At 35.7% G+C, this 72089-nt stretch overlaps 6 protein-coding genes, 1 non-coding gene and 1 pseudogene across 10 annotated transcripts in view; 3 read left to right on the top strand and 5 right to left on the bottom strand.

The window, feature by feature from the left end:
* The window catches only part of LOC140964273 (AP-1 complex subunit gamma-2-like), a 10971-nt gene extending 1553 nt beyond the window's left edge, over positions 1-9418 (bottom strand). Inside the window, exons 1-15 of the mRNA XM_073423906.1 lie at positions 9061-9418; positions 7496-7798; positions 7127-7268; positions 6287-6460; positions 6001-6180; positions 5081-5235; positions 4579-4669; positions 3994-4157; positions 3364-3418; positions 2299-2421; positions 2114-2209; positions 1530-1657; positions 865-969; positions 517-776; positions 1-122 (exon numbers count right to left, since the gene is read on the bottom strand). The exon at positions 1-122 is cut by the window's left edge and continues 118 nt beyond it. Of these exons, the coding sequence (XP_073280007.1) occupies positions 1-122; positions 517-776; positions 865-969; positions 1530-1657; positions 2114-2209; positions 2299-2421; positions 3364-3418; positions 3994-4157; positions 4579-4669; positions 5081-5235; positions 6001-6180; positions 6287-6460; positions 7127-7268; positions 7496-7798; positions 9061-9092 (2130 nt within the window). The 5' untranslated portion in view covers positions 9093-9418. The remainder of the gene's footprint in view (positions 123-516; positions 777-864; positions 970-1529; positions 1658-2113; positions 2210-2298; positions 2422-3363; positions 3419-3993; positions 4158-4578; positions 4670-5080; positions 5236-6000; positions 6181-6286; positions 6461-7126; positions 7269-7495; positions 7799-9060) is intronic.
* A 3591-nt stretch (positions 9419-13009) lies between these two features.
* On the bottom strand, positions 13010-17723 carry LOC140965216 (probable alpha,alpha-trehalose-phosphate synthase [UDP-forming] 9; annotated as a pseudogene).
* An 8315-nt stretch (positions 17724-26038) lies between these two features.
* On the top strand, positions 26039-26410 carry LOC140964680 (uncharacterized mitochondrial protein AtMg00820-like). The gene has a single exon (XM_073424551.1). The coding sequence runs from the start codon at positions 26039-26041 to the stop codon at positions 26408-26410; it is 372 nt and encodes a 123-aa protein (XP_073280652.1).
* A 2946-nt stretch (positions 26411-29356) lies between these two features.
* LOC140964501 (ubiquitin-like-specific protease 1D) lies at positions 29357-37816 on the top strand. Of its 2 annotated transcripts, none has more exons than XM_073424343.1 (14): positions 29357-29803; positions 30385-30439; positions 30717-30811; positions 30901-31172; positions 31339-31387; positions 32033-32100; positions 32223-32255; positions 32360-32455; positions 32617-32719; positions 33242-33336; positions 34940-35062; positions 36586-36700; positions 36989-37096; positions 37231-37813. In XM_073424343.1, exons 1-14 carry the CDS (start codon positions 29459-29461, stop codon positions 37348-37350), a joined length of 1677 nt encoding a protein of 558 aa, XP_073280444.1. In that variant the 5' UTR covers positions 29357-29458; the 3' UTR covers positions 37351-37813. The 2 variants fall into 2 exon arrangements, with proteins under 2 accessions (XP_073280444.1, XP_073280445.1); XM_073424344.1 differs by lacking the exon at positions 29357-29803 and adding an exon at positions 29829-30026 and having other exon boundaries at positions 37231-37816.
* An 853-nt stretch (positions 37817-38669) lies between these two features.
* Positions 38670-49493, bottom strand: LOC140964510 (uncharacterized). Its single transcript, XM_073424349.1, has 19 exons — positions 49111-49493; positions 43439-43476; positions 43291-43313; positions 42722-42828; positions 42593-42644; positions 42425-42509; positions 41569-41659; positions 41392-41427; positions 41236-41303; positions 41056-41118; positions 40829-40884; positions 40682-40755; positions 40489-40581; positions 40297-40398; positions 39960-40040; positions 39795-39886; positions 39668-39683; positions 39083-39193; positions 38670-38987 (listed from the first exon to the last, which is right to left on the bottom strand). The coding sequence occupies exons 1-19, from the start codon at positions 49228-49230 to the stop codon at positions 38871-38873; spliced, it is 1425 nt and encodes a 474-aa protein (XP_073280450.1). The 5' UTR covers positions 49231-49493; the 3' UTR covers positions 38670-38870.
* Positions 49494-54357: 4864 nt separating this feature from the next.
* Positions 54358-58571, bottom strand: LOC140964511 (uncharacterized). 2 transcript variants are annotated; one of them, XM_073424351.1, is made up of 9 exons: positions 58351-58571; positions 58143-58219; positions 57114-57216; positions 56601-56698; positions 56338-56468; positions 56023-56131; positions 55169-55360; positions 54952-55088; positions 54358-54870 (listed from the first exon to the last, which is right to left on the bottom strand). In XM_073424351.1, exons 1-9 carry the CDS (start codon positions 58538-58540, stop codon positions 54582-54584), a joined length of 1326 nt encoding a protein of 441 aa, XP_073280452.1. In that variant the 5' UTR covers positions 58541-58571; the 3' UTR covers positions 54358-54581. The 2 variants fall into 2 exon arrangements, with proteins under 2 accessions (XP_073280452.1, XP_073280453.1); XM_073424352.1 differs by having other exon boundaries at positions 58375-58571.
* A 68-nt stretch (positions 58572-58639) lies between these two features.
* Positions 58640-58711, top strand: TRNAG-UCC (transfer RNA glycine (anticodon UCC)). The gene has a single exon. It is a non-coding gene; the product is annotated as a tRNA-Gly (tRNA).
* A 6105-nt stretch (positions 58712-64816) lies between these two features.
* On the bottom strand, positions 64817-68679 carry LOC140964528 (uncharacterized). Of its 2 annotated transcripts, XM_073424387.1 has the most exons (2): positions 66880-68678; positions 64817-65197 (listed from the first exon to the last, which is right to left on the bottom strand). In XM_073424387.1, exons 1-2 carry the CDS (start codon positions 68604-68606, stop codon positions 65191-65193), a joined length of 1734 nt encoding a protein of 577 aa, XP_073280488.1. In that variant the 5' UTR covers positions 68607-68678; the 3' UTR covers positions 64817-65190. The 2 variants fall into 2 exon arrangements, with proteins under 2 accessions (XP_073280488.1, XP_073280489.1); XM_073424388.1 differs by lacking the exon at positions 64817-65197 and having other exon boundaries at positions 66876-68679.
* Positions 68680-72089: the final 3410 nt, after the last annotated feature.

Raw genomic sequence — 72089 nt, 5'->3', positions numbered from 1 at the left:
TTTGCCATTTTGACCAGATGATAACATATCAAGAGCAGGCGAGCTACTTTGAGCTGGAGGAGTTCCAATAGACAAAAGGTCCAGTAACACATCAGTGCCACTTTTTTGGATCTGATTAGTTCCTGACAATTTGAAAGTAAAAACAATTGGATTAGTAAGAAAAAATTTCCACGAGAAAGAATTCTATCTGATTTTATGACTCTGACATGTAAAACTACGTTTTGCAACGATAATTGCAGAATTTCTTGACAGAGATAAAAAAATTGACCTGTGATAGTAAATAAATATTTTGTGTGTTGGTAAAGATGGCAGGACTCTCTATCATTTGGTTGTCAGGAAGAATAAGGTCATTACTCTAGGATCTACACCTCAACAATTTTTGGTTTTTAAAATCCCCCGACAAGAGAAAGTAAGAGAGCGGACACTATGCAGAGCATAAATTGCAAAATATTCATGACGAGTTCAGAGCAATCTTAGCTAGCCATTGACTCGCATTTGCACTAAAGCAAAATCAACCTTGCTGTGAAGAAGCTGGTGATAGATCTACCCCAAGAAGATCCTGAAGAAATTTTCCATCAGACGGGCTAGCTGCTGGAATGTCATCTGAACTAAGATCAAGCAAATCAATAAGAGGAGATGAAGTTGGTTTGGAAACTCCATTTGGAAGTTTAAGGGGAGCCCCTTGTGAAGTTGAAACAGTAGTTGGTACAGAGCCAGATCTCCTCTCACTATAGGTTGCCTCATCAAGTACTGGCATCCTTTCCACTAGTGAAGACCTAAACAAAATTCATCCACAATCCTCAATTTCGGAGAACCAAAACGTGAATTCATAAATTTAGAAAATAAGTAAACCTCTTTTTGTACCTGATTTTTGCATGCTTCTCAATCACAGAATTAAATTCCATTGCTCTCTGTTGCAGTTCAAGTACAAGGCTTCCTTTGTATTGAGAAATTATATCATTTATCCTCCTGATATTAGATGAACTTTTTCCATAACTTAATTACAAAAGTGTACACACATATTTTTAAACTTGCTTATTAAGTTCAAAATATGATAGGTCATATGTGATGGTGATCCGAACGCAGAAACATGAATCAAGCAAATCACATCAAATAAAGTTCTGAATAAATCTAAACAAATTGGTAACGTGAGGAAAATTGTCAATCTGTTATCGTACAGTAGTCACTCAGAATGGATAGTGTGGGTAAATTGCCAAAAGACTCCTGTATTATTTTAAGTGATATTTTTTACAACACATAAAACATCATTTGTCATTTTGAGAAATTTAATTTTGGCAAAACGTCGTACATATTTCAACAGCAGGTTTTTAGTAACAAATTTTATCGATCTAATTATTTTTACAGGGGGAGGTTTTAGCTACGAATTTAACAACACTTTGAATTTTCAAATGAGGTTTTTAGCAAACATATAATAACCAAGAGGTCTTTCTGCAAAATAATTTGGAAACTGTAGCCATGCACCAGATAGTAGAGCTATCAGATGAAAAAAAAAAAGATAAACGACATACTTTGAACATGAAGTAAAACGACTCGACAGTTTTAACAAAGAAATCAAGCACATAGCTTGAGTTGTGAGATCCGAAGAATGGCGTCCAATTGCAGTTTCAACAACATCCACTGCATCAGCCTCAGTAACCTGCTTCAGAAAACAAAATTGTTAAAACATTTTAACAAATTTTGCTGTCAAACAAATCTAAGAAGATTGATGATTCTGGCCTTGACCTTACTACGATGTGACTCGTACATTTTTCAATATTATGTCCAAGTGTTAATCTTTCATGGAAGGAAATGCCAAAATATAGTTATAGTGCTAGATAACCAACTGAGAGAATTGTCAATTTCGTGGCATAAGGAACTAAGCTACATAAAAGCTACAATGTGATAGTGCACTTCAAATGTTCAACATAACACACTGCAACAAAAATGATAACTATTCTTTAATGATCTCTAAACGGAAGAGCCGATTGGACACGAACGTTGGTTACAACGAGACAAGCTGACCAGTTTGGCTACATTGAAGATGCATATGAAAGTACCAAGTTCGATGCTAGTTTTATGAGCACTACTGAAATTTAAAATAGCACAAACTCACAGTGATAGGGTCTTCCATATCAAGAACTCCACTATTGTTAACCAACATCTCCCCATATTCTCCGATGCACCAAACAGTAACTCGAATGAGAGTTTCCTGGTAAAGAATGGCAGAATTGTAAGACATGAGTCAAAGTACGTGATCAAAATTAACAAAGCATTAATATCAGCAAACTTCCGACACACCTGTTCATTTGCTGTTTGTGCAGCCTTGTACAAAGACCTTACAGAATATCCATGCAGGTTAGAAGCATTAGTAATTACAACAATAAGAGAATGCCACACTTCATCCTTCACAAAATTTCCAGCCTGCAAGAAATATAACACCTATTGACTCTCCCTGAGAACACATTGCTTATACAAGACACGCATTCAGATAAAAAGGGTCAGGCAATGCCCTCCCTTGAAAAGACATTTGACCGTAGCATATTTCTGAAAAAGATGTATAAACATGTGGGTGACATGAAAAGAATTTAAAATGTTCATATTACCAGGAGGAGCTGTGAAGTTCGTAATTATAAATTACCAACTTCACAATTAAAAATGTTGTCATGTAACTTAATTAATAATCTTAGAAGGAAAGTGTCCACTGCCATCTTAAGGTATATGACGCTGGTCATGTGGACGTAGGCTTAAAGAATAGAGAGAAGCCCATTGTTAAGCATGTGTATTCTAGAAGAACTAAGAAAAGTGCGTGTGGGGAGAGGGAAATATAATTTATTGGGGGTGACGTAGAGAATCATTCAGTTACTTTTCTTTTTGAGAGTTTATACTAGCTTCTGCTAGGGAGTGAGGAGAATAATTGTACAGAGATATTATTCTATCAAGGGAAATATATACACACCATTACCTAAATTTACTTCACAAAACCTGTCTTTGATTTCTTAGCATTTTCTCAAACCTTAAGTGCTTCAAGAAAATTTAGTATTATCACCATTTTGAATGACACTTGTATTAATCACAGACCAGAATTGAACCTGTAAATGGAACATGTTTCATCGCAAGCATCTACTTGCGGAAATGAATCTTCCCATTCACATCGACAATAAATCATTCAAGCAGTTTTGTTATGCGTTAAAGCACCTCCAGATTAACTGCATGTTAGATAGTTCTTGCATTTTAATACACCTACACAACTCCTATTTGTAAAGGTTAAAGCTGCTCCATTGGCAGGATTAGAACATTCTATGATTTCTATCTGTCAATTATCAAGACAAACCTCAAGCTTAGAACCAAAAGTTGAGTGAGTACCTCTGACAGCACCTTGAGCATTTGATCAATGTACCAAATTTTCTCTGGGGAAAACCTGGAGCACCGCCACAGAAGATTAGATTAGGCTGTGTGAATAGATTCAATAAACTGGAAAAAGAATCATAGGTGTCTAGAATTTTCTACAAATGACTTCAATTCAGTGCATCCAATCACTGATGGTGAGAAGCCATAAAACATCGCTGAAAGAATCGACTGCATGGAGACCCTAATATAAGTTACAGAAATGGAAAGATAAAAGGACAAAGTGCAGTTTTAAACTAAAAATTTATTTCAGGAAAAGGGAAAAGAGCAGAAAGATAAGGATTCCATTTTCTGTTATTTAACTGCACAGTAATATGTCTGTGCAGGCCTACATGTATTTATCCACCCTTAGTTACCCACCCCCTAAGATTTCCTCTGGTCCGCCTGTGTCTAAATTTTATCAAATCTTGTGAGATCATTCCATGAAAGATTTCTCATACCTTGGAATTGAAATACAAAGCTCGCATCTAGGTCATATCAAATAAATCAATCAATATTCTCAGAATTATGAGAGATTAAAAACCTTATCTACATGGAACATGCAGGAAGACACAAGAAAGCATTGATCACATTACAAGTTGAACTTACTTCTCAACAATGGAGCAAATTTTGGAGGTTAGGTCTCCTTTGAATTCTGGGTCACTAACTTCAAGATAGTCAATCAACTCTTTCGTCAAAGATTTGACATTGCTTTCGTTTACCAGAAGGTATACAAGCTCGAGGGCTCTTTTACGGATTGATGCATCTGAATCCTGACAAAAAACAAGCATCCATGAGTTTCTGAAAGAGATGAGTTTCAATCAAAATACCCGCACTGAAAAAAGGAGAAAACATTCATTGATACAAAATTGTCACATGGGGTTTGCTGGAGGGAGAGTCTCACTAGCACACTACTAAATACAAGCCCAAAATATGCTTTGACTCATCCAAACATGTAGGAATACATTAATGCAAACCAATTTGTTAAACCATATAGACTACATCTAGAAGATTCAAAAACAAAAACATAGGTCATAGGTGGGTATATATATCTCAGAAAAGCCTTGTCTCACTCACTTACAACGGATGGAGCCAATTGAACTATTATGAGAAAATTAACGGATGGAGCCAATTGAACTACTATGAGAAAATTGAAAGTTAAAAATTCTACATGAAATGGCGGCCACATAATACCTTCACACATTCCAAAATTGTAGCTCGATGCCTCTGCACTGCTTGACTATCTAAGGAAATAGCTTTCATCAACATGTTCAATGCAACATATCTGACATAACAAAGTTTCATCTTAGTCGGACAGAAAAAAATGACAAGAAACAAGAAGCCACATATCAAGGTACTTTTTACTGCAAGGCGCAAAGAAAAATCCTCAAGAAGAAATTAACTTTAGAAGTTAGATAACAATCTCTCAAATTCAGGTCAGATGAGAGTTCTTCCCATTCTAACATATTTGGTTGAAACAGAAAAGGTGAATGCTTATTTCTTTTTTATAATTCCTTTTCATACTCGAATATCATGAGAACTTGGTTGAATGATCACATTCTAATAAAAACAAATGAATTAATTAGAGCTGATTCATGCTTATGAAAATAACTTATGGAACTCAAATGTAAAACAACCTCATATTCATCGACGCAATAAAAAGTGGATCGGGTCAAACTAAATGAATGAGAACAACCTGATATTGTTGTCGCGACTGGACAAAAATCTTCCCAATATATTGATAGCTAGCACCCTTAACCCACTATTATCTTCAATGGTCATTATTGTAGCAACACATTCATAAAGGATGGCATTCCCTGCATTTTTGTTTGATTCAGTTTTTGTAGCCACCTACAATTACAGGGAAACCAAAACTGAAACTCTGATCTGAGAACACAGCATCCCTTGCAAAACATTCAATTCAATGAGTTCAACCGTTAATCACCTTACATATAATTTTTTCCAACAATTATCTCCATGAAAAATTCAGTAAATAATAGTAAATTACGTTCAGTTCTACCTAATTATCTCATTTTTCATTAGAGAGTTGAGGCAGAGTATTCGACGAAGTATATGTTCCAAAATCTAGGAGCCCTAAAATTTCTCGAATTGTTTCTCTCTAACTATTACCAATGAATCGAAATTCAAAGTAACACCTAGGATCTAGAACTCGATCACGATCACATTAACTTTATCGACTGGATCAAAACCTTTACCCAAGCATAGGTCAATTGCCAACAAAAAGGCAAACACTGTGTGAAATTCACACAGTTAAGCATGACGTCAACAATAATCAACCTGGTCCAGGTCAATGACGTACTAGAGAGGCATGCTCACTTCATACTTTCAAGAACCGGATTCTTGCAATTAAATGTAATCTTTTGGTAAAAAATTCACACATAGCAATCCAAAAGATCTTTCAGCAAATTTCCAAGTTAGATAAGAGAAATAGCAAATACAAACGAAGAGATGTCAAAAATCAATCATCTGCTTTATACAAACCCCAAAGTTGCAAAGCAGGTAAATTGCATTTCAAAAAGGCTGAAATAGAGAATTGACTACAAGACTTCAAGCTGATTAGATGAAAAATTTGTAGTGCCTAAAGACCATTCTTACCTGAGCAAGAATATCATTCATCGCATCACTAGTATCGGTGTCTCCTTGTCCCAAAACGGACAAAAGCTTGATCAATCTAATATGGAGAAAAGGATCTGTAATCCCTGAAACGTCGTACTCTGGTGCATATGGACTGTTTGAAAGATCCTTAAGAACTTTGACCAAGCCATCAACGCATTTCTAAAACCACCCAAAAGGAAAAAAGAACTTGTAAAGTAGGAGAGTTTTTCACATTTTCTTTTCTCACAACAAACTTCAGGATAAATATATAGCTGGATAGAATTACCTTTCTGAAATGCTCGAGAGCCTCTGTACTGACTTTACACATATCCGTACAAAGCTGGACTCCAGTTAATAACACTCCATGGTGCTTTTCTTTCAATAAGGCAGCGGCAGGGTTCATAAAATTTTCTGCTAGCTCAGGAACTTTCTTTATAATCCTTATAGAGCATAATGCTGCCTACATCAGAGAGAGTAGGGTTTCTTATAAGTAATGTTTAAGGTCTTGAATGAAATAATTGAGAGAATAAAAACAAATTGAATGATAATCACCATAAAGTGGTATCATCGTTGTTGTTTTTTGAATAAATGAATGATAACAGCAAGTATTAAACAGATGTTGATATGAAATGCAATAATAAAAATTTCATACACCTAATCCAATTTACTAGTTTTAGAATTTCCTAATACTAGCTTCGGATTAGCAAAAAATCAGTAACTAATGCCTAGAGCTAAGAAACTCTCTTCGATAAATTTGCATGGCCATGAAGTAAACAATTCACAGTAGTCTTAACTCAGGCAATAGCAGTATCACGTAACAACTGTTGATCCCAAGTCATAGAAAGAATAAGCATGCAACACTGATGTAAAATTTCGAATGCAGCTTCAGAAACTATACTACATTGCCGAAAAACATTAAATTTTTTTTTATCATTCAGCAATTTGTTCCAAAATTATTAATCATAGAACTATAGAGCTTACAGTTTTATGCCACTGTAATAAAACATAATTCCAAAGTCTTTTAGATAGTTTCTAACTGAATATGTAAAATTGAAGCGAGGGCTTCTTAACTTTCGAAAAGTTTTAACTCTGTATTTGATAATTTTTTTGTTAATAAAAAACCTACTTTCTTCCTGATATTTGGATCTCTAAATTGGAGCAGTCTTTCAACTTCTGGTGCAAGATCACGAGCCATATCTGCTGAGCAGATATTCCCTAAGGCACAAAGAGCAAGTCCCACGATGTATTGGTTGGTGTGATTTAGATCTCTGCGCACAAGTTAAGGCATCTGAAGATATAGAAACTTTAACTAATACACAGCGAATAAATGGACCATCGGTAATGACTTAGCTAAAGTATAAAACACAGAAGAGATAGACATGCCCTTTCCAATGTTAATTCATTATTTTTCCCTTTTAGGCAGTGCAAGTCCAAGGAGAAGTTGCTAGCTTCAAAGCGAACAGAATAAAAAGGAAATTAAGCTTTATATGGATACTGTTTTATTGAGTTGGTAACAAGCATAAGAACTTCCTGTCTTTCATCAAGAAGAAGCATTAGACCAAGATATCCTATTCTCTTCTCAGGGAACCCTGGATGTGCAATTAGCTTCAAGCATTCCATTTGACCAAAATGTGTTGGGTAACCAAGCATGTGTATGAACATGAGCTTTGCCAAATTGCGATGCCTATAATCTTGGTCATTTTCACTAATTGCGGCTCGAATAGCAGCACATTCTTTTCTCACAACACCACGTTCTTCTGCTGCAGTTTTGCAAGCTCGAATTGCCCGAATCATGTCCCTTCAACAAAGCATAAAGAGCACAAAATCACGTCTTAATTCATACCACAAAAAATAATCAGCAATAGGAAAGAGTGAAAAAAAATATCATCATAAGAAAACAAGCAAGCAATAATGATGACATAGACCAAGGAGAATGTGGAGATAAGATGGAGGGAGGATAGTCCAAGAAAAGAAAGTATAAGAAGAAATCATTTGCCTCAGTAATCAAAGTGACCATCAAATTAAGTTAAAAACTTGTTTGGATTACTGACTTAAGTTTACTTCTAAACATCTGGCCCTCCTGCCTAAAGACACTCTGATTGCCACAATAAGAAACAGCACCAGTGGAAGAATGTTTGTCCATTTTTCGGGGAAAAATAATTCCAACAAACAAGCGAATTTACTTGATATAGACCAAAATCCTACTCATCCCACAAAGCCTCTGCTGTCAACATAAATGGTAGATCTCTTGTTCCTTTTGAGTCTCTAAACATGAATAAATGTCGAGTCATGAGTGTTCACTTAACTAATACATTTTCTAGGTTACTTCAATTTTTATGACAGCCAGCATCTTTGTTGTTTGCATTTCCTCAATTCACATAATATATACTCTAAAATTTTCAAACATGTGCCATTGATCTTTCTCTGGCGGTGTTCCAAAAACAATCCAATAACACATAATGCATCTACTTGAGCATCGACCTCCTCAAAAGAGTGATCACACCCATCATTTACTCATGCTATCATAAGAATGATGTCATGCTATCATAAGAATGATGTCATTTTCCCAAAGTTTCAACAAACAAGTTGCAGGAGACACCAAGCCAGTATTTTCATCCCATCATATTTTTCTTTCTCAACATCATCAAAAACTACTTAGTCTACTCAGACTCATCAAATTCTTCAGGGATAGCATGCCGTCATCGCAAGTCAATTCATCAGTTAACATGCAATCCAACACTTTCAGATTCCATACTACGTGAACTCGATTTTTCAATTTACTGATCATTTAATCGTTTCACTCCTACTATTATCCCCCTCTTCTGACAACTTTCATCCAAACAGTTTTTAGAAATGCTCACTATTAAGGTAAACAATCCTCATCCTAAGCAATGATAAGAGGATTGGCAACACTAAACCCGAACACACAAAGACATTACCAACGCGAATCCCCCGATTACGCTAAAGGTATTACAAAGAAAAAACAAATCCCAGCCATGAAAATAAAAAATCAAACCCAAGAAGACTTATCCAATAACAGAACGCGGAAATCGAACCAACCTCAGGCGAGTGCCGGAGGAGAAAGGATTCATGATTGAATCCGTTTTGAAGCTCCGCGATAATTCAACTAGATCCAGTAGCAATTCTGAATTCACACTCGGATTAACTCTAATATCACCGAAAATTTCTCAGATCAACAAGAGACGAAAGAAACGAAGCTGAAAGATCTGGATTGCTGAAAAGGGGCAATCTTGGCTGCTTCGAATCTGGAGAATCGTACTGCGGAATCAACCGTGCTGAAATGGTTGGAATCGCTGTGTAACGCTGAAATGCACGGAGAAGTGAATCTGAGAAATCGCGCACTGAAATTTTCTACGCTTACTGATTGGAGGAAGACCACTTTTATGTCGCATTTGGTTAAAAAAAAAAATCGAGTACTTATTTTGATGTCTCGAATTTTGAGTGTGTGGAAATTTTTATATAGAATATAATTTTTATTGAATGTAACATAACAATAATATAGAATTAATAAGATGTAATGAAAATTGGTTGAAAATTATTAAATAATGAGGAAATCTAGTCAATTGATTTATTTTGAGATAATTATAAGATCTAATTTCATATGTTAATTTGTTTCTAAATTATGAGGTTTGGAATTGGATTTTGATCTAGAAATTTACGAGGAGAAGCTAACCCGTTATTTTGGCAACATCACACATTTCGGCTTTGTTTATTTATTTGACATCTTCTAACGTAACCCATTCTTTTTCTTTTTCTTTTTCTCTTCCCAAAATACATCACAATATATTATATTCTAATTAATATATTATATATTATTTTTAAAAAAAATTTGCCAACAAATAACCAATTAAATAACCCAAATTGTTGTATGATATAAAATCTATCGTTAAAAGGTTTGTTTTTCGACAAAATATGACCAAACATGCATTACATAACCAAGATGATTTCAAATATACATTTTTCAGAAAATATATATATTAAACAAAACTGAAAATAAAACAAAACAAAACACTACCTTGATATTTAAGAAAACGCTAAACGAAATAGTTTGAGCACTAAACGACCATTGCTTCTTAGCCCGTCATGCTTGCAGCCATGCACCAAGTCTTACATCTCCACCCATTCCATAGCTTTCATGCATGTGCACACAACACACACACATATATTTTTTGTAATCTTCATAAACTAAATTCACGAGACACTAGATTCCTTAGACGACCACCCAACCACCTTTAATCGACGAGAGTGCATTAACATTTAAAAATATCTTGTTCTTTTCTAGAGAAATGGTTACGAATTGGAGTTTTATCATAATACAATCAAGTACTGTTTGATGTGGTTGATAAGACACATCACACACCATATAATTAACTAAACTACATAAAATTACCTATTTAACCAATTTTTTTATCGCTCACATTACAATTTCACATATTTTGTTTATCAAATACCACGATACACCAAACAATACCTGACAATTTTGTCATCCCAATTATTTAGACCCGCAAATGGTGATTTGGGTCAACGCTATGTTTGGCAGACACATCGGCGAAATAGCTATGACAGAAGGATGATTCGATCTGGTCTATGTAGTAAGTGCACAGCCCTTTCAACCAGTAACCCTGCTCACAAAATAATTGAACCTTTCCAAGTTGAATGCTCACCGTGCATAAGACATGGTAAATCTATGATATCTGGTATGTTTTACTACAAATTATAATCAATTAATATTCATTCTAAATATATGTCTCTCATAAACGAATAAAAAGACATCCAATATAACATAAATTTTGTTCTCGTGATAAAAGGACACCAATAATATCCCCTTGATGTAAATAAGCATATCAGATCGGCCAACAGAACAAATCAAATGAATATTTTTATAATTAATGTTAAACCATGCAAAAGAATGGTGCTTTCTGTTGGATCTCGGTTTTCTCGTGCCCAAACGCAGCGGAAGTTTAAAAATTTTTATTTTATTTTGACAATCAAAATATATTTGTTTTAGGCACTTGTATGGTTTTACGATCAAAACATTCATAGGGCGTTTAGAATTTATATCTTTGGTGAATTAATAACACGTCTCCAACTAATCCGAGGTTAGCAGATATAGCTCTTGATGAAATCCCTACGAACTTTTTTCAAGGACTCCTTTCTTCTAATCAGGTCCACGACTAGATGGTTTGATCATCTTCTAATTTGCATTAGAAAAGTAGAAGAGATTTTGCGTTGAAGATCAAAGTATGAGAGACGGCTCAAACTTTTCTTCAAAACGAAGTGGCCGGATTTTTGGAGAGAAAAACTTGTGATTTTCGAAAATTGTGAAAGTGGAGGCAAGGGTTATGACTTGATCACTCCTATTTATAATTAAGCCAAAACCTAATACACATAATTAACATTAATGGGCTTGATTAATTAATTGGGCTAGTCCAACTAGTTTAATTAATTAATCAAAGTCCATTAAGAACTTTAATTATTTAGTATGTTGGACTTGTACTCCTACAAGCCCATTAAACATACTTTCCACTATATTTAATTTAATATTCAATAAACTCAACCTTTGAGCTTAATAAATTAAATACATTATAAATTAAACATTTGAATTTAATATTTAAATTATAAATTCAACTACTTGAATTTTATAACCTCCAAATTTTAATATTTAATAAACCCACTTTTGAGTTTAATAAATTAAATTATCAAATTTTATAAATTCAACTCCTTGAATTTATTCTCTCCAAATTTCATAAATTCAACTTCTTGAATTTACTATCTCATAAATTCAACTCTTTGAATTTATTTTTTCAAAATTTAATTATCATAAATTCAACTCCTTAAATTTACTATATCATAATATAAATTCAACTCCTTGAATTTATTCTCTCAACGAGAACAAACGATCCAGTGCTTGTGTGACCCTCAATGGTTCAGGGATACAGCTAGCTGTGGGTTCACAACTCTTTGTGATTCAGAATAACATTTATTCTTATTCGGGCTTACCCTAGTTAGCCCCATTCTTTTCATCAACACCTTGATCAAGAATGTCAGAACTCATTTCTGATTGCACCCATCGGATCATGGTAAGAGCGTCTAGTAGCATCGCCCCATGATCCCCTAGGTATCACTGATAGTGCCTGCAAGAACCAGTCAATTATGATTAACGTACAGTACGGTCCCTTCATCTCATATATCCCGATCGAATCTGCAACCATTGATTTATCGAGGGTTGCATATTAATTCGATAACTATGTGACACATATAATAGTGGCATCGCGTGTACTATTTGGAAAACTCCTTCTCCAACGTACATCTCATACTCTGGCCAGATATTCCATGCACTATTATTACTTCAGATCACATAGGATATCCACACCCGTAGGTGAGCGGTGAATCCCCGACTACAATGCACTGGCTCCTATATGTGTCGCAACTATACCCAACCTCGCCATCTGATGACTCTCCTGGAGCTGGTAAACGAGTCAAAGCACAGCCCTAGCATATAGAGCCTCAGTGTTGTCATGGGTCGTAAGGACTAATGGTGTACAATCATAACAACGGACTTATCCTCTCGATGAATGATAGCCACTTGGAAAGTCTGAGGGAGGGTTGTTCGGTATAATCATCATATGACTACCCATCTGCATGTTTGGACATCTCTATGCCCTTATCAAGAAACGTAGTACACAACATCACAGATGCTAGTCTCAAGCTCAAGCGACCTTTATCCCTATTTTAGGCGGCTGAATCGACTAGGAACGAATTTAGAATATGCAGTGTTTACAAATGAGCTTCAACATCGAATTACGATTCATTTGTATTAAAGCATAATCAAGGACTTTATCTATGCTGCTTGCATGTGTATACAGATAAAGTATAACGAAACCATTAAAAAGTAAATTATATTAAAATAAAGATTGTTTATTACATTCGAGTCAATAAATTCCCCAGCCAACAGTTGGCTTACAGGGCATCTACTCTAACACTTGCTTATAAATCAAGAATCCCTTAATACATCTGCAAACCTACACTAGGGATATGTATGTACATATGTATACATTTATATTGGACTGCCCTAAAGATTTTCACACCACCATCCACAGAAAGAAAAGTCCTGAAAGACCCAAACTTAGTGAATTCTTGAAGCTCTCATTATCCAACGGTAATCATGCACCCAGTGTACATCCGACTGTATACCGTAGAACTAAAATTTTAAGTTAGCTTAGTTATTAGAATTTTTTTCCCTTAGTCAGCAACGCAAAAAAAGAAAACAATTTACACAACCTACTTTGCATTCAACATAGAATAGCATCAAATGCAACCTGGACGAGTTCGCTAGGCAGAGGCATTATATTCGAAGCAGTGGAGAGGCCTCTGAGGAGTCTGACAACATCAGCAGTATCATCAAGATAATCTTTAGCCTTTCTCGGTTTTTGCCCCACTTTGCAAACAAAGATCTCTGGAGTTGAAGGGAGAGACGAACCAGACACAACAGCTAGTATGCTCTCAAACATATCTTCATCTGGATCGATCATCCCCAATACACATCACGAAATCTGGTGCATTGCCGTTTTTCACCATCAATGAGAGGACCTTTTCAGCAACCAAACCTTTGGTCACCCCCTGCATTTTTATATATCAAGGAAGTCATCAACTTTCGGTCTCATGGTTAATCATTTTTATTTTGTAAAAAACCATCCCCCTAAGGCCCTAATAACTATATGAAACATTAAATTTATATCATACTGGTGTTTTAAACACTCAATGTGTGTTTTAGTTACTGAAATGCCACATACTTTAACAATGGTAAAACATTTTTATATACACAATACTATACATAGTAAGACGTATGTGGCACAGCACTACTAGTGTTAATGAAAAATTTGCACTAGAGCACACATGAATGTTGTGACGGAGAGTACCTGTGGTTTTACTTCCACAATATGATGTCCCCTTCAAACAACTGCAGGCTCATTAGCGAGAACATTTTCCAAATGCTCCAATAGCTCCTTGGCCTGGCAGGAGCCAAAGTCTGTGTCTGCATCTTGATGATGCCACACCAGTGCACTCTCTTTAACTTCAATAAATGAACCGTTAGTCGCTTCTGTGTACAGATTCATGAGGGGTTCCACAATTTCTTTCCAATCAAGTTCAGCAGTTAATGACTCCCAATCAGAGGCTTTGTTCCACCTGAAATGAACGAGAAGATCTTTACACACAAAAATACATGCTTCAAAAGAAAGAAAAATTAGATATGAACTTTTATTTTTTTCACTGTTATTGGTATAAAAAACTATGAGCACATTATCAACTTGTATCATACCTCATAAAGTAACCATGTTCAGCAGCCAGTCCTAATTCTTCGCATGGGGAAAGCCAATCACTAAGTGAATTCTTTCCTCTTCCACTAACAATGAACAATGTGTTATACCGATTGTTGCACAGAGCATTAAGCACAGTAACCACTTCGGGACTGGGGATTTAACTGCTGAGGACTGAGGAACTATGGTACCATCATAGTCTAAAAATAGTACTCTTTTGCTTGTCCTCTTGTATACTGAGAAAATGTGAGCAACAGATAATTTCTGAAAGCTGGGAGAAAGTGATATGGTTCTAAACCCTAGGCCTAATCCTATGCCCCAACAGAGCTTATCATTATTGTTCTTTACATGCTCTTTCCAAGTCTAGCATGAAGCTGCGAGCCCAATAAGCTACATCATGAGAACTAATGTATCGGTAGTGCTTCTCATGCCGAAGTTGCTTTTCTGCCTCCGGTATGGTGATCGCCATATTCATGGCATCAGCAACATATTCAATATCCCATGGATCCACCCTAATAGCTCCACTCAAAGATGGTGAGCAACCAATGAACTCTGATAGAACAAGCATGCTAGTTCTCGGAGATTCCATTTTCATGCATGTAGCTTCATTTAAATGAGAAGATCCCAGCCTGCAGACTATGTACTTATACGGAACTAAATTCATCCCATCCCTCACTGCATTAACTATACAACATTCTACCACTGCATAATAGGCAGTCCTTTCAAGGAGAGCAGTACGACAGTCAATCAGAATCACAGGTTCATAATCAGGAGAACCATAAGATGCATTAATTCTTTTCGCAACTAAGTAGGTTTCCTTTTTTGCTTCCTGAACATTTTTTCCTGAGCTCCTTGCAGAGTTCACGATTTGAACCAACACTAGTTTTTCTTGCAAATCCGGACGCAGCTGCAAGAGCTGTTCAAAAGCTAATAACTTAAGACTGACGCCTTTAAATATATCCATGTCATCAACACCAAGAATCAATTTCTTGTTCTTAAATAGCTCTTGAATCTCTTTAATTTTATTCTGTGTAGAAGGGAGATTCAAGACAGATTCTAGTCTACCCATGTGAACACCCACATGTAAAATTTTTACATAGACCGTCCGGCCAAAGTAATCAAGTCCAATATGCCCCCTCTTTGATTCATATCCCAAGCCCAGCATTCTGCCACAGCATGACAAGAAGTGTCGAGCATAGTCAAATATGTGGAAACCAATTAAATCAGAATTCAGTAGACCTTTCAAAATTTCATCCCTAACAGGCAGTGATCTATATATCTCTGATGAAGTAAATGGGCTGTGAAGAAAAAACCCAAGTTTGACCCGATTCTAGATCTTTCTCAGAAATGTGGGGAGCACCATTAGATGATAATCATGAATCCATATAAAATCATCCTCTGGATTGACCACTTCCATGACCTTATCAGAAAAATATTATTGCAGACACATAGGCCCGCCACAACTGTCTATCATAACGATCTGCATGATTAGGGCACATAGGTAGCATGTAATGAAAAAGAGGCCAAAGTTGTTGCTTACAGAAACCATGATAAAACTTTTTATGTGTATCATGAGGTAGAAAAGTAGGAACACAGTTGAAGTCATTGAGAAGTCTATTCGCGATTTCTTCATGTTCCTTAGCTTCAATTTCAACTTTGAGAGATCCAACATACACAACCTTAGTCTCAGGTGTAAATCCATCCTTCAGTTGGAACAAAAGTGAATCCTCATCGAAACTAAAGTGCCACTTGGAAGTTGCACGATCCTTATGGGTATGCAAAGGTAGAAAGTTAGCCACTATGATTTTCCGCTCACGGAAAACAGACGATGAGCCATCAGAATCAGTGTTACTGTTCCCACTACCATCAGATAAAATATCAGGACGCGTCATCAACTTTGGGAGAGCTCCAGGAGTTCGAGGAATATCCGGAAATTCTCCAGAAGCCAATTCCAAGAAGCTTCCACAAGATCTTGATGCCATCACATTAAGAATTCAGCCCACTCAGTTCTTCTCAGAAATTTTTTAAAACTCGGCTCCGGGTAATTTGGAGGAGCTGCCTGAGGTAGATGTATCCACAGGCTTGTAGAGAAAAGTTTGCTGGCAAAACAAGGCTATTTAACATGTATATCACTGTACAACAATTAACGGAAATTACATAAGCAGAACTTGACTTGTTACACCCACAGACCAAGAAAAATAGTTACAGCCCGTGAAGAATTTTACAACAATGTAAGCAGACAGCATTACATTTTTTAAGTCTTCCTTTCAACAATTACATAATTATTCATAACTCGAAGTCACAATGTCATTTTTACTTGTCCTCACTTTGGACTCAAAACGTTATATGTGTTCTCTCTTATCCATACAAGCACTAAACAAAATGTTAGAGCCTTGAGCATGCATGGTGCAAATATAGGATAATACAATGAATTTAAGAATAAAAAATAGCAATTAACGAGTTATAACTAACATATATCTATCGTTCGTGTCGATATAAAATTAACTTTTCTCATAGCTAAAAGTAAACAGTTTAATCTAAAATGAGATTAAAATAATTATTCAAGGCACAATTGTTTTAATTTGATATCCATGAGTTAATCAATAAAATAAGATTCATATATATTAATTTAATTTCATGTAAACTTTAAAGATAATAGTTGTAAATATTCAAATCCGTTTAATATAGAAACATAACTAAACCATGTTGGTTTTAAAAAATAAATAAAAAGACATGATTTTTCGTAAAATTTAATTAGTTTTTAAGTCAAGTTTATCAAGAGCATTTTACAAAAACATTACTACATTTTGCCAATTACCTGTTTGACAAAGAAAATGTTAATGATGACTTATCAGATTAAAATATTGCCGGAGTTTTNATATTCACTGCAACAAAGTCCTCGAAATGAATCAGATACAATGTTCAGAGTACATCACGAGCATTTCCAGAATCAGTAAAAACGTTATATTCACGTTAAAAAAACGTCACCTGAAACAAATTTATCCTCTCACGAAGCTCGAATCTCTAAACTTCTACAGAGGCCAGAGCAGGGAAAAAATGTCAAAACTTTTTTTAAAAAAACACATTAAATTCACTTCGTAATCAGAAAATGTAATCGCTAAACAACATTTAGTCTTCGATCTTTCATCATGCTTATAGAACCGAGTGATAAAATCATAAAATCCGATCACGACTTCATTTCGTATCGTTCACGCAATGCATAAGAAAGTCAGAATCAACAAAAGCATAGACGCTCACCGGTGATCGGATAACTCCGTCCGCGGTAGCACCGGCAGCGGTTTCTGCGGCGAAATCTGAAAGGAGAATGTAATTATGAGGATTTTATTGGTAAGTACATCAGTTTATATCTAGAGAGAGGTTTTATGCTGCGACACAGATGTAACGTACAAGTGATCAAACGCAAGGTACAAGGCAATAAGAACAAATTATGATAAAAATAAATACAAAATGACGTGGAAAGTCGAACGAAAAAATGGATAGAGACGAGGAAAGTTTACTATAGTTTACGTCCAACAAATCCCCTGTTTCGATGTAATTACACAGAATCACCCCTATAGTTTTGTGTTATATCAAATTTGCCCTTACGTTAGTCAAGTGGTTGATTTTGTTTTCCTAAGAAATATTAATATATGTGTTATTGTTGGGGTGTTCAATGTTAAAGATGGTGAGGCCATGGGTCTTCTTGAAGCGTTATCTTGGGTTCGAAGACTGGGGTTGAAGAAAGTGTACTTTGAAATGGATGCAAAGGTGGTGGTGGAAGCGATTAAATCTTCCGACGTGGTATTTCAGAATTTGGGTCTATCGTGCAAAGCTGTAAAGATATAATTAGATGTGAGCACGAGTTTTCAATTATTTTTATTCGGTGACAAGCGAACGAGTGTGCTCATGCTTTAGCAAAAGCTTCTTGTTCTTATGCTAGTCCAATGGTGTGGAGTGAACCTCCGGATTGTGTTACTTCTTTTTTAAGTCACTATTGTAATAATCCATCCCATTATTAATAAAATCTCTTGTTTAGCTTCAAAAAAAAAGAGATATTAATATATAATTAACTAGCGTCACCTGTTTATATAGTTTTTTTATGAGAATTTTAACTTTGATTTATTCATTAGTTTTCGTATATGTGTTGTATGATTATATGGTATTTTTTAAAAAACATTAACGAAAATTATTAAGTTTATATATAAAAATGGGTGCGATATTATTGAATAAATATATTATGGTAATCATTAAAATTTTCAAATTATAAAACGACAATTTTAAAATTGTATAGGTAAAATGACAATTATCAAAATGAATAAGGACAAAATCGGCAAATAACAATAAAATTATAATATGCAACACTATATTTATATTTTATAGAGGTTGTGTGAGGTCCATTTACTCTAATGACAATTTACTATCAAACAATAATTATTTGATTTAAATCTACAGCGGAAAAAGTGTTTAAAATACTTTAAAACGGACCTCAGGGCCTAGAGAAATTTCGGCATGACCTCCCCGTAAGTAGGACATCTCAAAAAACTCAAGCAGCAGTTTATATCAAAATATACTCCAACTAGAGTCATTAAAACAAAAATCGAAGTTAAACAACCTATAGCCGCACTGGCCAGGACTAAGCAGAAATTACAACTAATTACCAAATACTCACCAGATCATAAAAATCACAGAGTCGACTCAGAACATCACAAGAACAACCAAATATCACTACAGATACACGGGACATCTCCCCGACAAATAAACTACAGCACAAGACTAAAACAAACTCAAGACATACATATAGACTAACTGGGATACTCCACTATACAGAACCAAGCAATCCAACCTCAATCCCGAGCTCCACTGGCGGAACCTCGGCCTGATGCTGCAAAACGACTCGGCAGATCTACCAGGTGCCCAATAGCAGCCACAACAGCCCCCTCCCAAAAAAAAAAAAAACAATTGAGGTTAGGATTTTGGTATGAAACAGTTCAACAATAACAACAATAATCATAAATCATGCATAATCATATAATAAAATGTAATATGCAATGCATGAAAGGCTCAATGAATAATCGGGATAACAGAAGCCAACAAACGGAACGATAACAACTGGAATAATGCTCGAGCAACAACACAGGGGAGCTACATCGTCATACAGCTAAACCGTCCTGCCAAGTATGTGAGGTATGCCAAGCTGTGCTGAATAACACCCCTGACTCGGCCTCCATACAGCTGATACGATATAACAGATGGCACAACAGAACGAACTAGATGACACAATCCCAGCGCTTACCTCAAAAGGCTACACTAACTACGGGATTGTTCAATCACATCTACGGTCTCATGTGTATAGGCCTATAAGCCACACTACGATCCCGAGATAAATAACAATGTCAGATAACAATGGATATCAACTAGGGGTGGGCAATCGGATCAGGTTTTTCGGGTTCCACCCGACCCAAATCTGATCGGGTGCAATTGTCGGGTAAAATTGGGTAATTATATTTTTGTCAGATCGGGTTCGGGTATAGAATTGCTACCCGAATTACCCGATCGGGTACTCGATTGTTTTTTTAAAAAAAACGTATGGGCTTATAATTGGACCGGTCCAGTTTAATAAATTGGAAACACATTTTGCAAAAAAAAAAAAAAAAAACATATGAGCTGTACGTTTGTTTCCAATCTACTTAGAACGAGGGTGGTGATTGTGAGCAGCAGTCCCAGGAGTTTCATATTACATCGGCCATCGCTATTTCTTGGACACCTGTTGAAATCGACACTGGATTTGCTCGAATCTTGGCTTCGGTGGGTTTTTTACAGTTGCTGGTTTCTTATTCTCGAAAGTCTGAAAATTGTTCACTACTGTGTTAGGGATGTCATTCTGTTTACATGTTATCAATTTGGTGTTAGGTCATTAACAAATAAATTATTGTGTTTCTTTGGTTTTTCCACTATTTATACAAAATTTATCACTTTTGTTGCTTTCTCGATTGTGTTTCTTCTCTCTTCGATATTAGAACCTCTCCAATATATGATGGAATCTAATTGATTCCTACTTCAATTCAAACATTGGATCTCTTGTCTCATCTCAATTAAGATGGGTCATGGAAAGAACAGGTTCAAAATCACGATCAATTCCTTTTTCAAATCCTGCTGCAGCTGCATGAGCCATTCCCGCGTGCCATAAATGACCTACGAAGAAGAAGAATCCGAGAACAAAATGAGAGCTGTAGCTAACCAACTTCTAGGAGAGACATAATTTACTGCATTAATCTCGGTAGCTACACCACCCACAGAATTTAAAGAACCTAAGTGAGCATGAGTCATATATTCTGCGGAACGCCGTTCTTGCCAAGGTTGTATGTCTTTTTTCAACCTACTCAAGTCCAATCCATTTGGACCTCTTAGAGGTTCTAACCAAGGAGCACGCAGATCCCAACAACGCATTGTTTCTCCTCCAAAAATAACTTCTCCGGTGGGACAACGCATTAGGTATTTACCTAAACCAGTAGGTCCTTGAGCGGATCCTACATTAGCCCCAAGACGTTGGTCTCTAACTTTGTTAATAAATTTACATCTTTATGCAGATGATATTTTGAAAGTCAAACAAGAAGTTGATTCTGATATTTTTGGTGAAGATCTAAGTTGGATTTCAAGATTAGACTTGTTAATTTCTTATATATGCATCTAAATAGTTTCTGCTCTATTTAAAGATTTGTTAATTATAATACTCATTCTAAGTTTTGAGATAAATATTTTTTGTGCTTAACTTTTGTTGACATTCACGAGTCAATATTATGTTGATAAGCCTATTTTCTCGTCATATATTATTTGATAGGCACAAAATGATAAAATGTTATTTTGTCAAAAAAAAAAAAAACCCCCGAACCCGATCTTTTCGGGTACCCAAAAAGGCGGGTATTGTCCAGAATCGGATCGGGTTCGGGTAATGAAAATGCTACCCGAAAAAATCGGGTACCCGATCCGAACTACCCGAAACCCGAAAAACCCGACCCGTGCCCACCCCTAATATCAACAACGGACTAACAAGAACGATAGGGTTCAACATGAATGTCATAACAGTATGTCCTATGCTAAATGCCAATAATATGTCACAATAATAACATATCTCACAACGAAGACATTTAACAACTTACAACAATCAACAAATCATAAACACGATCACTGCAACACAGAATGACAATTAAACATAATTTATATTTTACCGTCGTATGTTACCGAGCTGTAGCATACCTATACCAGCTTGACAATCCAATATCGACTTTAATTCAAGATCCACGGCCTAAAACACATAATAATAAGCCGAATAATAACCCCTTACACCAGAAAAAATCAATAATAATTACAATCATATCGACACGATTTAAACGCCCCAAAACAGAAATCATGAAACTACTTTCTGTTATAGTTCCAAATTCGGCACTTCAAGGTATAAAATTCATTTCTCCCTCAATATTGACTCAAATCAATATCCGCCAATTGTAAATGAAAGATAATCAAATATTTAACTTTTTCTAGAAGAAACCATCTTCCGAATCTCGGTAGATCAATCCTAGAATCATCAAGAACACCTTGCCACTCAACAAATTTTCGGACAAAAAAATATCTTACTGAGCAGTTTCAGAAAAACTACCATAACTCGCACAATTCTTACTGGAATTTAACGATTGTTATATCATTATGAATACAACACATAGCTCTACAACTTTCATTTGAACCAAAAATCCAGAATCCGAAGGACCAAGGTTAAAATCCCGAATTACAGTAGGTATTCTGCACAGTTCAATTTCGAATCTGGTTAATTTTGACACATTTTGGTAGAAAAATCATAACAAATCCATTTCTAATCGAAATTTGATGATTCTAGCGGCTCTAGAAAGCTAACCAACATAACTACAAGTTCTATTTGAACCACAAGTCGAGATTCTTAGTGCACAATACACATAAACCCGAAATTCAAAAGCACAAAACTGAAACTCACCAACTGCTGCACAGAAACAAGGCTCACGAAAGGGAGATTCGATCTGATCGCTTCCTTGCTCAAAATTAATGTTTTATGGCTCAAAACGAGCTACTGATTTAAGGAAGACAACCCCTCAAACCGATCGAGATTTTGACGTCGGACGGAGGAGATATCGCGATTTTGCCGCAGGTGCTCCAAGGGTTACTGGAATGGAGATGGGTTTCCTTCTTTCTTTTCTTTTTTCTTTCTTCCCTCCTTATAAAGTTGTATGTATGTATATGTATATTTAGTTACTAAAAAAATAGTAACACATGCTCAGTTTGTATTTATTTTGTTCTCGTGTGTTATTTAAACTCTATATGTATTTTATATCGTTTAATTCTCCGATATTCTAAAATATATATTTTTAACACACTTCTTGAATTTATTTGGCATAAATAATTATTTTAATTTACAACTCAATAATTATTCTAATTATGCCAAATTACTGGATAATTAATTACAGGGCCATACAGGTTGTGTTTGGATTGATGGATTTAAATAAAAATATTTCAAATGTATTTTTTTGTATAGAGAATTGATATTATAAACTTCAAATTCAATTATAACATATTTATGTAGTATTTCATGTTAATTATGATATATTTAAAGTTCACCCAATAATAGTGTTATTTGAAATTAATTCTACATTGTCTTACTAATTGGTAAATAAGTAATGTATTAATTTAGAATTTGATCTATTGTATCGTTGTAAACAATAAAACTATAATTGAAATCCTTGAATTTCAAATCCATCTCCCAAAAAACAACAGAAAATAAATTAATATATTTGGTAATATAAATATAAGAGCATGCGAAATTTGAATGAGATCCACGATAGCTTCTTCTTGTTGCTTAACATGGTATCAAAGAAAAGATTTTGATCCATGAATTTCAAATCCATCTCCCAAAAAACAACCACGATAGCTTCTTCTTGTTGCTTAACATGGTATCAAAGCAAGGATTTTGATCCAATTCAGGAATCGCTTCATTCATTCGAGATACTGTTTTCTGATTGCGAAGATCTGCGAAATTTGATTGAGATCAGATCTTCGCAATCAAGCTAACTTGTTGTTGATTCTAGCTCATCGATAGTTTTGTTTAAGCTCTCCAGTTAAGAATTGAGGTATTTATCTTTTGCGAAAATCTTATAGCACATTGGAACATATCTGAGAACCGATCTTCTAAATTGAGCGGCACAATCAATGGCAACCGCAGTAGCCTTCAACAATCCTATGTATATTCAGCCATCAGACACACCTGGTATGAACTTGTTAATGAAACATTAGTGGGCACTGAAAATTATGGTGTTTGGAGTAGAGCAATGCTCATTGCACTGCGAGAAAAAAAATAAAGTTGGATTTATTGATGAAACTTGCAATAGACCAGCTGTTGGTCATGCTGCATTGCATCAATGGGAGAGATGTAATGCTTTGGTCTTATCTTGGATTGTGAATACAATTTGATATGGTTAATGGCTCTCGAATTTTTTTTGTTGCACAGAGAAATTGGTCAGCTCAAATAAGGAAGTAATACTATATCTACTTACTTCTGCAAGTTGAAACAACTTTGGGATGAATATTATCATTGGTTGTACTGCCATCGTGTGAATGTGCTACAACCAAGCAATATGTGGAACATGAACAACGACAAAAGTTGTTACAGTTTTCGTTAGGATTGAATGAGAGTTATTCTCATGTTAGAAGCCAAGTTTTAATGATGAGTCAATTACCCATAGTAAGGCAAGCTTTTTCTATCATATCACAAGAGGGATTGCAAAAATCACTACTTGATGTTGAAACACCATCCACAACATTCTTCTCCAGTAAGAGCAAGGTACATCATTCGAGGAAAGATGTGATAATTGCAACTGGAATGAGCATACCAAAGAGTCATGTTACAAGCTAGTTGGTTATCCTCCTCATCATAAGCTATACAAGCCACAGATTAGAGGATCAATCAAAAAGGTTTACAAGGCCCAAAGACCTCCTGCACATGTTAACACTTCTGAAGTTGATCAAAGAGATTTCTCACCTACTGCAATCAATCCTACAATCTCTGTATTTACTCCTCAGCAGTATACTAAGATCATGAAGTTGTTAGGTGGGTGCAAAGTGCAATCCCATACTGAACCAGTGGTTAACATGGCATGTATATCACATGCTGTTGAAATACCCACGTATTGGATTATAGATAGTGGAGCAAATGAACATATGACTGGAAAACCTATGCATCTCTCTAGCTCTAAGTTTACATCAACTCCAACTAAGTTTATGAAATTGCCTAATGGTGGTCGGGCCCCTGTTTCCATAGGATCAGTACCATTCACCGATTCTATCACACTTGAAAATGTTTTATATATGACAGATTTCAAATTCAATCTTCTCTCCATATCCAAATTCACTAAAGACCATAATTGTTTTGTTACATTATTTCCTCACTTTTGTTTGTTTCAAGACCACAAGATTGGGAGAGTAATGAAGATTGGTAAGGAAATCAATGGGCTATATCACCTTGATACAAGAGTTTTCTGAGTACAACGTCTATCCCAAATAATGTGTTTCCTTTGATTAACAACTGCTGTAATACATCTGTTAGTAGTTCTATGGTGCTTGCTACCCATTCTTTGTGGCATTAACGTTTAGGGCATATGTCATTATCTAAAATGCAATTGCTTCATTTTTTTCAATAAGAAAGTTAACATTCATCATTGCTCCATTTGTCTGAAGGCTAAACAAACTAGACTTCAATTTCCTTTGCTGAGTTTATCTAAGTCAACTTGTCTATTTGAACATGTGCATATGGATATATGGAGACCTTTTCATACACCCACGTACAATGGGGAGAAATATTTTTTAGCCATTGAAGATGACTTTTCTAAAGTTACATGGGTATATCTTATGCATTCCAAGTTTTGTACAAAAACAATTCTCTAGAGGCATCAAGACTATTCGCGCAGACAATGCTCTTTACTTCTTTAAGACAGAATGCACTCAGTTGTTTAACTCCTTAGGCATCTTACATCCAAGTTCATGTCCTTATACTCAACAAAATGAGGTAGTTGAATGGAAGCATAGGCATATTCTCGATGTAGCTAGAGCCATGAGATTTCAGTCATTTATCCCATTAAAGTTTTGGGGAGATTGTGTCCACAATCTTGTTATCTAATTAATCATACAACAAGTCCATTGCTGGAAAAATAAGACACCATTTGAGATTTTAGTTCAGAAACCACCCTTTTTCACACATCTTCGAACATTTGGTTCTCTGTGTTATGCTACCATTTGCATTCCAAGGACAAATTCTCTGCCCGAGCCAATAATTGTGTCTTCTTGGGCTATTCCAGCACTCATAAGGGTTATTAACTGTTAGATCTTCAAACCAACAAAATTTTTGTATAAAGAGATGTGGCTTTCCACGAAGATTCATTTCTTTTTGCCTCAATTAACTCTTCTCAGCATGTGTTTCCTGCAAGCTCTTCGACTTTCCATCATGATCTTGATTCTTTTCTTGGAGATGATCATGTTTCCAACTCTAATATTGATCATGATCAGCGTGACACTCAACCCCCACATAGATATCTCCGTGCTACTGCACCTCCAATCTGGACAAAAGATTATTCTTGTCCAACTTTTTCTCAAATCAACTCAATCGATTGTTTGTATTCATTGTCACAATGCCTCACTTATTCCAACTTTTTTTAAACTTATCAAGCCTTTTGATCTCCATCTCATCCAATAAGGAACCCACATCTTATCGTGAGGCAACTTCATATCCTAAATGGAAAGTTGCTATAGATTTAGAGCTGGCTGCCTTAGAATCCAATCACACATGGGAATTGGTTGTGTTGCCACCTGGTAAGAAAGCTATTGGATGCCGATGGGTGTATAAAATCAAAAAGATTTCTGATGGAACTGTTGACAAGTTTAAAGCTCGGCTTGTGGCCAAAAGTTATACCCAACAACAAGGAGTGAATTACCATGACACCTTTTCACCAACTGCCAAGATTGTTACTGTGAGGCACGGGGCCGAAGAGGACGGGGGGTGATCGCACGGTTCCATGAGGTTGCACGGACAATGAGCGGCTCCTGGCAGGCTTCTAGGCAGAGGGAACATGAATGAACCGATCTTACACCGGAAGGATAGGGATTCCGAAACTATTCAGGTATGTGACTGTGTAGTTGATGAGGGTTTAAAAGATTTGATATGTACTACTCATATCAAGAAGGTACATCTTCTTTTCGGTAGCTCATCACATAAGAACTTCAAAGTTAAGCGTGCTTGACTTGAGGTAATTTTGAGATGGGTGACCTCCTGAGAATTTTCATAGGGTGCGTGTGAGTGAGGACATAAGCACGCTGGAAAGACCCGTCTTGATACAGTGAGGACAGTCGTCGAATATGGGGCATTAGAGCCGACCTCTCCTAGTACGGTGTGGTTCGAGGATGAACCAAGCGGAAGCTGGTGGGCATGTGAGGCCCGGGGCCGAAGACGACGGGAGGTGATCGCTGGTGCCATGAGGTTGCACGGACAATAAGCGGCTCCTTACAGGCTTCTAGGCAGAGAGAACATGAATGAATCGATCTTACACTGGAAGGATAGGGATTCCGAAACTGTTCAGATATGAGACTGTGCAGTTGAAAATGGCTTAAAAGATTTGATATGTACTACTCATATCAAGAAAGCGCATCTTCTTTTCGGTAGCTCATCACATAAGAACTCCAAAGTTAAGCGTGCTTGACTTAGGGAAATTTTGGGATGGGTGACCCCGTGAAAAGTTTCACAGGGTGCGTGTGAGTGAAGACATAAGCATGCTGGAAAGACCCGTCTTGATACAGTGATGACAATCGTCGAATTTGGGCGTTACAGTTACCATTCGGTTCCTGTTGAGTGTGGCAGCTGTTATGAGATGACCTCTTTATCAAATGGATGTCATGAATGCTTTCCTTCAAGGTGACTTAGATGAGGAGGTATACATGAAACTTCCATAAGGATATTTTATCTAGGGGGAGCTAAAAGTATGCAGATTGTTTAGGTCCTTGTATGGCCTTAAACAGGCTTCAAGACAATGAAATGCCAAGTTCGCCTTTGTTATAAAGTAAGATGGTTTTATTCAATCTCTCCATGATCATTCCTTGTTTGTTAAGAAAGACGCTGCTCACATAACTTTAATATTAGTATACGTGGATGACATTATTGTAACAAGAAGTAATGAAGCTTCCATTCTTGCCTCGAAGAAATTTTTACACTCTCATATTCACCTTAAGGACCTTGGGACATTAAGATACTTCCTTGGCATTGAAGTTGCGCGTTCCAAGTCTGGCATCTATCTCAGTCAACATAAATTTGTCTTAGAATTGTTATCGGATTCAGGGATGACTGAAGCTAAACCTTTTGGTACCCCTATGGCCCAACATCTTAAACTCACTAGTGATGATTTAGATTAGGTTGCACAACAAAGTTCTTCCCACACCATTGAGGACCCTCTACTGTCAACTCCTGATACTTGCAGACGCTTCATTGGGCGGCTGATTTATCTCACGATTACAAAACCTGGCATTTGTTACGCGGTTCAAAAACTAAGCCAATTTATGCACGCTCCAAAGAAATCTCATTTGGATGCTGCTTTGCGCATTTTGCATTACTTTAAATATGCTCTCGGTCTGGGTATTCTTCTCTAAACTGATAGCTCTTTTGTCCTCAAAGCTTACTGTGATTCTGATTGGGCGGCTTGCCCCATGACATGTCGATCCCTCACTGGTTTTTGTATTAAGTTTTGGAACTCTTTAATCTCTTGGAAATCCAAGAAACAGAGCGTGGTATTGCGATCATCTGCTGCAACAGAGTATCGAGCCATGGCTGCAACTACATGTGAAATTACTTGGATTATTGGTCTCCTCCAAGACATGGGCATCACGTTACTTACTACACCGATCTTATATTGTGATTACAAAGCAGCGTTGCACATTGCTGCCAATCCTCTCTATCATGAACGTACGAAATATATCGAGATTGATTACCATTTTATTCGAGAAATTATTAAAAATGTGATCATTATAACTGCTCATGTTCCTAATTCTGCTCAACTGGCAGACATCTTTACCAAGAGTCTAGGTCGTGATCAACATGCATTTTTGTTATCCAAGATTAATGGGCGTGCAAAGTCACTTACAATAAAAAAATGGTAGATAGACTATATTTTTGTGGCATTCAATACCAAGTCTATAATTTTTTCTTAGGAAAAAAAATTCGAGTTCTCAGGTACCCGATCAAATAGTTTGGATAGACATTTTCTACCCGAACCCGATGAATTACTCGATTTATCCGAAAAATACACCTGATTACATTCAAGTTTGAGTTCAAATTCAGGTCGGTAACCCAATCCGATTGCCCCCAGTTGTTAGGATAGTGTGAAAATCTTAAGGATTTATATTTATAATAAAAGATTTTGAAAATTAAAATTTAATAGTATCTTGTGTGCCAAACCTACTCCTAATTTTACTTTCATTTCAATTGCATTTAATGGCACTATTCCATCGTCAATTTATTACCAATTTAATATTTTTTGAAATTAATTTGAACATATTAGATACTTCTAATAGTAAATTTCAAAGATAATCATAATAGAGTAGGTCTCTTGTGAGACGGTTTCACGAATTTTTATCTGTGAGACGGGTCAACCCTACCGATATTCACAATAAAAAGTAATAATCTTAGCATAAAAAATAATATTTTTTCCTAGATGACCCAAATAAGAGACTCGTCTCACAAAATACGATCCGTGAGACCGTCTCACACAAGTTTTTATCATAATAATAGGTAAAAAAACGTGTGTCGGGATGGAGAGGTTGTAGTTTCAATTTTTTTTTAAAAAAAAACCAAATTAATTTTGTTAAAAATCAGTGAATTTTATATTTATAATTTAGAAAAATAATTAATTTGATTATTTTTTAAAATAAATGTTTTGTTTTGAAATTAAGTGTAAAGAATAGGGAGTAGCCATCATTAGCATTGCGCAAAAGCATTTCCAAAATTGAATTACTCTGACGACCCAAAATTGACCGGTGACTACCTTTTCTCCGGCGCCACAGTAAGCATGGGGGAAGTGGGCGGAGGGAGGAAGCGGAAAGCTCCACTAGTGCTCGATTGGAACAAGCTAATGCCCCCCGAAAACGGCATCGATGACGAGCCTCCGCCTCTGAAGGTGATCCCCGCAGCGGAGACACCGAAGCCGTGGTCCTTGGAGATATACGACGAGGAGGAGAATTCATCTAGGGACTTTGAAGTGAGGCACATGTCTAATAAGGAACTGAGTGATTCAATTATGAGGATGATGGCATTCGCTTCAGGTCAGGCCAAAAGATTGCCCGACGGTGGCGAAAAGTTGCGATCTCGATTGATGATTCACGAAGCGGAGTTCAAGCGGAGAAAGCTTCAGAAGGTTGGATTATTATTATTATTATTATTTTTTATCTGTGATGTTTTTTGCCTTTGGATTTATTTTATTTCCCTAAATTTACTATAAAGGATGCCTCATTGTTTGCAATTGTGGTGTATGAGTGCTTTCACTCGAGCAAATTAGCTGCTGATGAGTGATGCGTTGGTGTGATTTTTGGCTAAGTCAAATATGCTTTTGTGAACATTACAAACAAAGAACCATAAAGTTAATGGAGTTTTGAACTTAATTTTACGGTTTATGTTTATGTATGTTAGGGACATCTTGATTTTGAGTGTTTTTTAACGAGTAAATAGTTGGTTGTATGTGATTTTATGGATTAAGAGGTAATATTTGTCACAATTTTCACACAACTTGGGTTGCCAATGATAGTTTTCTAAATGTTTTTGCCATGCTTTAATAGAAGCAACTTGGCTTTAGCCAGACTTTATAGTAGGTAGGTCAGTTATGATTTGTTATATAAAACTTTGAATTCTCAAAGGCTTCTGGCTATTCTTTCTATTTACTATCTTGGTTTACTTTTTGGGAGGGCATTTGTCTTAGATTGGGATGACATTTTCCTACAGGATGATGAAAAGTGCAAGAAGGATATTCCATCATGTGATGAATTGACTTGTATTGGTAAGGTTGTCTGCTTTATAATTTCTCAGATTTGTATTTTTTATCAAAATGATTTAATATACAAGTAAAGTCTCGAAACTTTCTATCAATTTGGGTCTTTTGTGTTGCTCAAAAGTAATTCCAATCCAGACAGTATGAAGGACTTCCATAATGGAAGTTTAAAACTTATAAAAACGGTTATCACTGGGGGGCACTATTACAAGTTTCTTTCGAGCTACACATTTGTTATACTGATCTGTTCTTGATGATGTTTTTGAAAAGTAAATGAATTTTGTAGATGCCAAGGATAGCACGTCGCCTGGAACTTCCTCATCAACACCGGCTTCAAAATCCTCATTTGCAAAACGTTTTTTCGGGAAAATGAATGATAAAGTATCAGTTTTTCGTTATGTTATTTGCATAATTCTCCTGAATGATTTTGCTTAAAATTCATGGCGCTTTATCTGTTTTTGACAAGACAGATTAGCATTGGGGAAACCGAGTCCTTTAAAGAAGAAATAGCCACTTTAAAACACTGTGATAACAAGAATGCCATTGCAAATGGACAATCTCAGTTCTGGAATGCTGAGAGAATGGATTTTCCTTCAAGAAAAAAACCTTTTAAATCTCCAGGCTATCTTTCGGTAAATATTGATAAACCAACCGAATCAAATGGTAAGCAACTGGGAAGGCACTCTTCTAGACTTTCACCTCATAATTCTGACGGAAGTATACCCTGCAGTTTTGCGAAAAAGTAAGTGTATTTTGTGATTTTATCTTTGTTTTCTTTCATTTCGCCGTAAAGATTTTTACTGTCTTCTGATCATGTTAAATGACCATTTGTAATGTTTTCTTCCTATTAAACAACTTATTTATATGGCATGGTGGATGTGTTTAACCTTGTCCTTCATTATTCTTAGGGAAGTTGCTCCTTGTTTTCGCTCTTCAAATGTGTCCAAGCGCAACAATGTAAGCTATCCGAGTTTGAATTAGAATTTCTTCTTATGTCATGCTGCAATTGCTGTTGTATGGTGCTCAATTTTCCTTCGTGATTCTGGGAAATCTTGAGCCTATAAGACGCATTATTAAATTATCATTCTTCTGTTGTATTGATGAATTTGAAATCATATGCATCAAGTAGGAATTTGTAAAGGTTCCCAGATAACTAAAAGTTTGTACTGCACTGCTAAAATCTACTTATGATGGAAGAAGTTTACACATCCATATCGTTTGGGAAAGAAAATAATAAATATTGCCAATCCTTTTGTTAGTTTTTCTGAAATCTGATCTATTTAGTCATTAGTGGCATATTTCTATGTGCAGTTACATAATTTGTTCTTTTCTCATCATTTTAAGCTCTGCAATTAGTCCACTAACCTTAACGAAGCGAGTCCATTGGCCTTATCTGCACAATTCTCTGGCTTATAAAGTTATATATATCCTTTGAATTCTTGAGACTATATTAAATGTATTTAGCATTTCGAAGAATTCTGAGGTTCTACCCTCTGTTTGTTCACTGCTAGAATGTATACATATATTGTTGTTTATAAAGTTGGTGCATTTTTTGAACCTGTCTACAATTTAATATGCAACATTTGGACATTAATTTTACAGCAAAAAACTGTCGTCCTAGTGGATGAGGAAGAACTCGAGACTGACGTAACAGACCAAGCGAATCAAAGGTAATCCTCCAGCCTTTTAATTTGCACCTTCATTTTGTATCTGTCTGTTTCTGCATCAACTAGGCCATCTTTGAGTGTTTATAATCAGTATGTATTTAATTCCTGTATTTTATTTATTTCAGCATCGGAGATACCAAGATTTACTATCCTTCAAGGTATTGTATGTGCTGCAGCTTCATATCTCAGAGATACTTGGATTTCCTGACTCGAACAATAAATTATATATATGTATTCTAAATTATTTTTTTCCTGAAAATAGGGATGATCCTGAAGCAATTGAAATTTGCTACTCGGACATGCAATGCTTGACTCCCGAATCTTATTTGTCATCAACGATCATGAACTTTTACATCAGGTAAGTCGACACAAGATCAAGATTCCCCACATGAGCTAGTGAATTTCTGTCTCATTTTTTGATGAAGGATGATCGGGAACTTTTGCGTCCTTATATCATCATAGGGTCGCCTTCGTGCTGGCACTATGTGATTATTTACTCACTGCTCTCCTTTGGGTTAGGTATCTGCAGAAGCCAACATCTTCGAAAGCTTCAGAAAGATGTGATTATCATTTTTTTAATACTTACTTCTATGAGAAGTTGAAACGGGATGTCCTGTCCAAGGTAATGATTTCTTTCTCTTCTTAAACTGTTACATCCAAGACTTTTCGAGATTGGTTGTATTTGATTTTTGCAATTTCCACAGGAACTTCAATCAATGTTTTGATGTATACAACATGAGGAAAACTGGCATTATTTGCATAACATCAAACAAGAGGATGTTTGATCTTCCCTCTTCTGTGCGTATTACATAGGGCAGAGGGAAATCTTTTAGATTCACTTGATTATAATCGAATTCTGGAAGTGAAAACATTTAGTTTTAAGAATCAGTTCAGAGAATATTATTAAGTTTTGTTAAAAAACTATGTAGCACGCTGTCTGCGAGAAACTATTGTTCTTCGCATATTGTTTTTTAATTCCCAAGGACTCACGTGCTACTGAAAATTCGAAACTATTGGCATAATGTATTGATATTAGAAGGTTATTTGTGATAGAAGTACTTGGTGGTGTGTCTTTTAAACTTCATGAAATGCTATATTTTCCCATGAGTTGTTTCATTCAGATTTAATGTTTATATTGATGCAGGCTGACAAGGAAACTTCATTTGTAAAGTTCAGACGGTGGTGGAAAGGTGTAAATATATTTGAAAAAGCATACATATTTCTACCTATTCATGAATCGTAAGTAGCGTATGATTGATTGTAAACTTTTTAGAGCTAGAAATTTTAGCCTTTCTTCAGAATTAGCATTTCTTTTGGTATTACTATGAACATTAAGGTATTTGGGTCCCTTGTGATGTCTTTTAAAGTTCTATATTCATCTAAACAAAGAAAATCGTGATTTAATAACAATGGATGCCATTTCCTTTGAATTTGAAATAGTTTTATCATTTTGATGGTGAAGATCAGTTTAATGATCTAGTCTCTTAAATTCCGTAAATTTGCTATTTTCAAGTGTATTGCCTCCTATACACCCTTCATATATAAAAGGTCTTCTTATATGAAGCTTGCATATGGAAATATGTGGTGAGATTTCAATGTAGGACCTCCAACCTGGTCCGACTATGGCATAGTTATTAAAAGCGTGCGCCTGGCTACGCTTAGGCGACAGGCCCAACCGGGCGCACCCATTGTGCTGGGTTATTACCCAGGCGCTGCACTTGAAACAAGTGCGCTTAAAGCGTGCGCCTCTGCCTAGTCTCGAGGCTCCTAGAGGTGCAGAAGCGTGCACTTTAAATAAGTGAGCTAACATTTTGTAGGTAAATAAAAATTAACTTGAACTCAACCAATTTTGAAGCCCAATTAGCAAAGTCCGTGGCTATTTAATGATAAGAAAAACCCTATTGCCACTCATTTATGCATGATTTTTAACAGAAAGTTCACAAGTCCTCTATTCAAACTTTTAATGTAATCTTCCTCCTATGATGATATAATTGAGGAAGATGATGATTTATATGATAATGTAATTTTTATGTAAACTTTTAAACTAATTTCTTCTATGCTCATGACTAATCATTGTTTTGGATGATAACGACGATGACGATATAGTCGAGGAGGATGAAGAAGAATTTGATGATTTAGATATTTGGAGTTTTTTTTCTTAATATACTATGAATTGATGATTTACTAGTGAACTTTAGATGATTAAAGTTTTTTTTTCTGGTTATGATTTATGTTACATTATCTATAATGTTTACTATCTTTTTGAAAATATTTAATTTATGTAATATTCTAGTATAAATGACTTTATGTATATTGAAATTTAAAATTTATGCCACATGCGCGCTTTACTTCGATAAAGCGTGCGCTTTCTCTTGCGTCTTAGGCTCCAAGATACCTTAGCGTTTTAGTGCGTCTTGTGTCTTAAATAATTATGAACTATGGTATGATATTGAATGATTACGGCATCTAAGAGCTCAAGCTAGTAGAGATGTGAGATATTTCCTGCCCTGAATGATGAAGAACCGTTTTATTGAAATAGAAATCGGTTATCATGTTGCCATTATTTTATTTGGAGAACTTGTATTACTACCCTATGAAAGCTGGAAGCTTTATTTGTGTTATTCATCCTTTTTTCTGTTATTACTCTGATTCATTCTCAAAGCATCTGTATTCTGGTGGGTGCATGTTATGATTGCTTATTGCTTATATTTCTGTTGAGTTTCATTTTTATGTACCGTGAGTGCATGCATGTTCTTGTCTGCTAAAACTTACTGCATTCTTTTCTGGCCTCAATCTAAATATTTTTGTTGCTCTCTTACTTTGCTTCATCTTTCTTTTGCAGTCTTCATTGGAGCTTGATTATTATTTGCATACCAGATAAGGAAGATGAATCAGGACCAATCATACTTCATTTGGATTCTTTAGGAATGCATGCCAGCAGTAACATTTTTGAGGATGTGAAGAGGTCAGTGGAACTTAATCATATGGGACCGACTAATTAACAGTATTTACTAGCCAAATGCTCTCACATGTTTCGTAGCCGTTAGCTGCTAACCAATGCTATTGGATGTTACCTATATGATATCAGCTATATAAGTAAGAGCACATCAAGGAGAGTGGCAGAATTTATCTTTAGTGAATGATAATTTTCTTTTGTAGTGTGCAGTATGAAAATATGTATTATCATGAATTTACTGCTTCTTTTTCATACTTCGATGGTGTAGATAAATGGATAAACATCCTTTTCTTTTGATGTCTGTTTGGCAGCATTCTCAAGATCTCACTCAAGTGATAATATTATGAACTGTGCAGAGGGATTGCATTTAGATGTTTATATGAGCCACGGCAGTTAGATATGTTTAATTTCTAAGTAATGTGACTTCATAAATTTCGACTTCTTGCTGATAAGGTCACTTTAACTTATTTAAATGGCACGTCAAATGTGATTGTGCTCTTTCATCACCGTCACTTTTATGTAATTGACAACGCTTGGAACAGACCTATATAATTTGTTGGCTCTGTAAATGAAAGTGTCATGCTCTTGGTGGAAAATAAGTAATCCCTCACCTATGCTTACAAATTTATACAATGAAAAGATATTTGAATTTTGTTGGGTTATGTTGCAGTTCAAGACATGATTTCTGATCAAAACGCTTTTATAATTGGATATGGGTATGAAGAGAATGTACTATCCCACACACAAATTTATATTTCGGAGATTCATCCGTGCTTAGAATTATTCATGTTCCGTGACTACGTATGTAGAGATGTGTTTTCATCAAAGTTGGAGTTTATGAAATGTCATCCTTTCATTGCCTAATGTGCTTAAATAGGCGAATTTCCTTATGGTTGGTGATGTTAAAAGATTAAGTTAACCGCAATTGAATTTATTTGCGACTTTGTACCTTATGCATCATTTGGTGTGAAAAAATAGATATTAGTTGATTCTTATTTTTGTTTCATATAACTGGCTCAACTTCTACAAAAATTAGAGTTATAAATGATTATGTCATTTATATATATTCAGCATCTAATCCCACGAGCCAGACAATGACTTTTTGTAGGAGGATATTTTTCATATTTTCTACAGTCAAGTCAAGCGTGCTTAAGCATCAGGCACAACTAATTACGGTTTACATGATATTTAGCTATCACCATAACCCTCTATTTTCAGATAAAGGTAGTTTTTGTTTCGAATTAACGTTGCTCGGTTGCTGGCAGTTGCTAGGTAGAGGGAAGATTATTCTGTGAGGAATATTTTCTGCTCTATGTGGCCACACTCTTTGTGAGGATTGGCCATTATCTTTATGTAATTTTTCTAGTTTAGTTAATTAAATTACAGTTTCTTGTATAATCTGTTTTGAGTTTGTATCAGTAGCGTATTGTTTCTCTTGGCCACATAGCAGATTTGCTGTCCTTGTTTTAACAATAATATTGTTATATCCATGATCTTGCTACTGACTTGTGCATATGTACATTGGTCTGCAGCTTCCTAATTGGAGAGTGGAAATTTTTTAGTCAAGAAAGAATGCCTCCTGAAATTCCCATAGCAGATAAAATCTGGAAAAAGTTATCTCGAAAAATCGTTGAGAAAGTAATTGAGGTAATTTTCAGCCTTAAATATATATTTGCCGCCATTTAGTCGTTTATTACTTTCAAATTCATTCGAGGGAAATGGCATCATTTATCTTCCTTGAGAAGCCTTAAACTGGAACATTTCTCAAGTATTCTTCTGCTTGATAGGAAAAGGGCGGGTTTCCTAACGCTGCTTAAAGAGTTCTATATGCGGCCACCTTTTAGCCATATCTTTCGTCATCTTTCCATGACACTGATATTCAAATGTTCAAGAAAATTAGTCTCTTATTTCTCTCTTTAATTTTCTCAATGCAAGGTACCACAACAAAGAAATGAATATGACTGCGGCGTATTTGTTCTTTTCTTTATGGAACGCTTCCTAGATAAGGCCCCTGACAGGCTGAAGAAGGAGGACTTGACAATGGTACTTTTGTCACTCTACTACTTTTTTGTACGATGAATTTCTGTATTTACTCTTCTTTTACTTTATTCTGAATAAACTTTCTATCATTTTTTCTGCACTCAATGTTTTACTCGGATATTGTTATTTTCATTCAGTTTGGCAGGCAGTGGTTCATACCACAGGAAGCCTCCAGTTTGAGAAATAAAATATTGGATCTACTCAAACAAGAGTTCAAGCGCGCTTTTGAAGGAGCCAAATGCAAATCAGACCCCTAGCCGCTGCTGTAAATGGCATAACAATCGAAAAATTGCTGTGAAACTAGGTTGGACATAACTACTCGACCGATAACATATCAAAACTGGATTTTGTATTGCTTTTTCTATGGCTCCAAGGCATCTACAATATATGTAACTATGATTAGGCATAGTGGTGATGAGTCGGTTTTAAGATTTCGAAACGTGCATATCTGTACATGATGGAATATAACAAAATCCCGGTAAGTACTAAAGTTAGATACTCGGTAGAATCATCTAGTTGATAATGGTGTTCGTAGAGAGATGTATGCCTGTGTACATTTTAGGGAGTCATTGAACATGTAGAGTAGTTACGGGAATCGGGACAAAATTAATGTGCTCGAGGCTTTCTGATGTTGCTAACTATTCTGTACACACATATGAATTGTTTGATGGAGTTGCATCATCTTCTCATCATAATAATCTATCCATTTTTGTTGCTTCCTCCTGGTGTCCCGGTTGGTGTTGTACATGTTAGCCCGTCGCTTGCAGGCAATCTCCGGTGCTTGATATATACGTGGTTTCCTACTAAGAGGGAGTACCCATTAACCTAGACGACGGTTGATTCATAGAGTTTATGTACGAACATTTTTTTACGAATTATCTCACCAAGTTCAAAAAAACATGTTTCTGGAGGTATTTCATGCCTGCTCCTTGTTGAGGGGCCCGACAGGAGAATGAAGAGAGTAAAAAAATTCAAATTATGTTTACAATATTTGTTAAATACACAACGAACATTTGGATCGTTCGTATAATTATATCGATTCATCTACCTTTCTTCATTATACCGTACTTTTTAGTCCGTCCATTCTGACTTTCTGAGTGTGGTATTTATGACGAGTCTTTTGGTGTTCATAAACAAAATATATGAAGCAGGATATCAGCTCAAATTTAACGAGCAAAAATACGGCAGCTGTTCGAGAATTTTTAAAAAATGACCTTTTGGCCAAGATTTGAAATATTATAATCTTTTTAATTTTACGCTTTATTTGGCCTTTGTTTTTCTTACTTATTTAAAGCTGAATTTATAATAAATAAAATAAATAAATAAGAGGATACAGACAAAAGAAATATTTGACCAACGGCATATTTCGAACAATCGTGCAAATGCTCACAGAACTAGCATAGGATACATTCATTTTTCACAGAAACGAATTCATGAATATTATTATTATTATTTTCAGTAACAGCATGCATGGATCAATCCAGCATAGGTGCTTTCTGAATCCTAGGGATCAAGTTGAAGCTGGTTAATAAACAAAGAGCACAACTCATCACTTAAAGGCGTTATATGGTTGAACAAAAAACACAACTCGGTCACTTAAAGGCGTGGTACAAACTGTATTTACAGCAGAAAACCCGAGGAAAAATTAGCGTTGTGGAAAGAGTGACAGTATACATTTGTGATACCATTCTCACAATCAAAATCAATATATACAAACATTATTATATGCACGTTCAATATAACGGTTAGCAAACAACAAAGCGAAGCACCGGTGGAGCTAAAGATACCTCAAGATCTTCTTCCTTTTCTTTTTCTCAGGAGTTTCATGGACTTGAGCCTTCATGCCATAAGTCTTCACCTGGAAATTTTCAAAGGCCTCAGATACTGCCTCCACCTGCGAGATTTTTCGGGGACAAAAATGAATAAGGTGAAGGGTGAATGCAAAATTGTTAAGGTTCTTAGTTGAGGATATGGTTTCCCATTCATTACCAGGTCAGGTTTCTTTGAGTAAACTCTCACGATCGTATCTTGATAAAATGTGGGCAGCAAATGGCTGATCCGATCATCTTTAACAGCAAATTTCTCATCGCTCTCAAAATCCTGACAAGGCCAGAAGACAAACATCATGCATACAGCAGTACATTTAAACTTATGTGAAATCAAATTTGAGCAATTTTTTTACGGAGCATGGGAAATGGGATTTTTTTATTATTTTGTGAGATTCAGGAGGAATTTTCAGTGGGAGATTAAAATTTCTAAGTGGCTGCAACCAGTTTTCCACATGTTGGGCAACTACTGCTGCTGCTCGCCCCCTAGAACAATTCAAAGCTGGTTGTGGCGACATAGGAAAAGCTTGCAACTAAACCAGCATAATTATGAGGAAAATATTTTTCTATTGAAAAGAATTACTGCTGGTTTAATTATTCTTTTGATCAGAATCACTTTCTAGCTTAGCAAGAAGCGAAGAGAAAGACATTGTTGTGATGATGTAAGAATAAAATTTTCCAAATACATTAATGCACGGTAAAAAATCACAAACACTAACATTTTGAAAGCTTGTGAATATAATAGTACCTTGAAAAAGCTGATGCTGGTGAAGGGAGCACAGGAACAAAGGAAAGGAAAAGTTATTTCAACGATCGCATGAGTTCACCGTCTGAGAGAGTCGGCAATAATCTTTTGCAATATCTGATTATAGTACCTTTCAAGTGGATTATTTCTTCCTTGGGTCAGATCTATTTTTACATTGCTCACCACAATATCTTCCTCGTCTATGGTTTGCCTGCTGGAATTCTACATCAAAAGCTAATCAATCAACAACACTATTGATCCTCCCGATTGAATGTTAATTGAACTATCGTCAGACCTGTGAACAAACTATATCTTTAGGAGTGATATTTTTAAAGTAATCCAGCTTTTCCTTCGGAACAGCGAACTCATTACAAAACTGCAAAAACATTTTGAGAAGATAAGTACAGCATCACATGACATAAATCACACAGCCAAGGTGATGCAGTGATAAAAAAATAATATATATATAGATAAAAGACTTTAAAGAAGCAAAAGGCATCACGGGAGAGTGTTTCGTTAAGGATGAACAAAACTTTTGAATAAAATGGTGTGTAATTCTTTTTTAAAAAAATAAGAAAAAAGAACATATAAAATTTTAATGTCCTTTCACCCCTGATTTCATCCCTATGTACCCGATAAAGATCCCTTCTCCTGATGCGGAGGACCAGATCTCGAGATTCCTTCAGATCTTGGCAGGAAGAAGTTTCAATTGTTTTCAATATTGAGTCATCTAACTGCAGTTCATAATGAATGGACAACATAAGCAATCAAACAACATTTAAGAAGATTATATCAGTAAATTAATCAACAATATCCCACGGGACCTTCCAGTATAGAGCTGGTTCGTCAATGTAGGATGAAATACGTAGAATATCATTTGCTTTTGTCAGGGCATCAACAAACATGAGTTCGATTGCCTGAAAAGGACCAATTATAAAATTGTTTATTCCAGATCAAATTTATAACCTTAGGGTAAAATCTCTTGGCACAAAAACAATTATAAAAGTAATCAGGCACCTTTACTTTTGCATGTGTATAGACTGTGCGATGCAGATCTGCCCGAGCAGCAAATAGTTTGTGGATGGTAAGATCTGAATGTATGCTCAAACATAAGATAGTCACATATGCAACCACTAAAATACTGCAATTAAAATAAATACTGACACTCCTTAGCACGATAGCATATCTCATCATCAATCACTCGCATGGTTTCTAATACCCTGCAATTAGTGGCAGCATAGTTAGGGCACTATTTTGATTTGAGCATGTTAACTTCAGAATAATATTAGAGCCAACTGCAATAGGAAATGTTGCATGGCTTTGGTTTATTTGAAATTAATAAATTGGTATAGTATGAATTTGATGAGCTTTCTGAAGTATCAAGCATGTACCTTTGAAACTGAAAATTGCAGCCAAGACCACAGGCCCTGGAGTCTCGAACAATGTAATCAAACCTGAAGATACGTGGTAGTTTAGTCCAAGAAACTGCTAAAATTACATGACATTTTCATTGTTATACTTCTTTAATCGTTATGCTGTTGAAACTGATCTAAATGCAGATGGAGACATACTTGTCAACATCAATGCCATTGCGTCCATTAGCGACAATGTCGTACAAGAAAAGCTTTTCCTTGAAACTCTACGTAATAACAAATTTGGTATTGCAATGAAAAAAAGGAGCATGAATACGTAAATTTTTACGAAGGCAATTCCATTGTATGACTTACTTTCGATGTACAATTCTCGGAGGCAGTAATCATTTCCTGAGAACAAGAGAGAGAATCAATAAATTAGCAGAATATACCGTGGTTCATGAACTTTGAAATTTTAGGTAGTAATAAATTCTATCTTTAAGAATGAACCTAGTGAACATATTGAGCAAAACCAACAATCAGCGATCAGACCTTCACTTTCTTAAGACTTTCTGATTCAATATCAATGTTATGTTCATCAACAACATAGTCTATCATCTTCAGAGACATCTCTTCATGAGACCTGAAAAGGTTATTCAAAATTTAGTTTGCTAAGTATTTACTGCGGAACATAGATCAAGTGTCTCAGTACCAACCTGATATATACAGTACATATGCTGGTTGAGAAAAGCTCTATGCAAACTGAATTCTGATTCTTTAGTAGTAATAAAAATCATATTTCACATTAAATCTTCTTAGATGTTTAGGGTGTCTAAGAATTCGAATAGAAAAAATAAAAATTACACTAACCAATTTAAGATAATGAAACTCATATTTTCCTCCTATGCAAAAGAGGAACGCAAAAAGATGACTTCATGACAAAATGGCTTGTTAAATCAAATGTTTTACCAATAATTCAGGTATGTGAATATTTCTGAAAGTAACTTTTAGATAATTTTATACTATTTATCAAGTAAATCAATTTAAACAGAAGAAATCTTCAGATATCATAAGCAACATCTTTTTTCCAAGCATTATGGGATGTTGATTATCCACACCAGGTTTTGTTAGAACTATGGAGTTAAAAATTAAACCAAAAAACCAGACATATTTATTTAGCATGTTAGCTATATTAAACCCCTGTTTCTTTATGGCTTACGTACATATTGCATTCAAGTGGCACAAGGTTAAGGAAATAATTCCCCACATCCTTCATTGATAAACCAATACCAATAGCAGATGACAAATGCATATCCATAAACTAATCAAATATGCAAAGAGAAGATAGTTCATGTTGCAAACATTGTTAAAGAGACAATAGAAGTTATAATACTAATTATCTAATAACCATGTCAGGTCACTGAGAACCCTTGGTAGAAACTCGCGCTCAAACGTGTGGCTGAATGGCCCATGACCCACATCGTGGAGTAAACCTGTATGCATAATTAGCAAAGGAAACAAATTATTAGAGTCATCACTGGAACAAGGTGAATGTCCGTCGATCAATTAGATTTACCTGCAAGTTTTACTGTTTGTATGTCAAACCGATCAATACCAAGCTCCAAGCCCTACAAAGATTACAAGCATAAAGCAGCATTCTCGGTTATATGTTCACAACCGCATTGATCTGACCATGAAGCATTACTTGATAGGTTTTCAATCTGTTTATGGCTTCACTAGCTAGCCAATAAACCCCAAGGGAGTGCTCAAACCTAGAGTGCACAGCTCCTGGATATACCATGTATGATAAACCTGGAGAAAAATGCGTAAGTTGATTACGGATCTCAATGCTACTTATGTATTTGCAATATATGAACGAAACAGATCTCAAGTTGAGTGATAATGGACCAATTGAGCATTATGCCATAGCCAAGATATTTTCAATTTTTTATCCATTCGTACTATCCCATTTCGAAAGAAACTATAATTCACAGTGGTAAAGTCAGAAACTAAATCTGTTTGTTGATATGAGCATTGAGACCAGAATCACCACTCCCTAAACATAATATGAAGACTAAGATAAACCAGTTTCCAAAAACGAATCGAAGCATGACAATTGGTATAAAGTGTGTGAACTTCATCCCAACTTTGCACATTCAATGGTTCCATCCTTTGAACTCATTATTTTATTTATTTAATTTTTAAAATGTAGTGCAATCAAATGATTTTTAACACTAAATTCCAAGTTCATAAAGTAAGAGATTCCAAACTCACCTAGCTGCTTCAGATCACGAAGTCTGCATCAGATTAAGGAACACGACAGAAAATAAGTTTAGATGGAATCAAAAAGAAAAATAACAATGAAAAAACATTCAACTTAAAGAGAAAATAACAATTCAACTACAGAAAAAGGGTGACTTGCCTCTGAAACTGTTCCGTGTCAATAAACTTCAAAGAGAGCTGAATGCAGTGTGAAAAAAAAATATGGATGAGAAATAAATGATAGCAAGTAATAAATGAACGTTGTAATTAAATTTTCAACTGATGACAAAGTAATAAATAAGCAAATATGAAACGATGCAGTTTTATCCATGCTTCACTCTGTTTTCATTGATGACCTTTCATACTTTTATTACTCAAACGTCATCAGACGATCAGACTACTGTTGGGGAATTACACCCCGAAGCGATGCCAACCACGATGATAATAGTACCCAAAAATTGCGGAATAAAATAACCAACAAGAACACAAAGATTTACGTGGTTCACCCAATATAGGCTACGTCCACGGAGCACTGCAACTTTTATAACCGGAAGAAATATTACAACAAGTGTATACACCAATACACTCAATATTTCTCACACTCCCAACCCGAGTATACCGAGAAAATAATTTCTCTAACTCACACAAGAGAATTCCCGCACTCAAGAAAAAAATACACTCTTTTTTTTTTTGCACTCTCTATTTATCAAAGCTAAAAAGCTTTTGATTTTGGGATACAATAACTGAAGGAATTGAGCTCTATTTATAACTAATTCCCTCCAGCAATTTCTGTAAACTTTCCGATGTGGGATATCAATATTTTGAATTTTTTATTTACGTGGGGCCCGCTTTTACCTAACATTTCTCCCACTTGAAGACTTGATTTCAATCATGTCTTCACATCATCATTGCAGCAGCTCATATCTCCTCATTTATTCTTGCAGTCCAACTGAAGTTGAACACAACTTCAGTTTGTCAATGGTTACCGTCTTCGTGAGCATATCGGCTGGATTTTTACTTCCAGGAATCTTCTCCAGCATCAAGACTCCATCTTCCAGCACTGATCTGATGAAATGGTACCTAACCTGTATATGCTTTGTCCTAGCATGATAAACAGGATTTTTTGCTAAATGAATAGCACTCTGACTGTCACAGTATAATGTGCTATCTTCAAGCTTCTGACCCAATTCCTCCAGAAAGGATTTCAACCATATCATCTCCTTGCTAGCTTCTGTAACTGCAACATACTCAGCCTCAGTAGTCGAAAGCGCAACAATCTTTTGCAGCTTAGACACCCAGCTTACAACTGTACCACCTAATGTGAACACATATCCAGTAGTACTTTTCCTGCCATCCAGGTCACCACCCATATCGGCATCGACAAAACCCTGTAAGCCAAATTTTGATCTCCTGAAGCATAAAGAACAACTAGCAGTACCTTTCAAATACCTGAGAATCCACTTAACTGCTTCCCAGTGTTGCTTTCCTGGATTACTCATAAACCTGCTCACAACTCCCACTGCATGTGCTATGTCTGGTCTTGTGCACACCATTGCATACATGAGGCTTCCGACAGCAGAAGCATAAGGAACCTTATTCATATAAGCCTGCTCCTGCTCCGTCGATGGTGATTGTGCTTTGGTTAGTTTGAAATGACTAGCCAAAGGAGTACTCACAGATTTAGCTTCATCCATATTAAATCTGCTAACCACCTTTTTCACGTACTCTTCTTGAGATAACTTCAAGAATCCATTCACCCGGTCTCTGAAGATCCTCATTCCAAGGATTTGCTTTGCAGCACCCAAATCCTTCATGGCAAATTCCTTTGATAAATCTTTCTTGAGTTTATCAATTTCTTCCAGACAAGCTCCAGCTATCAGCATATCATCTACATATAGCAGTAGTATGATATAAGAACCGTCAAACTTTTTCACATAACAGCAGTGATCAGCTTGACACCTTAGGAATCCATTTTCACTCATGAATCCATCAAACTTCTTGTACCACTGTCTTGGAGCTTGTTTGAGACCGTACAAGCTCTTCTGAAGTTTGCACACCATTCTCTCTTTTCCCCGTACTTCAAAGCCCTGTGGCTGCTTCATATAAATTTCTTCATCTAGGTCACCGTGAAGAAACGCAGTCTTTACATCCAACTGCTCCAAATGTAAGTCTTCCTTCGCCACTAGTCCAAGTACAGTCCTGATAGTGGTTAATTTAACCACCGGAGAGAAAATCTCGGTGTAATCAATTCCTTCCCGTTGTTGGAAGCCTTTTACAACAAGTCTTGCCTTGTACCGCTTGCTACCATCATGCTCTTCTTTTAACCGGTACACCCACTTGTTATGTAACGCCTTTTTGCCTTGCGGAAGTTCTGTCAACTCCCACGTCTGATTGGATGACAGTGAATCCATCTCATCTTCCATGGCCAACTCCCACTTGGTTGAATCATCATTTTGCATTGCCTCTTCATAAGTCTCCGGTTCACCTTTGTCTGTCAGCAAAATATAGTGAAGTGCAGGGGAGTATCTATCAGGTGGTCTAATGGTTCTCAAAGATCTCCTGAGTTCAATCACCGGAGTTTGTGGGTCATCATCTTGTGCAGTTTCTTCTTCATCTTCCTGGTTACTGGTTTTCGATTCATTCACAGGAATGTTTGTCAATGGCACTTCATCAGTCTTCTCGACTTCAGGACATTCATCTCCAGCTCCAATGTCTGACTTGTCCTTGTACAGAAGTTTCTCATTAAAGATTACATCCCTGCTCCGAATGATCTTCCGATTTTGGTCATCCCAGAAACGATAACCAAACTCATTATCTCCATAACCAATAAAGAAGCACTTCTTTGATTTCGGATCAAGTTTTGTTCTGCTTGCTGAATCAATATGAACATAGGATAGACATCCAAACACTTTCAAGAAAGAAAGGTTTACTTCTTTGCCGCTCCAAACCTCTTCGGGTATTTTGTAGTCCAGTGGTACCGAAGGTCCTCTGTTGATCAGATATGCTGCAGTGTTAACAGCATCAGCCCAGAATGATTTTGGCAATCCAGAATGCAATCTCATGCTCCTTGCGCGTTCATTCAAGGTCCTGTTCATCCTTTCAGCTACACCATTCTGTTGAGGTGTACCAGGAATGGTTTTCTCCATCTTGATCCCGTTCTGTGCACAATATTTCTTGAACTCATCATCTTCATATTCTCCACCATTGTCAGACCGTAAGCACTTCACCTTCAAGTTGGTCTCATTTTCCACCATGGCTTTCCACCTTTTAAAGGTCTCGTAAACATCAGATTTATTTTTCAGAAAATAAACCCAAACTTTTCTACTCGAATCGTCAATGAATGTGACATAGTATCTCGAGCCTCCAAGGGATGTCACAGGAGATGGTCCCCATACATCAGTATGAACCAGCTCCAACTTTGCTGCTTTCGGTTCTCTACCGCCTTTTGAAAAGCTCACCTTCTTCTGCTTTCCAAAGATACAGCTTTCACATAGTTGGTGTTCAACAGTCTTTAATTCTGGTAGCTTTCCTTTTGACACCAACATCTTCATTCCCTTCTCACTCATGTGTCCAAGTCTATAATGCCATAGACTTGAATTGGCTCCAGCATCCACAGCTGCTAATGTGTCTCTGCAACTGGAAGTCATATACAATGTTCCAGTTTTCTTTCCTCGAGCAACAATCATGGCTCCTTTGTTCACTTTCCAGGAACCATCACCGAAGGTCACATTGTGGCCTTCATCATCGAGCTGTCCCACCGAGATCAGATTGCGTGTCAAATTTGGTACATGTCTGACTTTGTTGATTTTCCAGACAGATCCATTTGACATCTTCATCCGTACATCACCCATACCAACAATTTCCAAGGGTTTTCCATCAGCCAGGAAAACTTTTCCGTAATCGCCAGCGATGTAATTATCAAATACATCGCGATCACCAGTGGTATGAAACGAAGCTCCCGAGTCCATAACCCAAGAATCAACAGGGCTTTCCATGGATAATAGCAGAGCATCATGTACTTCATCAGTGACAGCATTGGCATTATTTTTCATTGATCTGCAGTTCTTTTTCAGGTGACCAGTCTCACCACAGCTCCAGCACTTCATATTCTTTTCAGAGATGTTTTTGTCTTTTCCATTTCTTGACTTGGATCTACCGCGCCATCGGTTGGAACTCCTTTCACCACTCCTGCCTCTTCCTCTGTTATCAAGATTTAGAGCAGATCTCGATGATGTTGCTTCACCCGAGTCTTTCCTGCGAACTTCTTCAGCTAGGATTTGATCTCTAACATCATTGAGTTGTAGTTTTCCTTTTCCAACAGAGTTGCTAACCGCTGCCCGCATCGGTTCCCAAGTTTCTGGTAAAGACGCCAGAAGAATAAGTGCACGAATCTCATCATCAAATTTGATGTCCACCGATGTCAGCTGGGAGACAATCGTGTTGAATTCATTTATGTGTTTTGCCACCGAAGCACCTTCTCCCATCTTCAAGTTGAATAACTTCTTCATGAGATGTACTTTGTTGTTTGCTGATGGCTTCTCGTACATGTCTGACAGAATGGTCATCATCTCCTCCGTGGTTTTGGCCTCCGCCACGTTATGCGCCACGTTCTTTGTTAGGGTCAATCGTATGACACCTAAAACCTGTCGGTCAAGGAGCTCCCAATCATCATCCTCCATCTTTTCCGGTTTCTTTCCTGATAGAGGTTGATGGAGCTTCTTACTGTACAGATAATCTCTTATCTGTAACCGCCAGAACGAAAAATCTGTTCCATCGAACTTGTTGATTCCTGGTCCCGATCCATCATCTCCGGCCATCACTTCTCTAGCCTTAGCAAAAACTCTAAAAAATCTTTTCTGATGTGGAAGATCAGACAAAGCTGCAACCACAGAGCATACTCAGAATTCTTAAGAATTTTCACAACAAGGCTCTGATACCAGTTGTTGGGGAATTACACCCCGAAGCGATGCCAACCACGATGATAATAGTATCCAAAAATTGCGGAATAAAATAACCAACAAGAACACAAAGATTTACGTGGTTCACCCAATATAGGCTACGTCCACGGAGCACTGCAACTTTTATAACCGGAAGAAATATTACAACAAGTGTATACACCAATACACTCAATATTTCTCACACTCCCAACCCGAGTATACCGAGAAAATAATTTCTCTAACTCACACAAGAGAATTCCCGCACTCAAGAAAAAAATACACTCTTTTTTTTTCTATGCACTCTCTATTTCTCAAAGCTAAAAAGCTTTTGATTTTGGGATACAATAACTGAAGGAATTGAGCTCTATTTATAACTAATTCTGTCCAGCAACTTTATCAACACAACCGACGTGGGATTGAGAAACCAAGTTTTAATATTATATTTGTGTGGGCCCCTCCACTTGCCTAACAACTACATCTGGAGGTTTACAACTCCGAATATTAAATCAAATCATCAAACTAAAAATCACAAGAAATAACCGATTTAAGATATTTTCCTGAAAACTACAATCATTCAATTAAATACACAAATACTTAAACACGTAATACCGAGAGGAACTTCACTATCGTTACCATTCGAACGATAACATTACAAATCAAATCGAGTTTTCAAAAAGAGTTTGCTGATACACATGCGATGCATCAATTCATCGTGATACCGCAATTACACTACCTGCGTCCATACGAATAGCGCCGGACGAAGTTTACTTCACAATTCAAAGCAAAATATACAAATTCCAATTCCTCTCCTCAAAAAGAAAAAAAAATTTCAAGCTCAATGAAACGAACAGTATCCAAGCATGTAACGAAAAATGGAGGTGAATTAGAGAAATACAGGATCGAGATATATGTTGCCGTGGACATTATCGTGGATGTGCTTCGAGAACCTTCGATCGGCCGATGATATTCCGAAGAAGTTGCTCCCGAATTCGTCGTCGCGGTACGTAGCTCCCATGCTGTTTTTCCTGAAAATTAAAAATCAAACTCGACGACGAGATAAATCCAAGTTTTGTAAAAATTTCAGAGAGAGGAAGTTTTGAAGTTTAGAGAGAGAGAGAGAGATAGAGAGAGAGAGATGGCAGTTAGTGTCCGAGCCTGGAGAGGGAGCATATTTATTTATACTGGAATCTGGATACCGATGAACTGCGGAAATGACAAACTCAAGTGTTGCCGCCAAAAGTTGTCGTTCCGACTTCCGCCTACTCGCCAGTGTTAGCGAGTGATTTCACGTAGGAGCAGATGTATTTAGGTTTCTCCTTCTATGTGCTAAATATCGGTCGAATTTTCACAATTTTTTACGGTTGTCCAAAAATAATTGTTATTTAAATATAATTTTCAAATTTTGTTTTCTCAAATATATTGGTCAGGTTTTGTCTTTAATAGCATCTTTCTTTATTTTTTATTAATATATTCATATTCATTTTGAAAAACGCATCACTATTTTTCAAATAAACTAAATATGACGAAAATAAAAAATGTATTTGAAAACTGTGTTTTTACAATAAATTTTTAATTTGTGCGAAAAAAGAAAACAAATTTATTATTTAGGACGAAAAGAGTATAATGTAATATTTTTATCATTCACACAAAGCAAAAACAGTCAAATTAATTGGATATGTTAACCTATTTTGGATCTCGATATTTTAGCTGGTCAAACTCAGGTCTTACGGCAATGAATTTGTATTTCTGGATTTTTGTTCTTATTACGTCGGAGACAATGTTGCGGCCGAAATCAGACCATGTTGATAGGACATTAGATTTTGGTGGTTGATAGGACATTAGATTTTGGTAACATAGAACTGGAAATGTCCATGCGTCTGCTATCATGTCAAGCAAAATAAAACTAAAAAAAATGCACAATTATAGGGAAGTAAACGAACTAAAATGTTTGAGAGCTATTTAAAACTTGATTTGATTATAAAAAAAAACTCGTGTGAATTCGATTCATATCAAGCCAAGTTGGAGCTCTATTTCGAGATTGACAATTTAATCAAACAAATCTCAAGTCTATGGATATTCATTCGGCTCGTGAGCTCGCAAACATATTCGTTAATAGGCTCGCAAGCTCGAACTCGAGCTTACATATATTTTATTATAATATTCATTTATTACAATTTTTTGGGCAATCAATGATCTGCAATTTTTTTATTTACAATATTGTTGGCTATTATTCTCTTTCATGTAAATTGACAATAATTGTCATTGAATGTTTCTACTTTTTTAGTCATCTTTAATTTGACTAAAAAAAATTATCGACACACTGATTAAAAAAAATTTTGATTGAATGTTATCATTTATTTTCAATTTATAATAATAATATTTTTGACAATAAATCATTTTTTTACTGACTCTTATGACACATATTTTAATATTTCATATTAGCTCATAAATATAATAAGCACAAATAAATTACTAATGTCATATTGATATCATCTCCAGAAAATAATATATTTAATGTTCTTAATTATTTAAATACTTCATGGGATAATTTGTGTATCCTTCTTTTGAGAAAAATTCATTGCATTTATAAAGTTTAAATATTAAATATAACTTTATAGTAAAATATTTTAATTTGGAAACTGACTTCATTTTATGAAAAACAATACTTATTCCTCCAATTATTATTTTTTATAACCCAAAAGAGTTAATATTTTTCTTATCTTCTTCATCTCACTATAAAAAATTATAAAAACAAAAAAAAAAAATCATGTATAGAAAAATATTTATATTTATTGTTTTTCTTATCAATATATTTTGTTATATGTGAAAATATACTCTGCTTTGTTGTCTTAATCGGCATATATCGTTGACATATTAAAATGTGATATACATATATATAAGAATTTTCAAATTCAATTTATTCACAACGACTTTTCATAACAAAGACCAACTCAAAATAACGAAAATTTGGATTCATAATTATTTTAAATATCGTATAAAAATAATAGTTGAAATTTTTTTTTGACCTTTCAATTGCAAATATAGTGATAAATGCACGTAGGTGCACTATTTCACCGTAGCGAACTCAATTTCCTTTAAGCCAAAATTCAATTTTCGGTGTGTTAGTTCAGAAATATATGAGCCAAGCTAAGCAATCTCATCTTAAACCAAAACATCAACAAGCTGAAAACAATATTTTTCCTCGTAATAATTTGTTGTACAACCTTATTCAACTCAAATCAGCTTGTTCAAATAAGAAATGAAAAAATAAAAAGATATAATTAGAGGAAGTTTTCCACTGACCTTGTACAAATCACTGGATTGAAATTCGCTGATGAACAGAAACTCTGTGAACTAATTTTTTTTCCAAATAATATAATAAATTGGGCCCTTACGTCAATGTTATTAAATTTGTTTACCAAAATAACAAATTTTGTTTGAGATATTTTAATTTAAATGTAATTTTGTTTATGTTATTTAAATAAATAAATAAACCAAATCATATTGATAACAAGAATAAAAATAAATGATTGTAGTAACGGTGTTAAAAAATTTAAATTAATATATATGTTTTGTTATAAGATAAATAATATTTAAACTTGGATATATGGTAGAAATTTACTTTAAAAAATATAATAATAAAAAGCAAAATGATTTAGTACAATTATTGACTGAAAATATCTATTTTAATTAAGATATTATAATCATATTATTAAAAATCAGAATTATATATGATCAGTCGTAGGAGAAAAAAGTTTTAATTCCTTGACAATATTGCATGAATAATTCGGATAATTATAAAAAATTAATTTCATGTTAACTTAAAAATCGATGATCCCCATATGCATTTATGTACCACTGTTACAAGTATGTGTGTACAAAAGATAAAAATATAATTAACATATTTAAATTTAAAAAAATACTAGATAATAGATCACTTGTTATTAGGAAAAAAGAAGAATAAATAAATTCTCGTATATTTAAATTCGAACAAATCTACTTTATTGGATTTATTGATAGGATTTATTAGAAAACAAGAATTTTTACATATAGATCAATCCTATATATTTTCTTGAAAAAAAAAATCTGAAATCCATACGACATTAGATNTAATCTACCGTCTATATATATATATGTATATGGGTACTTTTGTACGTGACTACAAACTTCAAAGATCCAGGTATGTTTCCTTCTTTTTTGATTCACATATTTCTATCAACTTTGAAGATCATTAGTTCTTCTTTCACAGTTTGATGAATATGCGTTTATAAACAATATTATTTGTTTTCACAAATGAGTAGTCAATCATATATTGACATATATAGTTTATGTTTTTTTGTTTCTTGTTTTCAGATATTTCACAAGAATAATTTGAGTTCTCATGGACCAACTTTTAAATCAAGATGGTACTCCACTTTTCCCGAGAGGGTCTTACTTCGTCCCCAGTGACGAAGATCTCCTCTTCTACTTGAAAAAAAAGATCAATGGCGAGGCCGTTCCATATGAATTTATCCCTAGCACCAACGTCTACAAGAATGATCCACAGGAGTTGACTGGTACTACATGAATGCAATTCTATTCGTTTAATTTAGTTTTACCACTATTAATTAAATCAGATTTTTGGACGAGTAGCGGATTAAATTCTATAAATAATTAATTATGAAAGTGAGTCCAAATTAATAGGCACGTACAATATATGTATTGCATAATCTAAGTTAATTAGCTAGTTTAAATATTATTATTATATAATGTTTAATTTGTGTTTTTTGGATTAATTCATATTAATGGGTGCAATATTAAGTTTAATTAGTTTCGGTAATTTTTATTTTCTTGGGCCCATCCAATGTTATATATTTAATTATAATTTAAATATATTGCACGCAGAGACATATCCGAGTCTGGGCAAAAACGATTGGTACTTTTACTCTCCAAGAGATCGAAAGTATTTAAATGGAAACCGACCGAACAGAACAACTGGTACCGGGTACTGGAAGGCCACCGCAGCTGGTAAACCTATATATGATAGTAACAACGTCTGTATTGGATCCAAGAGATCTTTAATCTTTTACGAAGGGAATTCTACAAAAGGCAAGAAAACTAGTTGGCTCATGCAAGAGTATATGATTACACAGCCCGTGGTACAACACAAAGCCACTAATGACATGCTGGTAAAAAAAAATGTTTCGATTGATCTTTTACAATATTTGATGCTATATTTTCTATCATATATGTTAAATTGTGTTTGTTCCTAATTCTTGCAGTTAGACAAATGTGTTTTGTGTCGGATTTACAAGAATTCCCGTCGGTATACAAAAGGTGAAGAAGATTTTGCTACAATTTCTTGTCAAATTGAAGAACATGAAAATAACAAGTCTTTTGAAAGTGAGAACCATGGACAACAGACTCTGAATCTTCAAAGACAGCAAGACATTGATCTTTTGGTGCAACAGCCGAATAATATAATGATGCAGCAACATAATTTTTCAAGGCCGACAGATCAAATTGGTGGACCACTCCCATATACTTTTGGGAGTACTTCAGACAATACCGACCAAATATATAATATGGAGAATTTGGAAAACGCTTTTTTGGTTGACCCTGAACCTGATGCAGCACAAAGTAACGTCAGTTTCACTCTTTGCACATTAATGGATTCTTTTGGACCATCGGCCTACAGCATGGATGATCTTTGGGAAGAACTTTCAAATGAGAAGAACCAATTTTCGGACAGAAAGGAACAAATCTAGATGATTTAGAGTAGTCTTTTTGAGATATGAAATATGATAATTTGTAATCGTACATAACGATGGAACTAGTTATTTTCCCTTGGTGTCAATTAACTGTGGGGTACTCTTTTTCCTCTTCGTAGGTTTTTTCCTTTAGGTTTTTCTACGAAGAGGTTTTAACGAGGCCCATCGCAGGAACCTCGTGACTTTCCGGGTTGTGGACTGCATGAGTTACCAACTTTTTCTCTGTTTCATTTATATGACATCTGTTTTTTAAAAAAAATACCGATGGAGCTAACTTGTAGTTTCTGTTAACCTCTTCTATTTGGCAAGATTTATATGAGTTTGTTGTGTACACTTGATTCTGATGGCACGCTTCTTATGGGGACAACATTTGAAGAAGAAAAGGAGTAAAATAAGTTAAAATATCAGAAGCTTCTAAGCAGACATTTAACTACTATTTATCAGTTTCACATTCACATTCTGAAATGTTCTCATTATAACGAAGTAGCACAAACATAACATCTTCCCATGGAGAGAAAAGTGTGGATAAAATCTTATGCGTTACGTCCACCTATGAAACATGATAAGTTATTCTTGCACAAACTGTCCAAAAGACAACGCACAAAAAAAGGCATGTTCAAGCTACAGCCTCCAGTGCAGCTTGAAATTTAGCTGGAACTTTAAACAGGGGGGCCTGGATTTCACCCGGCTCGCCAAGCTGGCCGCAGGCAGCCATCCGATCATCGCCTCTACTCATTCTTAGAAAAACAACGCACCCTGCTTCAGCAAGTACATTTCTAAACTCTATCATCTTCTCTTCTTTTGTTGGCTTAAACTGTGATCCACAATGAGGATTGAAAGAAAGGAGATTGATCTTGCACGGAATTCCTCGGACAAGTTCGATTAATCTCTTTGCATCATCAATACTGTGTAAAGAAACGGTAAAAGTTTATTGAAACATGGAAACTCCAGAGAAAAATATGAATGGCACTCAAAGGATACACGACCTGTCATTTACTCCACAAAGCATTACATATTCGAACAAGACCTTGTAGTCGTGTTTAAAACTAAGCTCTTCTCGAAGGGTGCCCAGAAGCAAGCTGAGGTTATACTTCCGGTTTATCGGCATGACCCAATTTCTAACCTGGTTAGTTTCTCCCATTTGGTTAAGAATCATCAACCAGTAAATTCGTCTTGAAAGAGAATGAGACCGAGAGCACGCACCTCATCTGTTGTAGCATTTAAGCTGACAGCTAATGCACAGTTTGATTCTTTCAGTACACGTCTTATTTGAGGAACTAGCCCGCTGGTTGAAATGGTAACCTTACGAGGACTGAATTGAAGGCCTTGATTGTCAACCATAATGTCTGCAGCTTTAATAACATTCTCGATGTTGTGAAGTGGTTCGCCCATTCCCTAAGTCAGGGATATATTTGACAAATGATTTTGTGAGAAGTACAATACTGATGTTTTAAAGTAAAATCCTCCCAATATTAATGCGAACTTGTTGGAAATATTAATATGGATGGAAAATGACAAAGGTATTCAAATCACGAGAGCAAGGAAAAAAATCCTTACACAAAGGACTAATCTATTAAGTCGGGGAGCCACTCTAATTTATAAGTCACTCCACAGCCTGTGTATCCGACATAGGACATGAGACATTGCTTACCTCTTGAAGCGCGTAGAAGCCTACTTTGGTCAACTTGCACTTGCTAACATTTAGCATATGTACTTTATTCCATTTTATAATGTGAAACAGGTAACATTTAATGACACTAATAGCCCTTTCCTAAGTTGCTACTTCCATTGTGCCAGTTCTCAACAATAACAATAGCCTTTCCCAAGTTGCTACTTTCATTGTGCCAATTCTCAACGATAACACCAAGATAGACAATAAGTACAAATAGGGAAATCCGAACCCAATACATGTCTTAGGCTAACACTCTCTCAAACATATAAATCGCTCCGCAGTTTCTGGTAGAGCCAATACGAAACATGCAATTTACCAACTTCTTGATCCACGGGGCCATTAGATATGACAGATAAATACAAGCAACTCCAAACCATAAACTTACCATAAATACAACGTTTGTAATGGTGCCTACTTCCTGAGAAAGCAAGCGCCTTGCAAAAACAGCCTGCTCCACAATCTCAGCAACAGACAAATTTCTTTTCAATCCCATTCTGCAATACAAATCAATGGAAGTATCTTAGTCACGGTATTTACTACAAGAAAGCTATCCACTTCCCCAAAAGCAGGAGCTTATATTGAAACGAGACCAAAGCAGAGGTTCCTAGTACTTAAAGAAACAAGGGTGAATTAAAAATAGAAAAATGAATTGAAAAAAATAGAAAAATGAATTGAAAATGATTGGTTTTGATGGTCTTGCCTTCCAGTGTAGCAAAATTGGCAATTCATGGCGCAACCCACTTGACTGGAAACACACACTGTATTTCTGCCCCCGCGGCAAGGAATCACAACAGTTTCTATCACCAGTCCATCTTCCAATGTAAATAAAATCTGTAACCTCCTGTGTGTTCCAAATAAATGTGACAGTTCTCGAAAAGTTTTGACATATAGGACCGTAATCCTACAAGCAAGAAGCTATACAGAAATTCAAAGGTATCGAAACAGCTTAAAAGATTGCTTTACCTTCTTGGTTCCATCCGATGCTGTGAGCATATCCTTCAAATGCAATGTCTTGAAATCTGCATGTTCGCTCAACATCCTCTTCAAATCCTTATTCAAACCTGGCAGCGGAAAGTGAAATTTCAGTGTCAAAAGTAGCAAAAGAACGGGGCACCATTAAAAATATGTACTGCCGTTCTTGATGGAAGGATCCTTAAACTTTGTTCGGTTTTGAGAAAACAGCTGCACGATAGTAGATATAGGAAAACCTGATGAAAGACTCTTGAGGGGGAAAATACTGAAATTATTATTTTTTCACCAAATTTTGAGTATTGTTAACTCTTCAAAAAAGAAAAATACAAGCCACCTAGAAATCATTTCCCCGATAATGTTCTTTCACAAGGATTGCTAATATGGTCCCCCGTTCCCATCTGCTCAAACTATGAAGCAAAACTACAAGAGGCGGTGTCACAACTAATATTCCGGCATGGAACGTGGGTCACAAGTAATCTAGCCTAGAAAGAGAGAGAGAACAACCTTCTAATTCTTCATAGTTGTGAACCCAAAGATTATTTCCATAAAGGCGTTTCCATAGCATCATGGCCTGAGCAGGTCTATAGCCATGAGACTGAACCCATTTCTGTTACATCAGGCAACAGAAAATGAGCAGCAATAACAGTGATAAAAATTGATCTCTGAAAAAAACTGAGAGATGACGTTGAGTTATTATAGTTCTATGTCTGCAAATTAACTTAATAATAGTTAGACTGGTATTCCTCTTTGCCATTTATATAATTATAGATCAAAATAAATACTGAGTGAGGCAAAAGGAAGGTCATATGATAAATAGAATAAGCTTACACTGAAAAAGTTCATCAGCGTCTAACAACATCTAAGATTGCTTACAAACAAGGTCCGAATCAGAAATTTGATCCATGAGCAATAGTTTGAGCGTATAAGACTTAAGTTGTAGAAAAATTACATATAATGTTGGTTCCCTGGTAAGGAGAGACGTCTATGCTGCCAAGGGAAAGTATCGAGGGGCCTCTGGACTATCAGCTGCTCCCCAGGACGGATGATATCGTTAAGGTAGTTTTTGGAATAGAACTTCCTAACTCATAGAAACACAATTTTCCCATTTTTAGGGAGGTAAAAACCCTACGACTCCACTCCTGCTTGGAACACAGTCAAACATTCATCTCACAAGGGGGCAAAAAGGCAGCTTTAGCCAGTGGCCCTGAATAAAAAATTAAAACTTCATACTTGATCTTCTAAAAGTTCAGATTTTTCTCAATATACTATACAATCTACTAATAAAGTGTGCCTCGATCTCACGAAATGGAGCTTTTAAAGTTAATTCCTACAACCAAGTTTGTCAAGTAGTTGCCTCTCTCGCATTGAAAACCATAAGATCACTCCCATGCAATGCTCCAAAGATTTCCTCTCTCGCATTGAAAGCATAAGATCACTGCCATGCAATGCTCCAAAGAAACCAACTTGAAAGACGAGAAGGTAAAAAACAACAATTAAGAAGAAATGCGAGCTAACGGTTATGGAGTGAAATACCTCAAGTTCAGGATATTTCATCCCTTTTAACAAAACCTTAGAGCCCTTCATCGGGATTTGACTGTTCTCCTTAGAACCTAAACACAATGTAAAACATATTAATCTCGAAAGGGCCGAAAGCCCAGTTCAATAATTGAAAATCTAAAGAAGAACAGGTATAAATCAAGTATTATTTACACTTAAATAAGTATACATAGAGAGGGATTACCTGAAGAAGTGGGAGAGGACTGACACGTGACGGCCCGGGACATTGAGAGAGAACGGCCATGAGAACAAGAACGGGGAGCAATAAAGAGAGAATGGAAGGATGTAGGAGGGATCATTGAACGGAGGACTTGCAGCTGTCGCCTAATCCACGGGCTTCCGCCGCCGCCGAGGCGGCCGAGGCTAATCTCCATCAGTAGTCGAATCAGAATGCTTCCAAGCAAATTATCAAAAACTAAACTTTGTAAATTGTTTATGAACTTATTAAATAAAATAAATACCCCCAAACATAAGCGTTTGTAGTCCAACGGTTAGGATAATTGCCTTCCAAGCAATAGACCCGGGTTCGACTCCCGGCAAACGCATTTTTGTTTTCTCCAATTTTTTTTGTATTATGTCAAAGTACGATTTAATCAACTGACAAATAGGTATCTATATTATACATAGATAAGATTTAACAAAACTGGCTACCAAAACGCACACGATTTAAAATTTTTTTATATATAAGACAGTCTCATAGATCAATTTTGTGATATGAATATTTTATCTGGATCACTCATGGAATATTATTACTTTTTATTGTAATATAAGTATGGTTGATTCGTCTCACGAATAAAAGTTCGTGAGATCGTCTCAAAAGTGAAACGTCCACCACTCTTTAACTTAAAAATCCTAATAATTTTTTTTCTTTTAAAATGGATCATAGAATTCGAAATTCATAATTAAAAAATAACTTAATATTTTCATAATCCAAATATTAATTTAACATTTAAAATCTCCAGTGTATAAAAATCATTAACTCGTTAATTACCAAAAATACTACGTCGACCTTTAACATGATCAAAAATAACTTCAAAATAAAACTTGAAAATCTCTAATAAATCATTATCAAAATCTTTATTTTAAAACTTCAATTATCAAGCTAATGCGAAAAATAAATGTCACTCGCGAGTGTACTGCCAGCTTCGATCCATTCAAGCTTCAGCGCCTCCCTCAACCTCATCCTCACCTGCAACATTCAAACATAGTGAGTCTAATGACTCAGCACGTTCTAAATATGAGTAGCAAATAATACATATACAAGCACATGCATTAAAAATAATATTTTTATTCAAAATAAGCTAGCATAAATTTGTAAGCATAATTTAATCATAAATCGTCAAATCATAAAGCTTTACATCATTTATCGTCTTGGGTGAAGTTTGATCCTTGAAAGTGACTAGTTGTATCATCTGGTCGACTGATCAGTCTTAACTCAACATTGCACATGGGAATGGGCACTAGTCATCGATGTAAATGGAAATACGATCATTGGGTTCCCTTTGGTGCCTTCTCCCGTAAACGGGCTCTCTCTGAGTCCTTCTCCCTCGCGATATTCTCAAAAATCATAAATCGTATCCCTTATGTCACAATAAATTCACATCCTTCAAAATATTTTTTCGTTTTCTTTCTAATCATAAAATATCGTGTCATTTCCACATTTGAAAAATAGCATTTTAACAATAAAAATTGCACAACTTTATCATAAATCATAAAATCACATATTTTCATCGTAAACATTTTAAAATATCATTTAACATGCGTTATGATTCTTCGGGACACTGCCAGACTATTCGTACTACCCAGGACGTAAAATGAACATTTTACCTTTGGACTCTAAAATTCTCGATTTTGACTTTTTCTCACTTTTTTTGACTCAAGATTATCCCAAATAATTATTTAAATTTAAATTTGACTTCTAATATTTTTATTTGAAGTAAAACTCGAGCTTTTTGATTTAATTCATTATTTACTAAACAGTAAAGCGTTTTAATCCCAAATTAATTCAAAACCTAAAATTTTATTTCCAAACATTAAACTTAATATTTTCATACCTAAAATACCCTCATGAACTATGAATCGACCCCCGTGAACTACGGTTCGAGCCATCTCCTTTATTCTTAGCAATTTCAAACCCTAGGCCCTAATTAACGTTTTTATCCCAAAACCTTCGAACCATCCTCGAGCCACCTAGGACCAGACCACGTCCAGCCCCTCTTAGACCACCATGAACCATCCTGGACCAGCGCACCTAGCCCCTAGCCCAGCCATCACCAAATTCGAGCCCTAAATTCCCTAGAACCATTCGCCTCCCTAAAACCTCGAGCCACCACCGAACCACCCTGGACCTAACCCTTACCAGACTCTCCTGGGCTCTACCTGAACCCCTCTTGACCAGCACCGAGCCAACCCAAGTCCTAAGCCAAGCCGCGCGGTCTCCCTTCTTCCTCCCTACCATGTGAGCGCGGCCTCTTTCAAACCAGCCATGCCCAGGCCTGCATCAGCCCATCGGTCCACCCCTAGGACCACCCTGAACCTCTCTGATCCCAGCCTAGCCACCGAGCCCTCTCCTCCCTTGCCTAACAGTCCCCTGAGCAAACCTAGCCCTAAACCCTTGCTAAGGCCGCGGCTGCTCCCTTCTTCCTGCTTCCCCGAGTCCAGCCATGCTAGGACTCTTCCTAGCGTCGAGTCATGGATAGCACAGGTCCCTGACCAAGCCCTGGCACGGTTGTCCCCTTAACCGTCCCCTTAGAGCCAATCACACTTCCTTGAAACCCTAAGAAACCCTAGGATTGTCTTCCCTTATCCTTGCACGTTTCCAGCCTATGTTCTTCCATTAAACGACTCTTTTTATGACCCTTAAGCGTCCCTATTGGCAGCATGTCCTTAGAAATAATAAAGTGTTTCAAACAAGCGTAAAAGCTTTACTACTTTGAAAATAATCGTCAAAACGTTAACCAATTTGAACTCAAATATTTTTCATGGTGAAATACATAAAACATGGATATTATGATTTGAATGGTGCATCAAAAGAATTTATAGGCGTGCTTTTGCGTTTAAAACGCTCGAATATTCGATCGTTGGCGTGAGTTACGAAAAAAGACGAACGGGAGGCGAAGAATCCTTAAACTTTCGCTCTCCATATTTTCGAAAATTGTGTGTGTGTGGTGTATGGATTTTCGGCTGCTATGTGCTTAGAAAAACCCTATGATTTCTATTTTATAGATTTAAAATTTGCATGCTAATGGGCTTAGGTTTTGGGTCTTTGGGTTTAGAAACAATTAGGCCTGCTAATTCTAGTAAATTAGACCCAATAACACCTATTAAATTGCAAAATAAAAGTTTATAAAAATTAGTTTTCAAAAATAATACTTTTGATCTTTTAAAAGTCCCGCGTTTACCCAAAACCGTCTTCCCAGATAAAACCAAGCTCGTTTCGTAAAATAATTTGAACTCTACCATTTTTAGAAAAAATTAATCATATTTAATCATATTAATAAGCCTTGAAAATATTTATTGAAAAAAATTTGTTTTATTTTGGTCGTCCCCGATCTCTTTTCCCCAACCTAGTATCGAATGTTTGGATAAAATCCTTCAATTTCATGAAATCATGCAATTTAAACATTTAAGCATGTAAAATATATTATTTAATCATTTAAAATCAATTAAATAAAATAAATAAGCAATTCAAATAATTTTCATGCATGTGATTTACGTGGACTAATTTTTCGGGCGTTACAAACAAGAGACCTACTAAAAATAATTTTAAAAATTGAAAGAAGATGGTGGTCTAATTGGGGGATAACAATTGGTTGTGGTAGGCTGTGGGCATTTTTTTTTGCTGGAGTGACTCTTTCCGCGCTGGATTCTTTTGAAAGGGGAACGGAGATCCCCGCCCTACGACTAGTAGTGCGTTCACTCCCTTTCGAGTAGTGCTTTTCCTTCCTCTGTGAATTCAATCGTCTATCTTTGTCTGCCAATCCTTGTTTGACTTGCTTCCTTTAAGGATCGTAAGACTAGTTCCATTTTCCCACAGCCGAATCTCTTTCACTCTTTCAATGGCGGTTTAGATTGATTCGTTTTTGGTTAATATAACATAAAATCGACTAAACCAACTAATAGACATGTTCCAATCTTGTATAAATTTAACAGCAAGATTTGTTCCAATCTTTTTTTTATATGAACACATATCATAGATGATAAATAAAGAGAATACAAAATACATTGGGCATACCCAGGGATCACAAAATCAGTGTTCAAAAATCATAATCGAAGAAAATTGTTATATCAAAAAATAGATACATCCCATGAATGAAATTCAAATACTAGGATACAAAATATGAACATCAGGCAGTAGCCAGCGTTCGATGAACATGAATCAAAATCTTCCGAAAGATAGCTTCCACATTCGGCCTCTCACCGTCAAAAAGTGCCCTGTTACGAGCACTCCAAATGTGATAAACCAATGCAGCTATCCCCGAGTGGCACCTCTGTGCACGCATGGTAGTACTTCTGAATCTCTTGCGGAGAAGACGAAGTAAACCTGTCATAGAACGCGTCATACATTGAACTTCCAACCACTCCCACAATCTAACCCAAAGCTGTGTAGAAGCTGTACACTCAAAGAAAACATGCTATGTAGTTTCATTTACAGTACCACAAAGATCACAAGACTTGTCTAGGATATAAGGTTGTCTGTCCTTTGTCAAGCACTTCCCATGAGCAAAAATCCAAAGGGAGAAACGGTGTTTGGGTAAGATGTGTGGTCTCCATATAAATAGTTTCCATATCAATCTCGACAAAAAAAATCATAAAAATCATAAATTTAAATAATTATCAAAAACTCTTTTTTGGGTATTTTTAATAGAATCCTATTTTATTGATAACGGGTTCGGAATGTTATAATGTTGTTCTATTGTTAGAGTTTCTAAAACAGAGTACACCTTTTCGAAATATTTACATTTTAAGAAAATCTTTATGATATTCATTATTAACTAACTTATATTAAATTTTTTAATCTCAGCCTAAAATACAATACGAATTCTATCCGTTTTAACTCGTATACATAAGGTCATCAAATACGGAGGGTTCGGTTTCTAATAAAAAATTGAACGAAAATAATTCTAATTGTTGTTTGCTAAAAAATTTGTGTATGCAGGCGTTCCGGGTGCAAATACACCAACTTGAGTGAAAATAGTAAAAAGTTAACTTCTAGAGATTCAATTGATGTAAAAACCAAATTTGATTGCATGTTCTAATCTCGTAAGAAAATATTACGCCATAAACAAAGAAATATAGTCTGAAAATTGATTGCTTTTCAACTTTGAATATTTTCAAATAAAAATATTTTAAAACGAAATATTATAGGTAAAAAAAGAAAATATTCAAAAGGATATTAAACTATTTAACAATGTAATATATATAATAATGGCATTACAATTCTCACATCAAAAAATATAGAATCTAAAAAACACCAATTTTTTACGTTAAGTTTAGGGGTAAAAGATAAAAGTTGAAACTTAATATATATACTTAAAAAAGTATAATTTTATATCATTGGTTTGGTTTGAATTTTTTTTAATATAAAGTTTTTTACACTGTGTCACTTCTTGACAAGACCCACGATTTCTTCCTTCATGCACGCTACTTGACATATTCGAAATGTTTTGAATTACTGACGAGCTTCGTCAATATCTTAATTCAAATCTCTTTGCTTGGGTCTAACTAATTAATTTGAGTCAAACTAAATTTAATTAAACATTTCATGAATATGTTATATCGGGCCAAAAATTTATTTTTAGTACAAACAATAACATACAAGTTATATTTTCTCAAAGCAAGGACATGCATGCTATGTAAAATCCAAACATGGAGTTTTCAACTTTGTGCATTTAATTTATTAAATATTTGGTAACTATTTTCTTTATCTTGTAATTTATTTAAATTTATTTTTATTACATAGCTACAAGCACAAGCGTTTGTCGTCCAACGATTGGTTGGTACAAATGCCTTCCGATTCCAGTTTCATACTAATATAATAGTAGTGCACATGGTCATAATACGATTTTATATTAAATATAAATAGAGATGATATCTTGTTAAATTAAAGAAATTTTTTTTTTAAAAAAAAGGTCTTTTAACATTGCAATTTCTATAAGCTTATAATTTTTTTTTATAACATTGTAAGATTAAGAAGTCTTTTAACTGAGCAAATTGCATCGATATCTCTGTTAAAATTTTAAAAAAATGGAAAATCCTTTGCATAAAAGTAATTACATTTAAAATCGTATATTTTTTTCAAGCATAAAACATCTTGCAAATTATGTAAACGTGCTTAGGTTTTTTCAACACAAAGATTAGACATGCTTGATTTTTTTATTTTTTTAAAAAAAGATAGTGCTATTAGCCCTGTTTTGGTTTGATGGTACGATCTCTCCTACTCGACGAGGAAGCAGCGATAGATTCTAGCATCCCAATCCAACATCCCATCGTATATTCATGTCCGTTAAAAAATCAAAACAAAACAAAACAAAACAAAAAAATAAGACATAATTTTTTTAAAAAAAAGTCCAAAATATAACCACGTGTTACCACTTTAACCTCTTCCGATGAGGTGATCATAGAAAACGACCTCTCTCGAACAGTGATCGAAAACCAACTTACCAATCAAATAGAAAAAGCTTGCTATCTCCTCTATCGTCAGAGAGTAAATCAAGAAAACTAATAAAAGCAGGAAACATCGCCTACATGTCCTTTTAATGGTGGCCCTTCAACATGTCACAAAATTTACAGGGAAATATTTCTCTTATATGCTACAAAAGTTGACACTCATTCATAGTAACGAACCACCAACTTTAACTGGAAGCTGGAAGATCAAACACGGAGATTTAGCATTGAATTTTCCTCGGTTTCATCAGAACTGCAAGAGCCTGACCCCAGATTTTTTCAGCCGAGCCCTCCAGCCCAGTGAGAACTTGGAATGAGATCATCTGTGAGTAAGAGGCGAATGATTTCATCCTCTCAGTTAGTCCCTGGAAACAGAGAACAAAGTTCAGATTTGACTTCTGCATTCCAAAAAAGCATGGGTCCTTGTAGTGCATGAATTTCGAGTCTACCCCTGCCGCTAAGTTGCTCAACAAGGGGATGATCCATGAGCAGATGTGTGTTTGCTACTTTGCTTCAACGGGATACTTTTTAATTTAAACAAATCACTAAAGTATAGCATTTTCTTATAGCAAAGCAACAATACTAAGAGGTCATAAGATAAGTCTGATATCAAAGTATCAATTCTAGAGCTCAAGGATGAGATCCTGAAGATGCAGGACAAAACGCATTTTAACAGTTCGGAAGCTTAAAAGACAAGTATTCAGAGCAATATTGGTTTTGTACAACTGTTCTTGACCGATTAAGAATCTAAAAAAACCTTTCTACAACAATATTTGAACTTTCTGAAAAGCCAAGGATGACCACAGGAACTAGTAGAAAGCATGCATCCGTGGTCAATTACACATGAAAAACCATCAATCAACATCTATGAATAACTCATCAAAAACAAGTTTAAAGAAACCAAAATATCAAATCGAAAGAAACAGAGAAGATAAATCTCTCTAGACAAACATCTGGAATTCGGACAGACATAATAAGCTTAATCTTTCCAATTTTTACATGTTATGGCTACATGGATGTTAAGCACCATAAGAAGTCCGAGTTATCTATGAGGAAAACAAAAGTATATTCTCGTAACAAGGACAAATATAGGGCTGTAACTTTTGTGTATCTAGTCTCATTGTTTGATATAGGCATCCACTCTCATGTGAAATAAACAACTGTAAAAGAATCTCCAAAATGGAATTATCTGGCCTATCTTATTCGGCTACAGCACCATAATCCAGGAGAGCTGCCTAATGCCAGGTTTAATTTCTAAAACCTGTCTTTCGTTCCTGAAACCATCATTTCATTCTTAATCCTTTTGCCAAAAATCTACTTTCCACAAAGTCCTTACATTTAACTAATTTTTTCTCAACTACCAAAACAACTTAATACAAAAACATTTTTAATGACTACATCATATTTTAAAATACTTCACTCTAGTCCATCCACGAAAACATCAATTCAAATAGTATTTAATAATATCTACCTAAATACTCCTACATGATTCGATACAAACAATAAAAATTATCTCATCGGAAAATAAAACCAAACCCTTCTTTTAATTTCAAAAATCATTTCTCTAACATATTTTCCAAAATATAAAAATCAAAACCCAACGTTGCCTGGTTTTTTCCCTTAAGTAGATGGTAAATTTACTCCTAGTTATGTCCCCAAATTTGACCACTTATTTTGAAGAGACCACAGAATATTTAAATTGAAATTTAAGCAAAGGCCTTAAACTAAACACCAGTCTGATATGAAATTTTATTGTTCACAGTGTCCCAAAAGAACTACGTCATTAAAAACTATCCAAAATGCCAACATCTGTCACACCAACTCCCAATCACTCACATTTTCTAAAATGGTCTAGAACTACTGCCAAGAAATGAAACCCCCCTCCCATATCAATAGCTGCTCGTCTGAATTTAAATTACCAAAGATTAATCCCATGAAGCCGTAACAAAATCCTCGACTAGTTTCCAACAAGATATTTGAATATTTAACATATATATAGCATTAATTAAAAAGATGGTTCATACTCAACCAAGATCAGAATTTTTACCAGTATTTGATCAAGCCATCCCAGCCACAGGTTGCCACTTTACTTTGCTCCAGGGGATGCCACTCAGAACCAATACAAACTCCATCATGGCACTTGAGAGTTCTAAATACTTTACAACTCTTCCAATCCCAAAACCAACACCGCCCTTCGCCATCTCCTGACATTACAAATCTCCCGTCCGGTGAAAAGTTGACCTGACAAGCATAGCCAGCAACTATGTGCCCCGCAAACCTCTTCTTTTTATTCAGCTGGAACCTCTCCCTGGTACTGTATATAAGTATCTGATTATCCAAACTCTGACAAGCAAGCCAGTTTTTATTTGGATGCAGAGAAATAGCAGGCATCGAGTGCATGTGTGGCTCACTAATATACTTTATAACCACCGGAATCCCAAACTCCCATACCCGCAGCGATTTATCATCACTCGAAGTCACAAACCTTCTATTATCATCCACAAAAGTTATTGTATTTACCGCCCCTAAATGTTGATCATACTCCTGTGTGATCTGCCCTGAATTCATATCCCACTGTACAATCTTCTTATCACTCATCCCTGCCAGAAGTATGTTCTGCTTATCGTCATCCGGGTTAAGCCTCACAACGTAGGGAATCTTCCCAGTCGAAAAAGTGGATATCACTTGTCCAGTCTCTGTATCCCAATACTTTATATTCTTATCATAACCAGCAGACAGAAACTTTGTCCCATCATTAGTAAAGTAAATATCCCTCACGGCCTTGTTGTGCCCCATGTAGGTTCTCATGCATTTCCCCGAATTAAACACGTCCCATATCTTCACCTTTGTATCCATTCCAGCGGACAGTATCAAATGACCATGCCTGGGGAAAAATCTGATGGCCGAAACCCCCTTAGTATGACCACTCCAAGTGTGAACCAATTTCTTGGGTATATAACAATGATCATTACTGGCCTTTGCGTCCTTAGGCGGCGCAATCCAAGACCTCCCCTGATAATCTTTCTCCTCTTTTCCATGAAACGTACTCTTATCAAGGTGAGACTCCCCTTTCTCCTTCTCAACCCCTTCCTTCTCAGCTTTCTTCTTCGCATGCTCCTCCGCGTACTTCTTCTGCTCCTCCGTCAACTCACCTTGCACCCACTCCTTCTTCCCCGCCCACGGGCTCTTCCTATTATTCATCAACCAAGTCTCACTCGCGGGATTCTGCACCTCCACCGCATCAACCACTTGGTCACTCTCCTCCATCATCTCCTTCTTCTTCTCAAGCTTCCGCTTCTTCTGTTCGTGTTGCGGAATATTATAAACAGTAATCCCATCGTTCTTCTCAAAACCCACAACATCACCAACGTACCTATTCTCAGAGGGATCAGCAGCGTACCCGAATTTATAGTAAGTGTTGTACTGCTCATCGAACACAAACGGCTCAATAGACGCGTTCTCCACAAATCCCAGCTTGTGGTTGCGGAGACCTTGGGCGAGGCCGTCTTTGGCATAGGGGTGCGCGGGGCCGACGATGGGGGTCCAGAGCTGGTCGTAGGTGGGGTTGAAGGAGACAACGTGCTGGGTCGGGTCGAGGGGTTTGTGGACCTGCGAGTGGGCTTGGCCGGAGACGGTGAGAGAGAGCATGGTGTCGTCGACATTCGGGGCTGCGGATTTCGAGGGAAGGGGGATCCGCGTCGGGGAGGAATCCGGGTCGGAGCTCCCGTGGGTCGGGGAGTCTTCCTGGGCGTACGAAGATAGCAGGAGATCCATGTCTGTGTGGTCTAGGGTTTGGTCGCAGAGGGAAGAGGGAAAAGACTAGAGATATGAATAATGCAGTTGATCTTGATTTTACCCAATTATTTGGGTTAATTTATTAATAAATCAATAATTTAATTGGCCGTATATCAGATTTAATTTAAAAAATAAGGAAAATTATGTTTTAATTATATATCAAAATCTGATATTTTCAAAATAAATATGAGATAATTCAACTGTGTTTCTTTCCCAAGTTACTTTTCAAATTTTATAAAAAAAATCATGTATATTTAATTACTATTGTGAAAAAGTAAAAATTTACGGTAAAAAAGTAAAAATCTCAAACTCTCAAAATTATCACACTACACACTTTATAATATTTTTCTCTCAACTCAATTGTGATTTTCTTCACAAATGAGAGATCTATTTATAGAAAATTTTTACAAATAATCCAAAAATAAAATACATCATTACCTACATCATCACACACTAATTTTCAATATTCAACACCTAATTTTACCTAATTTTCAACATTCAACATTCACATTTTCAACACAAATATTTAACACATTTTTAAATAATTTTTCAACACTCCCCCTTGTGATGATGATCATAATGATTGTATACATTACGTGTTTTTATACTGCCTCGTTAAAAACCTTACTAGGAAAAACCCATTGGGATAAAAACCATAGTAAGGGAAAAAGAGTGCAGTCACGTAAACTCCCCCTCATGTTGACACGAACAATTCTTCACAAATTTCGTAGATTGCGCATCCCAATATTATATATGTGCTTTCTGAATATTGTCGTAGGAAGTGCCTTTGTGAAGAGATCTGATGAGTTTTCACTTGATTGAATGTGACGAACATCAATACATTTATTCTTCTCAAGCTCCTTGGTGAATGCGAAGAACTTAGGAGGAATATGTTTAGTTCTGTCGCTTTTTATGTATCCTTCTTTCATTTGAGCAACACATGCAGCATTATCTTCATATAGTATCACAGGCTTCTCGTCGAATGATAATCCGCATGAGATTTGGATATGTTGAGTCATTGATTTTAACCACACACATTCACGGCTTGCTTCATGTAGTGCAATAATCTCGGCATGATTTGATGAAGTTGTTACAAGTGTTTGTTTCTGTGAACGCCAAGAAATTGCAGTGCCTCCACGAGTAAATACATATCCAGTTTGAGAACGTGCTTTGTGTGGATCAGATAAGTATCCAGCATCGGCATAACCAATTATACTTGGATTAGCATCTTTTGAATACAAAAGTCCCAAGTCTGTCGTTCCTCGTAGATAACGGAATATATGTTTAATTCCGTTCCAATGTCTCTTTGTTGGATATGTGCTAAATCTTGCCAATAAATTTACGGCAAAAGATATATCAGGCCTTGTACAATTTGTAAGATACATAAGGGCACCGATAGCACTTAGATATGGTACTTCTGGACCAAGAATATCTTCATCATCTTCACATGGACGGAATGGATCCTTTTCTATGTTTAATGATCTAACAACCATTGGAGTACTTAAAGGATTTGATTTGTCCATATTAAAACGTTTAAGGATCTTTTCTGTATAATTTGTCTGGTGAACAAATATTCCACATTCTTTTTGTTCAATTTGTAAACCCAGACAATACTTGGTTTTTCCAAGATCCTTCATTTCAAATTCTTCTTTCAAGTATGACACAACTTCTTGAATTTCCTTATTTGTTCCAATGATGTTTAAATCATCAACATATACAGCAATAATTACGCATCCGGATGTTGTTTTCTTAATGAAAACACAAGGGCATATTGAATTATTTACATATCCCTTTTTCATCAAGTGATCACTTAGCCTATTATACCACATTCTGCCGGATTGCTTCAACCCATATAATGATCTTAGTAATTTCACAGAATAACATTCTCTGGGTTTTGAACTTTGTGCTTCAGGCATCTTAAATCCTTCAGGGATTTTCATATATATATTACTATCAAGTGATCCATATAAGTAGGCTGTAACAACATCCATAAGACGCATTTCTAAATTTTCAGATACTGCCAAGCTAATCAAATACCGAAACGTAATTGCATCCATCACAGGAGAATACGTTTCTTCATAATCAATTCCAGGCCTTTGAGAAAAACCTTGTGCAACAAGTCGAGCTTTATATCTTACTATTTCATTTTTCTCATTTCGCTTTCGAATAAAAACCCATTTGTATCCAACAGGTTTTACACCTTCAGGTGTAAGGACTATAGGTCCAAAAACATTACGTTTATTTAGCGAATCCAATTCAACCTGGATGGCATCTTTCCATTTTATCCAATCCTGCCGATTTTTACATTCACCAAAAGATTTTGGTTCATGATCTTCATTATCATTTATGATGTCGATTGCCACATTATAAGAAAATATATCATCAATTTCTTCTATATCTTTTCGGTTCCATATTTTTCCAGTATTAATATAATTGATAGAGATTTCATGATTCTCGTCAGTTTGTGGTTCTGACAAAACATTTTCATCATCATGTGTTTCTTCAGGAACATCATTCTCTATTTTGTGATCATTATGTGTTTCTTCAGGAACATCATTCTCTATTTTGTGATCATTGTGTTTCTCTATGAATTTTCTTTTTCGAGGATTTTTATCCTTGGAACCAACTGGCCTTCCACGCTTCAGGCGTTTAATGACATCATGACTATCTTCAATTTGTTTCTTCGGAATTTCAATTCGAGCAGGGGCATTTGCAGCATGTATATATGATTTAGTTACCCCTTTTGTGTCTGCAAATGCATCTGGTATTTGATTTGCTATTCTTTGCAAGTGCACAATTTGCTGTACATCTTTTTCACATTGTTTTGTTCTTGGATCCAGATGTAACAATGATGATACATACCATGTAATTTCTTTTTCGGTATGTTTCTGTTCTCCCCCTAACATTGGGAAGATTTCCTCATTAAAATGACAATCAGCAAAACGTGCTGTGAACACGTCGCCTGTCTGTGGTTCAAGATATCGAATGATCGATGGACTATCATAACCAATATAAATTCCAATCTTTCTTTGAGGTCCCATTTTCTTTCGTTGAGGTGGTGCAATAGGCACATACACCATACATCCAAAAATTCTCAGATGAGAAATGTCTGGTTCTTTACCAAATGCAAGCTGCAATGGGGAGTATTTATGATATGCACTTGGTCTGATGCGAATTAATGAAGCAGCATGTAAAATTGCATGTCCCCATATAGAAATAGGGAGCTTTGTTTTCATAATCATTGGTCTAGCAATCATTTGCAGACGTTTAATCAATGATTCAGCCAATCCATTTTGAGTATGTACATGAGCAACAGGATGCTCAACAATGATTCCCATAGACATACAATAATCATTGAAAGTCTGGGAAGTAAATTCACCAGCATTATCAAGTCTAATTTTCTTGATTGTATAATCGGGAAATTGATTCCTCAATTTTATTATTTGAGCAAGTAATCTTGCA

Source organism: Primulina huaijiensis, chromosome 18, assembly GCF_012295235.1.
Source record: "Primulina huaijiensis isolate GDHJ02 chromosome 18, ASM1229523v2, whole genome shotgun sequence".
Taxonomy (NCBI): Eukaryota; Viridiplantae; Streptophyta; class Magnoliopsida; order Lamiales; family Gesneriaceae; genus Primulina; species Primulina huaijiensis.
This window is presented reverse-complemented; position numbering and strand designations above follow the sequence as displayed.

Coding starts and splice junctions, on each gene's coding strand:
- LOC140964528 (XM_073424387.1), bottom strand. CDS start 68,606: ATGGATCTCCTGCTATCTTCGTACGCCCAGGAAGACTCCCCGACCCAC.
- LOC140964510 (XM_073424349.1), bottom strand. CDS start 49,230: ATGGGAGCTACGTACCGCGACGACGAATTCGGGAGCAACTTCTTCGGA. Junction 41,660..42,424: donor GTTCTCAGTGACCTGACATG/GTTATTAGATAA, acceptor TAACCTTTTCAG/GTCTCATGAAGAGATGTCTC. Junction 41,304..41,391: donor CCGAGAATTGTACATCGAAA/GTAAGTCATACA, acceptor GTTATTACGTAG/AGTTTCAAGGAAAAGCTTTT.
- LOC140964680 (XM_073424551.1), top strand. CDS start 26,039: ATGCCTCACTTATTCCAACTTTTTTTAAACTTATCAAGCCTTTTGATC.
- LOC140964501 (XM_073424343.1), top strand. CDS start 29,459: ATGGGGGAAGTGGGCGGAGGGAGGAAGCGGAAAGCTCCACTAGTGCTC. Junction 35,063..36,585: donor ATTTTTGAGGATGTGAAGAG/GTCAGTGGAACT, acceptor ATTGGTCTGCAG/CTTCCTAATTGGAGAGTGGA. Junction 36,701..36,988: donor TCGTTGAGAAAGTAATTGAG/GTAATTTTCAGC, acceptor TCTCAATGCAAG/GTACCACAACAAAGAAATGA.
- LOC140964511 (XM_073424351.1), bottom strand. CDS start 58,540: ATGGAGATTAGCCTCGGCCGCCTCGGCGGCGGCGGAAGCCCGTGGATT. Junction 58,220..58,350: donor GTCCTCTCCCACTTCTTCAG/GTAATCCCTCTC, acceptor CATTGTGTTTAG/GTTCTAAGGAGAACAGTCAA. Junction 56,469..56,600: donor CATCGGATGGAACCAAGAAG/GTAAAGCAATCT, acceptor AGGAGGTTACAG/ATTTTATTTACATTGGAAGA.